Genomic DNA, 72,089 nt, shown 5'->3' on the forward strand with positions numbered 1-72,089 from the left:
AGACGAAAATGATTCATAGTCGTGCGAAGTGAGATGATCAAGAGTGGCGAAGGACAAAACTGCCGTAGAAGAGACGTCAGTGAGTGTGTCACTGGAGGCGGTGGCGGAATCATTGATGAGTGCGGCTGTAGGAAGCGGGCAGCGAGAAAGAGCGTCTGCGTCTAGGTGCTTCTTACCAGACTTGTAGATGATTTCAAAGTCATATTCTTGCAGACGAAGAATCCAGCGACCAAGACGCCCAGACAAGTTCTTGAGTGTGGAAAGCCAGCATAAGGCGTGGTGATCCGTCACGATGATAAAATGGCGACCGTGGAGATAAGAGCGAAATTTCTGGACGGACCAAACGACAGCGAGGCACTGCTGCTCGGTGATGGTATAGTTCTTCTCGGCAGGTGTGAGCACGCGGCTGGCATATGCAACGACTCTCACGTGAAGAGCTGTCTGGCTGGAGGAGCACAGCTTCAATGCCATGGCCGCTAGCATCCGCGTGCAAGAGTGTGGGTGCAGTCTCATCAAAATGACACAGGACAGGTTCAGATGTGAAAGCGCCCTTTAGCTGGTCAAAGGCAGATTCACATTCAGGTGACCACACGAAGGGAGCACCAGAACGAAGTAAGTGGTGTAAAGGTGCAGCCATAGAGGCGAAATCGAGAATAAATCGGCAAAAATAGGAAGCGATGCCGAGGAAACTGCATAGGTCCTTGGTCTTTTCTGGACGAGGAAAGTGAAGCACCGCTGAAATCTTGTCAGGATCAGGTCGAATACCATCCTTGCTTACAATATGACCTAAGACCTTGATCATCTTGCTTGCAAAATGACACTTTTTGGTGTTGAGTTGAAGACTAGCACTGGCTATGCACGTGAGAACCTCGTCAAGACGTTGCAATATCAATAATTATCAATTTGCACAGTAGCCAAGGAAAGTTCACTGTCTGTTAGATTCACGTGGTTGTAAGCCATACAAATCGAACCCCTCAATTCCCGTTGTTAAAGTTCTTGCAACAGCCCCGACTTGGCAGCTTCGATGTCATTAGGTGACACATGACGGTTTATTGACCAGTTGCTTTTGTTACTACACGTGGTGCCTGCGGGCGAAAGGGTGTTCCACATGCGCCGCCTTGGCCATGAATGGCGACGCTGGCTTACAGGGCTAGATCTAGCATGCGTATATGCAAGCCCTCGAAAGTGTACCGCCACGGTCAGTGCCGGATTAAGGTGGGGGCTATAGGGGCTGCAGCCCCGGGCCCCCAACTTTCAGGGGCCCCACTCGACCATCTGAAAAAAAAAAAACACTTCACCTTGCACTCGGCCGCGCAACGCTTGAAACAGCGAAGCTGCGCGATCGTAGTCCAGCATTTTCCGGAAGTGCACGCGAACTTTTCATCTTATTACTCATGATGATGATAACTTCTTTTCACTCGTCTCGGACTTACCGCCATCCCTGCGCGTTGCATAGCGCAGCTTGCAACACCAACACCGTGTTGAAACGCCAACAACGCGTTCCAGCAGACTCGCTCCGTGAATGCGTCTCTCTCTCTCTCTCATTTTCTTTATCTCTCTCCCTAGCATACCGCGCAAAACCTCTTCTTCACATCGCGGAGCACGAGCGTGCAAATGCGCCAGCTGTGGACGAAGACGACGAGGCTACAACGCAATCATATGGTTCGCATAAATGCATGTTCTGCACGCGTGGCTGTATAACTTAGTATTATATATATATATATAAAATTAGCAGGTGACCATCAAACATGCCGAATTCGAGGATGCTATATACAAACATTCATATCGAACGTTCAGTCCTTCAGTGCTTAGAAAGTAGCATGGGTCAACTAGCTCTTCAGATTGACCTTGACAAAGCCTTTGATAAGGTTCAGCACTTTTGTTCCGATTACTACATCTGCAGTTAGGTGATGCATTATATAATGGTATAGCACTTTGTTATAAAGAGTGCACTACAAAGTTAATTGTGAACTGTACCCTCTCAGGTGTAATACAGGTACAGTCATCCGTCCGTCGAGGTTGTCCGCTCTCGCCTTTGCTTTACGCAATATACTTGAAACCTCATTGCTTAAGCGTGCTTTATAACTCAAGCATTAAAGGATACAGATATGCAGATGAAGAAATTAAAGTTCTAGGTTATGCGGATGACATTGCCATCTTTTGCGTCAATAAGCCCAGTATTACCGAGACAATAAACACTACCTTGTGTTTCTGTGAAACGGCAGGAGCTAGTGTAAATTTTGATAAAAGTAGGGGGTTTTGCTAGGCATGTAGGCTCCAACTCCCTCTGTGTTCTCGAATATTCATTGGAATCAGTCTTCGCTGCGATATCTTGCTTGGTGTGCCTCTCGTTAACTTCCGTAATAGTGGACCTCATTGTACATCCGCGATAATCACTATCCGTCAAAAATGACAACCTGGCAGGGACGCGACTTCTCCATTTTTGCAAGAGCTAAGGCATGCAATATATTCCTTGTTGCTAAGCTTCTTTATGTTCTGCAGGTCTTGCACTGCTCTCGCATCCATGTTCAGGCATTTCACAGAATATTTGCATGTTTCATTTGGCATTCATCATGGGAAGCCGTGAGAAGGGATAATCTTTTGCTTCCACTTGAGAAGGGAGGTCTAAGTCTTGTGCATCTGTTTGTGCGACTATTGGTCACGAGATTATTTTACCCTAAAAATGTCCGTCATCCTTTCCTTCTTGCAGTTAATAGAACACGTCTTGCTTCACACCTCCCTTTTCTTTTTGTCACGACAAACTCTGCTCAAGAACTTCCCCCCGTTATGGTGCTTCCTAAAAGAACTTGTGGATACTATTCATTTTTAAAAGCCAGAGACACGTTAGAATATTTATTTAGCGTTGATTGAACATCACTAAACATAGCACTTGTAAATAACCTTTTTCCTGCACCTATGTATCGAAAGCCGTATCTGTCTCTATTTGGTCAAGATGTTCTTTGCCGTGTCTGTCGAATGTGTAAAACGCCAGCAGTGAAAACATTTTGCTTTAGGCTGCACACTTCCACCCTGCCAGTTAAAACATGGCTTCATGAAAAAAGGATTATATGTACCCTGAAATACAAATTGTAGACTTTGCAACTAACCTGAGACAATGGAACATTGCTTTATTCCTTGTCATGATGCATTTTATTTTTGGGACATTTTACAAAGAACTATCAAAAAAGAAATTCCTCTCACACCTTACGGTATCTGGTTCCTTCCTTTCAAAAAGACAATCAGTAATGCACCGCATGATTTATGTTATTAGGACTCTATTCATTATGGAGGAGCCGAATGATCGACAGACATGCCGAGCCACCTCACTCAACAAGGTCTGTCTTTCGAGAAGAGGCTGCTCAAGTGCGGAGTGTCGTTGCAACCTTTGATCCCGTTCCTGAATGGATTTCGTATCTGGACGCTTGTGTTTGTTTGCCTGATTTTTTAACTATCATTGGACCACCTAGCGTGTGAATTTGTTTTTCATGTAGGTATAGATGTAACGCAACTAATTTTCGCATATAACTACTAATAATTCCATGCAATAAAGAAAAAAAAATGGCTGTATAACCTAGTGATTACGACGCTCGCCTTGGGAACGTGGGTACGCGGGTTCGAGTCCGGCCTCGGCAAGAACCGCTCGATTGTATATGCCACCCTTATCGTCCACCATTCTCTGCCGGCTGATACCATATAGCACAGGCGGTGCCCCGGTCTTATACCACTGACGAAGCGCAAGTAGTGGCAGCGGTAAAGGCATCGCTACAAAGCTGCGGTCCCGTCGCCAAAGGTTGAAGATTCGGTGCATGCATTAATTGTACTTTCGTCTTTTTGTGGCGACAGCATAACAATGGTAGAGATACGGACTGACCAGATCGTAGGCAAGCGTACATGCGCGCAGGACCGGGTTGACGAACTTCGGCTTTATTTTTGGACGATCCCTTTCCGGGATACTTTCACTTATGCGACATTTCGAGTGATTAGCACTGGACACGTCAATGGATGATAGCGTTCCTGGCACACTACCAAGTATGCCGACACTGACGCTAGTGATGCGAAATCCCGCGAATGTGAACATATCCCTGAAAGTGGTCAAACGAGAACGTCTTTTTTAGCCACTGGCAGAATAAATTCAGTTATTTTCTGGCGAATTTGGACATTTCCGACTCCCAATTATTTGGACTCTACGGTACCCATTGAGCCCAAATTATCGGTCGCCGTTCGATTTATGAAGCCGCTTTAGTCATGCGCGCTATGCACATCTGCGGGCCACTGCCGCCACACACGTAATGCGCAGGCGCTAATTTTGGCGCACTTCGGCGCAAAATCGTGTATTTTTATCAGGATGGCGCAGGAAATCTCGTATGGTGCAATCTGGCGCAGGAGTGGGAGCACTGCTGTTACAATGGGGTGCGTTTCTTTAAAGATGAATTGATGAGAAGGGGAGAAGGGTTGCCGCTCCGATGCCGAGTCGCTCCAAAGACAAGTGCACTTCATCCTCCTCCTCTTCCGTCATTGATGCTGCTTTAGTGTAACAATGTGTATGTATATCTTGTGGCACGATTTCTTAGTTGTGGGAGCGTGGTGTTTTGATGCCTTGTGTGCACCTGTGCGGTGGACAGCGCTTATATACCTCCAACTTGCAGGACGAGGCTAAGAAAGCTTCACGTTAAAATTCACGAGCGGCAGCAGTAACTCAGTGCTATGTCAACTGTAGTCTGCCGCTACACCACATCCACCGCAAGCTTTTTGACAAGTTGCACCATATGGCTACCCCCATATTTTCGGCCAAGTGTTTACCAAGGACTGTTAGCCGCAAAAAGTGTCTCTATACACCTGAAGTTGTCTTCTGTTGTGTTGTATGCCTTTGCAGTGTGTTTAACTCGTGTTTATGTGTTGTATTTCTTTCCTGTTGCTGAGTGCATTCTGTCACACCTCTGCCATGCAGAGCCTTGTTACATGAATGCCACTACATTATCACATCCCTTGCAGAGTTATGCAGCAGACATGCTGCTTCAATGTAGTTGAAGGTGGTGGGGATGCTTGAACGTTTTTCTTCCCCGTATGGCTGTTGAGTCTCCTGGTGTTTGGCTTTCTTGCGTGAGACACACGGTGGAGGGGAGTTGATCTAGCTGCAATGACATATGGCGCAAGTGTTGCGATGCGAGTGGCAATGACTGAAGCGCATGAGAAACTTGCTTCCGAGCTGACTTTGGGATGGCATGGCGCACAGGCTGACTACTTGCTCATTAATGCTTTCCATGGGACTCAACCCGAAGAAAGCTTCACAGCACAGCACCGCCATGGACAAAGACGATTGTTTGGACACACTTGTTCATGGGACTACACCAATGAACAACTTCAAGAGTTAAACGTTTCTGCATGTGTACGTTTCCTCCCTTGTTTCAACTGCTGTCCCCTTGAACTAAAGCGCCAGTGCAAATGATGGCAAAAATTGTCGCCAGCTGTTGCATTTATCACCATTCAAAGTTTTAAGACAGCTTTAGAAAAACTGACACTCTTTATTTAAACATAGAATAACAGGTGTCAACATAGATTTCATTCTGGGACATATGTGGAGTCTTGTGCCTTTACTGCAGACAATTGGTCACTTCATTGTTAACAATAAACAAGTACTTACAAATGATTTTGACCTTCTGAAGACATCTGGTGTAGTTATACCTACTTTAGCACTACAACCTTTGTTATGCAGTGTCGGCTAACTGTCCATAATGCACGCAGAGAAGTGGCCAGCTATCTTTCTTTCATCGCTCTGCAACATATTTCCACTAATTTCAATACTACAATTATTTTTACAATGTTTATTACATCAATAAGCCAGTATCTTACGGTATATATGCATAAATTGACAAGCGTTAGAGGAATAATTATGTAGAGAGAGCCTGCATAGACGTGTCGTGTGCCCAAATGTGTGCAAACACTGCATTAGCAACATATATGACCCGCACTTGTGACTACTACGTTAATTAATTTAAGTAGTATCCATGACCAGCTTCTGTCACAAGATTGTGTCACTCCAGGAGTGAATAAAGCCTCTGGGTGTAGTTCCTCACACATGCCATCGACATTAAAGACATGTGTGCCATACATCCGGTTCCAAAGGCAGCAAGTATTTTGTGCCAACAACAGTTTTCGTTGCCTAACGCAACTACACCATCCTGTAAGGCAGCACGTGTTTGCAAATAGAAGGAACTTCCTTACATGCTGAGGGTTGCCACGGGAAGCCACTACTCGCCTTATCACAGGGCACGTATTTGCAGGTATTCAATAAAACAGTGATTTTCACAGATCACAGCTGCACAAAGTGCATGACTGGCTGCCAATATGCATGATGGCAGTATGCATACGGAATCAGTCCCTAGGCATAGTCATGCAGTATGCGCCTCTCGACACTGTAGTCGTACTCAGTCCAGGAGAGGTCACCCATGGCACGCAACCTGCGAAGCAGGGCGTCCACATCATTCGCGGTGGTACCGGACTGAGTCAGGCTGGTGTTCAGTTGAAAGGGTACACCGTCGATGCCATGTGGCTGGCTTGTAGGTGGCGGAGACTGCTGAGTTTCCATGTTCACCTGGAAACAGTAGAAAGAACCAGCAACCTAACTGTACTGTGGAGTAGGCTAAGCCTAAAACATTTATAGACGTGCACACACATGGATCAGATCGCATACATGATGCAAACACTATGGACAAAACTACCTATCTACTGAAAACTTAAGTACGCATAGACAGGAACGGCATCGTGTGCAACAGACATGCCATTGCTGATTCAGAAGAAAGCAGCAAGGTGTGGTGTAAGTAGCGCACGACTACACCTTGACAACTATTGGCATCCCACCCATGTTTTTCTTTTTTTCCTTCCTGTTTTTCGATGGCCCCCAGTCCTCCTACAGTGTCCCAGCTAACACCGACCAAGCTAGTTAAAAAAGAGGCTACAAGATACAAAGATGGGAGCAACGGTGTTTTGTTCGTAGTGACCTTGCGTAAGGTGGTCATCACTGATTAGCTAGTTAGCCAAAACTAATTATCTAACATAGAAAATACTTCTATAATGCACTCCACCCTTTCTGCACTTCACATAAAACCCACATTTTCCGCTACAGTTTTCGCAATCTGAAATTTCCTGAGTGATCTGCTTGGAAACGTACAAAGCTTGTCTTACCAACTTTTGAGCAATTTTTTAATGTTACGGAAGATAGAAGCGACACGATATATTTAACGGCAAATCAATGTGCCAATGTGTACATTTGTGTGCCTCTCTTCAACGAAGCTCTTTCACGCCGACATGGGTGGGTCACTGCAGATGCGGACTGGGTAGGTACCGCTGTTCAGGGCAGGTACCCTCGAATTTTTCCGATGTTGAGCGGAAGCGAACCCACATCAGAAATGTTCAAGGACAGCAACCCGACGCATTTGCAGGCTGAACCACAAATGCACTGGCTATGTGGCGCTTTTCAATGAACGCCTTTCACACCAACGCTTTAGCGAGCTGCGCCACAAATGCACTAGGCATCCGCATTCACAGGCACCCCGGCGTGCCACGCTTCTCATTTCGGAGGCTGATTGGCTGCTCTCTGCCTCCTATTATCACTGTCACCACTTTCGTGCCGCCAGGCTTGGCAATGAAAATTTCAGTCCGAATAGCACGATTTTATAAGGCACAGTGCACAGGAGTGCCATCTAGGAGGTGTTGGTTTAGCCCAATGGAGGCCGACACTCGACTTCCGAGCATGGGGTCGTAGGTTCCAAACTCACTACCGCCAACGTTTTTCCTTTCGAATTTATTATGTTTTTATCCATTAATTTCTTCATAGCGATTAGTTAGAACACAGGCATCAGTTTGCACGGACAAGGAACGCACGGTTAACACAGGCTTCCGAGAGCGAGGGTGACGTGGTGTCACGGCGATGCCCTCTCCCCTCACGCAACACCTGGCACGCTGCGGCGGCAGCAAGTGCTTTTTTTTTCCCACTCTGCTTTGTCGAGGCACAGCTCATGAAGTGGTGTCACAGCCAATGGGAACTCCATCGAGGCGCCCATGTGACGTGGCATCACAGCCAATGGCAATGCGAGTTTAGGTGTCCGTTTTGCTTTTTTGCTCTGTGGGCCATTTGACGGTTTCGCATCAAGATGACAGCGCAAAAAAGCTGCTGTCAGTTGTCAAAACAACAAAACTCGCAGGTCTTTATACGTCACTGGAGTGACTGCAATGTGATCACCAAATAAAATCCTATCATTATTGTACGATTATTTATCGGCATCCACGAGAACTTCCTCTCCTACGTCACGATCATCTGTGACTTATGACCTTATGATCTACTGCTGCTGGCTACGAATGTGCGTTAACCATGGTCAACCCTAAACACAACAGCACAGCAATTGCTAATCACGTGCACAAGATGGCAACAGCAAGGGTTTTCACTCATTTTCATGTAGCTGGTGACAATCATGTGCTTTTATTATGAAAACTCACAGAAAATATATGTTATTTCACATGTTAAGCTAGCAGCAATAGAGATGTGTCAATAGAGCAATAGAGTTGAACAGAATTCAATGTCAGCATGCAATCACTGTACTGGCAGTTCCATGATCGTCGCAGCCTACCTTCATCCACATCATTCCTTCTGAAGAAATGAGCGACAACGAAATCATCAGGAATGTTTATTATTTTGCTACAATGGATGGTGAAGACACTGCCAAAAAGTATGCATTCCTGAAATGGGCACTTTTGATACAATCTGAAGCTTCAACGAAGTACTTGCCAACGATGTTGCGATGGCTCACCAGACACAATGTCAAAGCCATGTAATTTTTCTGCTTGCCAGCAAGCGAAAGCCAAAATTGGAGTTTTGGAATTGAAGCTTCCTTGCCGTGTCATTAAGAGGAAGCTTTAGCTCGAGCCCAACTCTGATGTCTCCTATACAAATACATGTAAAACGCAGAAATGCTTTTTCGAGATAACTCCCAGAATGACTTTAGTGAAATTTGCTGCATTTTAAAGCTAAATTTGAATTCTAGTGACTGTTGTAAGTGGAATATTGATTTATGGCCTGAATTTCCTTTTTACAAAAATTGCCGATAATTGTAAGTTTGAAAAAACAGAAGCACGATGTTTACAAATGTGCAACTCTGCACCGGAAACGGATATCACAGTTCTGTAAACTGCATCTGTTAGAACATCTAAAGTGGACGAATTCTATATCAATTTTTTTTCTTACATGAGTTTGTTACAATGATTACAAAGGTTTCACAAAAGCCCTAGTCACATAATAGTGGTGTATTTCAGTATAATACATCAATTTTGTATGCTTCAGATGTACTACTAGATGCAGTTTAAGAGTTGCGATATCATTATTGAGTTCTGAATTTGATAGCTTCATTAACACTGTTGGGTTAGTTGGTGTGCGTCAAGGCCAGCATAACTTTCATGAGGACAGCAATGAAACAATGAGAGTTACCGTTGTATTCCTTATTGCCATCCTTGTGATGCTGGCCACACACCTTGATAGTTTCCTTTTTTATGAATTTTACAATTTTCAACAATGTTTATTCAAAAATCAACCTAAATCAAAAATTTGTTTCCAGCAGTCACTAAAATTATTTTTTTTCTTTTGAAGGCAACAAATCTCATCAAATTTGGTGCAGTGGTTGCTGGGAAAAACGATTCCTACTTTCCCGTGCATTTAGATAGGAGCCCCCAAGCTAAAGCTTCCTGTTAAACAAAGTTTACAGTTTCATAACTACTTGTAAATTTCACATCTACCAAGTTCCATGACGAACTTTTGTCACAAAAAGCATTAATTTTGTTGTGATGCAATTGAACTGTATCTCTGCAAATGCTCTCCTTCTTTCCTATTCCATTACCAAAGGCCTTAAAGTCAACCTGAATAAATAAAAAGTTTACCACTCAAAACTTTTCTCTGCAATTTCTTTACATCAGATCATACAGTATCTCACAAACAGTACGTAACAAGTCAATGCAGAACCAAGAAATGGATACTTACAAAAGGATTCTCTGCAACCGGTGGTGGTACATGAACCGCTGTGCTTTCAAAGACAACAAAGTCACCCTGCTGGCTCTCCTGGACCGTCGTTGGCTGCTCTGCCGGAGCCCGTTTCCGACCAAATATGGAGCTGAACATGATGCCGCCCTGCAAAACAGGCAGCCATACTCACAGCAGCAGCTCAAGCTTGAGCAGAAAGACAAGGGAAAAACAAATCATCCTGCATGAAGCAGTTTGTGGCTGCTTAAAGACCTTTATATGGGGATGTGTTAAAGGGTTCGATTTTGCAACACTTTGTGCATCTAACTACAGAGGCCAACGAAATCAGATATACAAATGTGCAAGGAACTAAAGGCCAGCTTGCCACTGTTGGCAATGGGCATCGTAATCCACTAGCTCAGCGTGGCAGAGTTGGGCAGTTTGGTAACTTCTGTTTCTTTCAGATACCATTCACTGTGCTTTATAGACACACCTCATACTTCTGGATAATGTGCAGTGCCTGTATAAAAAGATCAACCACTCTGAGACATCAGTAAATGTTACACCAGCACATATGCACATACTATGGCACTTGCACTGGCATTATGAAACATGGTTCTAGTGTTTTGGAAGATGAAATGCAAATGCAAAATGTACAAGAAAGGCTTCGGACATTAACTGGTTTGACTGCACATAAGATTACATCCATAAAAAGGCTCATATTCGCAGTAAAGTTCCAAGATCAGATCACAAATTGCTCATACCACCCATAACGCATGCAGTACACATCCTACTTGTTCAAGCAATCAATTTCTTCATTCGAGATCCCAACAGAACGTGTGCTGATGCAGTTGTCGACATTATTATATGCAGAAGGCCTTGTATATGTCACTCTTCACTTTGGGACCGTAAATTTACCCAGTACATGTGCGCTGCCATACACTGTCGTGAATTCAAATCTTTGACAATGGTCTGCTAGATGTCCTGACCCTGCCAATGCCCGAACCTGAGCACAATTCTCCTTCTGCTTGTCATTAAGGCACCTTCCAGTCTTTCCAATGTAAGACTTGCCGCAGGAGAGGGATATTTTATAAACAACCCCTGCTTTGCATGTGATACCTTTCTTTTTTGTGTCATTTACAGCCAGGCGACATCATGCCAGTTTTTCAGGAGCCAAATTAGCACTAGGGTGCCACATTTTGCCACCATATTTTTTTTCTTTAATGGTGCGACAGTTGGCGCCCATATGGCACAATTAACAACTGGGTGCTTCTCTCGGCAAGCATGCACGTCTTGCAGCTTCCTTTCACCAGATTTTACCACTTTTGTGAGACCTTCCAAGACAAAGGCATATGATCCCTTGTGGAAAGCCCACATCACTTGGGCGCTCTACTTGCCATTTTATGTTCATTGTGACTCGCTGCTCACACGGCCTACTCAGGGCTTTGCACAGGCAGTTGACAAGTTGTATCATACCTTAAAATTCTCTCATTTTGATCAGGGCTGGTACCTGCAGCATTTCATGTTTCGTCTTCGATACTGCTGCAATAATGTTTAGAGTTGGGATTTTTTGGGACATGTCCTGGTTTAATAAAATGTCCCGATGTTGGTGTCGGCTATGTATGTGCATCTACCAAAATGCTTGCACCTAGTTTTCAGGGATTTTGTTGTCCCAAAATGTCCCAAATTTATGTTGGGCGTCTAGAAAAAAATTTGGTTGTCCGGGTTGTCAATGTTTTCTATAATGTTTCCAGTGATTTAATAGATGTGCTTGCACTCACTTTGCCATGCAAGTGCAGGTAATACTTCAGCCTTGGCAGAGAGAACTAGTGGTTCACTCTGCCTATATGTGCCCATGGCATCCAAATCTCTTGTGCTGTAAACTGTCTTTCCTTTCTTCCAAATTGCATGAACTGTCAGAGTGCCACATTTATTTCATGCACATCGGGTGTAATGTGGCAACAGTCACAGTGGTTCCCCCCCATGATGGGTATGCGTCCACTTTCAGAATGTCTCAATGTGAAAGGTTGATCTGACTGCAACTGCATAGTTTCATACCAGGCACTCGCTTAAAAAACGTCAAAGGTTTGCCTTAAATCCATCCAACTCCTGTCCTGGCATGCCATGTTTGTGTCTCGTTATGATTGGCCTGAAATTCAACATTGCAAGTCCGGGCAACGTTTCAGCTTGCCTACCGTTGTCGATCTAATTGTCTTCCTTTCCTAGAAAACGTTGCCCCTTTAGCATCAGCCACTCGCTGAGCTCAGCCAGGCAACAAAGCAAGCCCCGAAGGGAGGAGGCCACTGACGTAACAAGTCAACAAGAGGACAGAGGATTGTGCCAAACACGCATCTCCATGGGCGCACCAACAGCCCCTTCCTGAGATGAGTCGGACAACACAAGAAACCACGAGGGGTAAACCTTTTCTGTGGAGGCCCCTCGTTTTCCCTTCTGCAGATTGTCTCGGCTGACGCAGGAAGTTATTTAAGACCGTCCTGGCCCCGTGTTAACCAGAACCGCTCAGGACTGTGACCGAGTCACCACCTTGGTGTACCCATGATACAAATACATTTTCTTCTCATTCTTCATCATCAGGATGCCCACCTTCGTCAGCATCTCCTGAATAATGCGGTGAGACCTACCTTGCCCTGTCAACATAGTATCAGTCTTGTATACTTCGTGTATGCGGCACGGAGTGCTACTATACCAGGGTGTCAAGTCATTCAAGAGCTATCGGTGGGGCTGGATATTGAGTCCCACAATTTAGCAGCCCATGCAAGAAACAAAAGTACCATTTGCTTAGACTCTTTCAGATTTCTTATAGCTCTTTTCCTCCAAGCATTACACGGGTGTCAAACGGCACACTTTCAATCACAATCGAGCCAGATTGGGACCGAATTTCTCAGTCACAATTACTTCCTTCACGCAAGCTGCGAGAGGGAGCCAATCACGGACAAGAATTTGATACAGATTAAGCTTGATCCCGACTGAGAGTGACCGTGTGACACCAGACATGTGCAGACGCACTTTTGCAGCTTCAAAAACCATTGATAAGTATATATTTACACCGGAGCAGAGCTCTTGTTTTCTAACCCACTTTTGGAATACCTTTAAGGAGCAAAAACTGGTAGACCTAGCTCCCACTTGAGATATATTCTTAACAATTTATTTTAATAGTATCGAATAATGCAGCATATGTATGGGGCTCCTGCTTTGCCCAGGGGGCGCTGCAAAATGGTGCTAAAGAGCGCCCTCTGTACTGAACTGGGTAGTACTAAACTCGGTTGTCTGCTTTGGAAATCATGTTTACAATATGGACCCACCACTTTCGGTTGTGCTGTACCACAGCCTGCAGCAAATATAGGGAACTGAAGATTGTTTTAGGGGTGGCATGCTGCGTAAAGGCAAGAAATTATGCAATGCCGAATACGTGTACGCCGTTCAAGAAATAAGCGGCGAAGTTTTAGTGCGGTGTCAATCGCAACTGAAGTGAGTCGCGTACGAAGTTGAACTTCAGGTAAAGTTTGCACGCTCCTAGATTCAGGCGCACAAGCGCAAGGAAATGCTTGCCATAAATGAATTCACAGCAGCGATAAGCAGACATCATGTCTATGGAACTATTCAATCGCACGACGGTACGCGCCGCAACGGAAGCGGTCTTTCAACATGCCGCGAAATGGCGGGCCTCCTGCAATCTTTGTTGACTGTATGCCGCTAGACAAGTAGTTATGCCTGCGCTGTAGTAGCGACCATCTGTCCCTTTAACAACTGATAAATAACTGATGCAATGCATATGAGCTTGCAGTAACGTACGTGGGAATCGCACTGCAGCGTGAGCTCATGCGCTACTCGCTTGATGTAGCCTTTAATGACAGCGCTCGAACATCGATGTGCTGTAATCAATACTGCCTTACTGCGCTGCCTCAACGTGCTGACTTGAGGTCAAGGATGAGCACATTTAACTCTCAAATCTGTGCTGCTCATAGTGGGGTAGTGAAGTTACGTAGTGCGCCCGATGCTCAACTTCATGAGGCCTTGAAGGAAACGGTAGAATCTTATGTTGGGATTCAGGCTCAGGCAGGGTTCGTACAGGTTTCTAAGGCAAAAATTCAAGAATATTCCAGGACTTTCCAGGACCTGTCGCAGGTTTTCCAAGGACTCAAAGGATTTCTTTACTCTAACATTTCCAAAAATGACGAGTTTTGTGCACTTACAATAAATAAATGTATATCACAATTACAATAAAGATGTCTAGCTTTGAAAACTTCTCAATATCACCACACAAAATTAACACTTACAACAGCGGCTGAGATTCCTCCGGTATAGGTTGGGCAAAGTATCACTAAAAATATTCGAAACATTCAGCATAGGGTTATAGCACTAAAATAAAAAGAAATAAATGTATATCCCAATCATGTTAATAATGTCTAGCCTTGATCACTTTGCAAGTTCAAAACAATACAAAAAAAAAGAAGTTCACAAACCACAATGAATGCTCCCAACAGCTACTCTTATTTCTCCAGTATTAACTGGGCAAGTTTACCGAACATTTCCAAACCATTCGGTGTAGTCTTGCTACACATCCATTATACTGTAGCAAATAGATGTATATTGCAATTTTGTAGAACATGCCTTGTCTTGATCATTTCTCAAGTCCGCAATATTAAAAGTTAACACAACGAACACTCGAAACAGCTGCTCAGTCTTCGGCAGCATTAGCTGGGTTGGTTCATCAAACATTTCCAAAACATTCAGTATACCATATTTTCTGGTGTATAAGACGTGGTTTTTTTTCTTCATTTTTCGTCGGTGCGTCTCATAGAATGGTGCGACCTATATACGTTTTTTTTTCCGGAACAACTGTCGTCAAAATTGGATCTGATGTTATGGCCACGCGAAGCGCGCTGGTTGAATTAATTGCTACGGGTTCTGGGCGTGCTATCGAGGTGCCGGGTTCTCGTGGTCAAGTTCGCGAGCGCCATGCGAGAAGGATGGAGCAGCAACGCAAGCGGCGGTAGCCCGACCACGAGTCGATCGACCCCCCCGAAGTCGTCACATCTGCATATTGCTGTCATGGCATGGCGCGCGCCGCTGCGCAAACTACACAGTTGATACGAGAGTACAGGCAGCCCCCCCCCTCCACTCTCTCCCGGGCTGCCTTCCCGCTTTCCTCCCTTGTGTGCGATTCGGCTCACTGTCGCATGCTTTCACTCGCATATACAGCATACGGCGTGCGGAAACGATGTTATCCCCCTTGCACTTTATACGGAACATTGCGGCAACCACGACGGCAGAAATGCGCCTGGAGTGGAAATATATGGCACCCATACGCTTGCGTGTGACCCGCATTCACGGAGCGAAACGTTACTGCAACTTTTTTAAATCGCTTACCGAGAGAACACGTGCGTCTTATACACCGATGCGACTTATATTGTCACGTACGAGTTTGTACCGCTGTGGACAAAATGACGTTGGTTGGGGAAGAAGAGGCTGAAGTGTCTCGGAGCTCGGTAGATGGTGTCACCCTGGCCAGAGAGCTACAACCCTCTGTATATATTGTACATACATATATTTTCTCCCCGTAACATTTTGGTGGAGGTGCTGGGTAATCTCGACACAAGCCGGCCCTGGATCTTCGCAGCGGGCGTCACATCGGTTCCGCTGTTATGGCTACTGATGCTGCCTCCGACGCTGACGCTACCTCCGCCGCTCAGACACCGGCGGAAGTGGTACTAACCCAGCTACGTCACCCGGGAATCTTCACTGGCACTGGCAAGGTCGACGTCGAAGACTGGCTGACGTCGTATGAGCGCGTCGGTAAGCACAACAAGTGGAATGCCACAAACTTGCTGGCCAACCTGATCTTTTACTTGGGAGGAACCGCGAAAGTATGGTTTGAGACGCATGAAACCGAACTTACAAGCTGGGACTCCTGCAGAGAAAAGCTACGCGATCTTTTCGGAAGGCCCGTGGGACGTCAAATGGAGGCCAAGCAAGAGCTAGCGTCTCGTGTCCAGACACCAACCGAATCGTACGTCACGTATATTCAAGACGTTCTGGCTCTCTGCCGTAAAGCGGACGCGGGCATGCTAGAGGCAGATAGGGTTGGACACATCTTGAAGGGCATCGCAGACGGTGCGTTCAACCTCCTGCTTTGCAGGAACTGCTCAACGGTTGAATCCATCATAAAGGAATGCCGGAATTTTGAGCAAGCGAAGAGCAAACGCATCGTACAACGCTTCAACCGACTTCCCAATACAGCTGCCACTTCCTCCTGCAACGACCCTCCGGCATCACATCCGCCTGCCACGCCAAGCTTGACACAGGTCATCCGCCGCGAACTTGAGGCTCCAAGTTCTCACTGTCCCCATACGCACGACAACATGACCATCTCGCTCATTCAAGCTGTTGTCCGCCAAGAAATTGCCAACATGGACATCCAGTCTGCTGTCCGCCCACGTCCCACCCCTACCACTCCTGTCATTGCCTCTGCTGCACCTCGCCAGTCGTTCCCGAGTCGATATCGGAAGCCATCTGAGTGGCGAACACCTGATGACAGGCCGATTTGCTTTGCTTGCTCCCGGGTCGGTCACATCTCCCGCCACTGCCGTAGTAGCTGCTGGTACTCCTCGCCTCGACTATACGCTGATCGCCGCTTCGACCGAGACCCTCGGTCTCTGTCGCCCCTTTCTGCACCATACCATGCCGGCCTTCCCTCTCGGGAAAACACCACTAGCCTGCTCGCCCTCGCCGCAACGCCGTCAGTCCCGCTCGCCTACACCTCGACGTCCCTCGTCCCCGTACTATGCGGGCCGCTTCTCGGGAAACTAAGCAATGCAGCCCCCGGAGGTGAGGCTGCGTTGACGACTCGGACTACAAAACCTCTGCTGACCCCTGCTGCTCGACCGAACCTTGTTGAAATTTTTGTTGATGATGTACCCGTTCAAGCCCTCATCGATACTGGCGCTCAGGTGTCGGTTATGCGATCAGACCTTCGTAGCCGTCTCCGTAAAGTCCTAACACCTGCCGAGTCGCCTGCCGTCCGAGTGGATAATGGCAGTACAACAGCCGTGATGGGAATGTGCGCCGCCCGTGTTACCATTGCCGGTCGTCCTGTGTTAGTCCTGTTCACTGCACTGGCCGAGTGTCCCCACGAAGTGATTCTTGGAATCGATTTCCTGACTGCTCATTCAGCACTTATTGACTGTGCAACCGGCACATTTCGCCTTGAACTGCCCCATTACTTTGCCGACCCGACCGAAGACCACAAGTCCCGACTTCGTTCTGCTGAATTTGTTTGCCTGCAACCTGATGCTGCGACCTACCGTCCTCATCGAGATGGTCCTTACGTGGTGTCCCCACTTTGCGACGTTCTCCTGGCACGCCAAATCGCACTACCCAGCTCCATTGTCACTCTTGTTAACAATCGAGCGTGGCTTCCCCTTCTGAACTTTGGTTCGTGTCTGCAAGTGCTTCCTGAGGGTGTATCTCTCGCTTTGCTGTCCCCTTTGGAAGAGTGTGGAGTAGCTGCTCTTACGCCCGAACCACGATTCGACACTGCTGCAGCTTCCGACCGTCCTACTTCAAGCAACGACAAGTTTACGCCCATGATAGCTACTAGTGCTTGCAAATATCCGTCAAACCGGATATCCGGTTTAACCGGAGGGAAGTGAATCCGGTCTCGAAAACCGGTTAACCGGTTATCCGGTTTTCAAGAAACGGATATTCTGGATAACCGGATTAAATAACCGGTTAGCCGGATAATCGAATATTTGGACACGAATATTTGGTGACGGTAGTAGCTTATCCCAATTTTGAGTTCTTTTGCATGTATCCCGATGCCACATGCGCATATCATTCATTCATCGTTTCTAATGTGATGTTTATCAGACGGCTCAAAATATGCCCGTGCATTTCCGCGCAATACTTATATCCACTGTTACAGTTTGGGACGAAGCATCGGCGCCCCATTTTCGATAATCAGTGAAAGCATCCACAGCGAGGAGGAGGAAAAAACATTTATTAGACTTACATCGTAGAGGAGCAGTGGAGGAACTGCAGAACTATTCTGACTGCGCAAAGTGAGCGGCAGACTCTGCTCTACTCTCCTGTTCCGTCTGTCCACGTCTCACCAAACTTGCAGCAGAAATATAATGAAATTTTGTTTCTCCGCACAATAGCTATGTATCGCATACTCCAATCGGCTCATTTTATGGCGCATGACTATAAAGTAGAACAAATTCACGTTTTTCGTTATGTCAGAAAACGTGAAAAGCACCATGTGCAGGTTTTATAGGCACATGGTTAGGGTTGCAGATTGTCTGCTCTTTCGATACGAACTTGGCTACGATCACAGATCGTCTGATCTGTCAAGTGCGCTAGTTTCTTTCTCTTATTGCTGCATAAAAAGCATGTGATCCTGAGTTTAAATATTTTAAAAATGTTTGTACCAAAACGGTCTACAGGTCTTCTATTCCTTGAGTGCAAACCGCACTGGCGCAAAACTTTCCGTGGCATCCGACAACCCAGCGCAAGCGGCCAGTAGCAGAGGCCACCGGGCGCCGCTCAAGGGGGATTTTTTTTCCCTTCCATGATCGCGGCTCCACTCGCTCCGCTCCGACCGCGAGGGAAGTAGTTCTTTTGCGGCGCCGCTAGTAGTATTTCTTTGCCGCGCCAACGTTCGCCACCCGCGTTAGCACGTCTGCAGCTGCGGGTCTCCTCCTCGCCCAGCGTGACATTATCACGACAAGTGCTCGCGCTGGAGCCGGCCCATAGTTTCACCTCCTGTTATTCTTTCTCCGTGCTCGCTGTTCAGTAACGCACGTAAAAGTAATCAGCTCGTATAATATGACTATACTTGGACCATACTTCTGATCAGTCACGTTAACGCATTTACACCAAGATCAAAGGCAGCCAGATCTAAAGCTGTATGCTAATTAACTTTGCCAATTTGTCCAGCTGGTAGCAGTGGTTTGAGTTCAGAAATAACACATCTATATATGCACAAACACCAATGTAAATTCCAAGTGAATGGCTAAATACTACGAATTATGCGGCTGTTCAGAATCCCAAATAAACAAAAAGGATGTGACTGATCCTCATATACAAAGCAAAGTGGCCCTCATATACAACAAGGGCAGCGAGTCCGCTTATTACGTAAAGAAAATTTGCTTTTAAATCTACCTATTTTATTTTTTGCAGGAGATGTCTACTTAGTGCTGTTTTTACCTTCTTATATAAGCCGACATTTTGTTCCTAAAATTGACCCAAGACGGTACAATGTCAGTATCACGAACAAGTGGTGACTGCTTTTCTTTTTCAAGAACTTGCGGTTGCGATGTAAATTGTGTAAGGTGTAAAAAATTCTCTTTGTAGCACTAAAGAAACATAAAATGTAGTGTTTTAAATACCTTCTTGGGGTAAAATCTCAAGCGTGAATGCTATCTTCGCTCGAACATATTCTCGGAGCGCACACAAATGCTCAACTAGAAGAAAGGTGCAAGCCGCATGGTTCTGTGATATAGCCTCCTTCCTTCAACAGACATAATTATAGGATGAAAAGTACTCGCAAACTCTGAGATATCGTGAGAAGTATAGAAGATTTATTTATTCCACATCTGTAATTTTTTAGACATTCATATACGCCCTATTTTGATACAAGAACACGAGGGAGCTCACATTTTCCGGTAGAAGGCAGCTTTTATTGGCAGTGATTATATTTCCGGCAGTTGAAAATACCCGCTCCAAACTTGCGGATCAGGATGGGATGCACATGTATTTTTTTGCAAGTTCCGCCACAAGGGGAAATTTGGACTCATTGTCCTTCCACCATTTAGGTGCATCCAAGTTGTGTCCCAGCTGGGGCTCCGAGAGGTATGCGTCAAATTGAGCTGACAGGTCACTGACACGCGGCTGTTCATTAAACAGTATGTCTAGTGCAGTTGCTTCGGTTTGGGTAGTGCCCATCCCACTTTCATCAAACGAAGAAGTGACGTCGTTCAACATTTCTCTAACATTAGTACGGATTGCCTCCCTGGCATCCGGTTCCTCAAACTGGAGCCCTTTGTACCTCGGATCGAGAAAAGATGCCCTCTGGCGTGCAGACACCGAGCTCTGCTGGGCGTCCCAGTCCAAGGAGAATCGCCGAGATATCTCCATCCGAACCACTTCTTTGAAATCATCGACTTGAAAGTCATCCATGCTGTGATGCTCTAGTTTCTTCATTACTGCTTTCATTACTGGCCGAACCATGGAGACAGGGGACATCGTGTCGCTGCAGAGAATGGTAGTTGCAAAATGAAGAGGCTCAAGGACTTCGCAAGTTCACTGATTACGTTCCATTCTTGCTGAGTGATCTCGAGGTTCTGCGCAGTTTTTGCTGTGACAATTGTTCGGTCAACAAGAACACTTTGTATGGCAGACCGATGCTTGATGAGCTTTGTGAGCATCTGGTAAGTCGAGCTCCATCTTGTCGGGCAGCTTTGCGTGAGGCGCTCTGTGGGTAAACCGAGTAGCTCCTGTCGCCTACTCAACTCGTCACTGGTGATGGTCGATTGCCTGAAATGTGCAACCAATCTTCCGCTTCTCTGGCAGAGTTTCTCGATCTCTTTGTTAGACAGGGCTTTTTTGATGCTCAGATGGAGACTGTGAGCAGAACAGGTGACATCATTTGTCTCTAAAATACCTTCCAGCGCATTCACAGCGTTAATGCCATTAGGTGCGTTATCAGTGACTGCAGCCGTGACCTTGGCGTCCAACTTCCATCCCGAGATTACGTCCTGCATTCGCTGCATGATGTTTTCTCCTGTGTGGCGCTCTGGCATCTCCTCCGTTTTAGTCATTTTCCAAATTAACTCGGAATCGATTATGTAAAATAATTGTACTCAATATAATGTCTGCTGCATGCAAATACGAATGGAAGTGGTTCAAACGATTTCTTTTTGTCAGCATTAACAAAAATTGACATCAATTTGGTCTACACCATTGTATCGTCACAGACGACGAAAAGCAGCGGTTAAGTGTGTTTTGAACACTGAAAGTTGTCAGAAAAATCTAGCATGAAGCTTCAACACGCGAGCCTATGACGACATTTTACACGTTCACCTATGTGGTTCAGTCAATAAAAACAGTTCTTACATCAACGAATCTAAGTAGACGGCTACTTTCTACACGTACAGGGAGGTCCTGCCTTTAGCATCTAACTGTCATATGAAAACTAAAAATGGGTTTTTCATGCTTAACGTGCTATTTCGTAACTAGAACTGACTTGAAGCGTATATATGTCGTGGAGGGTCGTCGAGTCTCACGAGGTTAAAGCACGCTCGTGCGGCGCACGATATTTGGCAGATAAGAACTATTGCGGAAGCTCGATCTAATTAATTGCTTGTAATCAATTATATTTTTCGAGTTCTGTAAGTGATTGATTAACTTTTACTAGGTAATGCTCGCTGTAATTCAATTAAACAGTCACATTTCTGAAGAAGAGTTATAACAGGCTCTCGGAGCACATAACGAACTATACTAGAACGCCCGCGGTTGTGCCACCAGCAGACTTGTGGTTGCAGATTTTCGGAAAGGCAAACCAGGGCGCTCTGTATACGTTGCCTAATCCTAACGCTCATCCACCACATGTTGGACGACCAACTGAACCGGCGCTTTGATAATTTGATAGCGGTCACTACATCACCTTTTCATTAGTCCTACCGAGAGCACCTACTCCGAAGGAGTCCGAGTTCTAACACCTATAAAGAGCGGCGCTTCATAGAGGATGCAGACACAAACACCGCGGCTCTGCAACCAGCGTCTCGTGCCCAAGGTGTTTCGTATACGTTACAAAGGACCCTTCCCTCTTGCGTGCACATGGAGAGAGTTTTCAGTGTTAGTGCTGATGATTTAAAAAATGGAGTGAGAATGACAGACATAAATGTTCAAGTGTACTTGCAGAGTGACGATAAACAAGGTGTGCAGGGCCGCAGAGGACGCAGTGAAATAGCTAGGTGAGCTTCGTGTATTTACTATATGCGTGCAATGTTAATAAAAATTGGGGCGAACGTAACGTGGAAATAAAATACTATCTTTCAATAACGTGTCAAAAACATTGACGGGGGTGTAATTGGCGACTGCAATCCGTTACATTTTTGAAGGAAGTAAATACACTTGTAACCGGCAACTTAATTTTTTGTGACGTGTAAAAATCTGACACAGTGTCACTACTAGTGACACTGTGCTAGTGCAGTTTTACAGAGTGCAGCAATTCTGAAAGATAAAATTCAGAAATGAAAGGTAAGGAGGTTAACCAGAGCAGATATCGGGCTCGCGCGAGCAGTTACAAAAAAAAAATAAAGCCTGCAGATCCCATGCCCGGTGGGGAATCGGTGTTATGCCAAACAGTGTGGCAGCGAAGCAGTGCCTACCAGATTAATGAAACGACCATGAAAGCATCAAGGCATAGGCGGCAGTTATGTCCTACATGACAGGATGTGATGAAATTTGACCTATCATTTGTGTCCGAACCCATTCCAGTAGCTTTCGAGTGTTAATCTTTTTTCGTTGAGTCATTGCCATTTTTGCTGGGTCATGCTAATGACTATGACTTCTACCATCATCCTTTAGTGTTTCCTTCACTTAGTACCCGTGTCCGAATCCGTGTCAGAGGTTTTTGAGTGTTAATCATTTTTCGCTGAGTAATGGTCGTTTTTGCTGAGTCATGGTCATGATGACTTCTACCATCATCCTTTAGTTTTTCTTTCACTTAATGCCCACATCCGAAGCCATTCCTGCAGTTTTTGTGTGTTATTCTTTTCCCTAAGTCATTGTCATTTTTTGCTGACTCAAGGTCATTATTGAGTTATTATTGTATACTACTATCATTATCGCTACTATCATAACCATACTTTCACCCATTACCATCATTAATTCTCGATTCGTAGCCACTTCGGGTATTTTTTTTACCCATGAGAGCACCAAGACGTAGACGGCTGTTTTATGACCTACATGACACGCATGTCATGACATTCATGTCATGCCATATCATTTATGTTCATCATACACTCTTGTCATAGCATGCCAATTTTGCTACCTTGCCAAGTTAACGAAACGAACATGAGAGCCCCAAGACGTGGGCGGCTATACAGATACTCTCAAAGTTGCAAACGTTTACCAAAAAATGTTTCGCATTTAATAGCTACAAATATAAGAATACTAGAGAATAAGAGACGTAATTTCGGCAGAAGTACAGAAGAACAAATATCCGGCTATCCGAATATCCGATACGATACGGTTCGGATACTATTAACCGAATAACCAACCGAATAACCGATCACTCCGGTTATCCGGTTTTCAAATTCGAATAACCGGTGAATCGAATAACCGGATAACCGGTTTTTCCGCAAAACCGGTTTGATATTGCGGCACTAATAGCTACTGACCTACGGCCTGCTTACGCCGACGCCCTTCGCCATATTCTGATGTCCTATGAAGACATCTTTCATTTTGGAAATCGCCCGCTAGGTCGAGGTATAAGTTCTTTTTTTCGGAAAAACTGCCGTTTTGAGGGGGGTGCGCCTTGTACAAAAGTGCGACTCATAAAACGGAAAATGCGGTAATGTTATTGCATTTATATTATCATAAATAATATTAAAACAAACCTCCACCCAAAGGCACTGAGCACCAGTGGTAAAGTTGCTCCACTATAGCTCTCTAACTTCACTAGCTTCACCTCGCGCGCAAGAGTGAAAGTGGGACAAGGCAGACCGACGGGCGAGGAGTGAAATGAATGATAGGGTGAGGAAAGCACCGTAAACACTGCCAACCGAGCCAGCCCCGAAGCGCGAGACGAGTCTCTCGCTCCGTCCGCGGTTTGACGCGGCGAAGCCTTCTATTTTTTTCCGCGCAGTTCTGCGAAACGGAACCATGTGTGCTCGCGCCGGCGTATTGTTTCTGAAATGGGGAGTTCGACGCCGTTCTACCACAGAAAGGTGGTCGCTATGTTCATATCGGAGTACATTGCTCACGAAATTCAAGGATTTTCAAGGAATTAAAAAAATTCCAGGACTTTCAAGGGCCTTGAAAACGCAGTTTTCAATTTCAAGGGTTTTCAAGGATTTCAAGGACCTGTAAGCACCCTTGGCTCAGGCCTTCTTGCTCGTGGCAGCCCATGACACAGGAAGTAACAACAGTGATGTTTTTTCAAGGCTGAGCTAGGTCTCTCTGGATCGGCCTCGCCGATTCCTTCTGCTACCAGCATTACGTCCCACGGCACGCGGAGAGTCCGTTTTCGTTAAACTAGGCTGCATCCAGCTCGCAGCGTGGTCTGTGAGAAGTGACGAGCCTTTTCGCACTCTCAACAGGGCAGAAAAAAGTGCGAATCGACAGTAAAACTTGGGCTAGAAACGCGCTTCGCCACAGCCAAGGCTCAATACTACCCAAGCTGGTACTACCTAGATAACTTTTCTCGCCGCCACCAGGCGATGCTACTATACCTCAAACTCCAGCGCAAGACGCCCATTGGTGGCCAGACCATGATAAACATTTTGATGCCCATAAAAGCAAACTGAACGTTATTTGGTGCACCATGCACAGTCCCAGAACGTGTCCTGATTTTTTGGCATTTTGTCCAGAGTTTAGTAATGTTCCTGTCCAGGTTTTACCAACTCTAATAATGTTTCTCCAACTCTCCCTCCCACAACCCCCAGTAAAGGGTAGCAAACTAGATTTCTGGATTACCTCCCGGCCTTTTCTTTCTTTCATTTCTCTCTCTCTACACTGCCCGAGTGAGGATAAAAAAACCAGGTTTATGGAATGTTCAGTCAGCTTAGTGACATGTTTGTAATGCTTTAATCATTTTCTATGCTGCACATTTCAGACGTAGTACGGCGCATATCAACAATGTCTGAATCTGGAACAGTTACTTAGACATGGTAAACTGTCAGCTGAATCGCTAAACCGCTAACACAAACAGGTGGTAGTACATCGCTGCAGTGCGCCTCGTTTGCTCGTGCTACTTTTTGTTTCAGGATTCGGCTGGCAGTTCAATATGCACAGATGAAACTTTTAAGAGCATGCAATATGTCGCATTTATCAACTGTGCGGCCAAATTAGCGCACACAAGCAGCACTTCATTTCATGTGCAGTTGTTGGGGCGTAATATCTGCATCAGCGCAGTGCTTTTGGATCGGCTCTGACATTACCTCGTAGGAATATGTCACGATGGAGAAAGGACGCACTTCGCTTTGTGCCCGATCAAAATTAAGTTTTTATCTCTCTCTCTCTCTCGTGTAATCTGCCAGACAAAATTGAGGAGCAAGGCCTGCCACTATATTAAAAAGGACAATCCAGGCTGTTCAGTATATTTCGATGACAGTGTGGCCCCTTCCCCCCGTAAAACGTTTTAGTTCCAATGACAGGACAGCAATGGCATCGCTGCAGTTTGACGTCAACAAGGACACTTGCGGGTCCACCGCTCATCTGTTAGTCTTTTCTAGAAGGAACGCACAGCAAGTGTCCAACAGAAGTTCCCTCCTCACGTAGTATCCGATCCCGACTGAATGGACACGTCGTAGTGTCACTGTAATCGATGGCGCACTTACCTGGAAAACCCCGTCGAGATTGTATTTGCCTTTATGTGGTGATGCCTCTAGACACCGTACAGTGTTCCTGCAAGTAACTCCGTAATGTCAGTTAAAGCGTTATCGGTGTCCCAGAAACACAATCAACAGTCGACCAAATGTTCTACGACTTCCGATTGTTTTCGGTTGTGTCAGCTGACTCGTAAGCACGTGTTACTTACTTGTTACAAGTAGACGAACAACTTTGCTCTGAAGCAAGAAATCCCCTAGCGCCCCTTTTTGCTTTTTTGTTTGTTCTTGCGCTTTTTGAGCGTTATTGGAGTCATTTTCGTAACGTAAGTCATAGAATTTTCTGGAAACATTTTTGTAGGAAAATTATTAGGTTGTACTTCTACCCATCTTCAGCAACGCTCTGTAACTAGCAGCTGCAGGAACAGCGACATCATGACCTACGCATAGAAACGAAACTAACGAAACCACAGCCGGCGAGTAACCTCGGTACCGGTTTACCTCGCAGCGGCAAAACATGCAGGTTTGACCGACGCCAAAAGTCGCTCTCCTTGATCACAACGAACTGCCGCACTTCTTAATATAGCCGGCGATCACAAAGACATCGGAAATCAGCTTGATCGCGGCGTGCGAAAATGTCGAGTCTGCTTCCGGAGACTGACAGCGAGGACGAGCTGCCAGCGGGTTGGGAGGAGCGCGTCGCGACCGACGGCTCGGTCTACTACGCCGACCACCTGGGTCAGCGCACGCAGTGGACGCATCCGCGAACGGACAAGCGCAAGCGCGTCTCGGCACAGCTGCCCTTCGGCTGGGAACACAGCGGCGACGGCGCCTTCGTCGAGAGGGCCTCGGGACGCCGCAGCCAGACCGACCCGCGGCTCGCTTTCCCCGTCGAGGAAGGCGGCCCGGTGCCCCGCCAGCGCTTCGACGCCAGCTCGACAGCCATGCAGGTGCATATATAGCTAGGCGCACTTTCATTAACCCGGCCCGTTTAGTTCAACTGGCTGTTCACTGTTCGTTTCACCAATGGTAAAGCGTCTTTCTAGGCTAGTTTGCACCTTCATGCAGTGGCACATAGATCGTCGAACTCTCGATCGCTTCATTGGGGAGGCAACCGATGCGTCTTTGGTGTACTTGTTCGGTTTGTCAGCTAGTCCAACGTGATAAAGTTTCTTATCGAGCAGCTGAAAGTCGGGAGCTTCTCTAAGCTAGCAATAGTGCATGTAGCACTCAAGCAGAATTAGTAGAACGCATTCAGAGCAGGGGCAAAAGCAAACTTCGGCCAGCCAGTACGGCCCCTTTGTTAGTAGCACCTACCTTGTTTTTGTTTGTTTTGTATTTTTCTCTTGGAAAATGCCATTTATCGATGTGCAAGCATATCAAATGTGCAAGAACATTGCATTGTGGGGTTTTCCTCTCCCAGGTGAACCATTGCAGCCCCACAGTTGGTCTGACTCCATGAATAAAAATCCTGATCAATGAAATCATGGAGAAAACCACTGCAGAGGCATGATTATTTAACAGTTTCAATCTGCTAAACAATGTTGTGGTTAGTCTTTGGCTGTAGTCGTTGAAATATGCAAGTCTCATCGCACATACCGGTCTTTATCAAGGCATATCCTCCTGTATCTTTTCAATGCCAGCACAGTGACGACAAAGCCGAAGGTCACTTTCCAACCAACAACTTTCGCAGTTGTTGGTCGCAGTTATATGGGGACAAAGTGTCAACTATCTTTCATCGCACGTCATGCAGAAGGCAAGGAGTGGGCACAGACTGGTGCAGCACAGCAGCAGTGCCCACCTAAAGTGGCCTATGCTATAGCAACAACATGGATCAGATGACTGTGAATGCAGTGCCACTGCAGTGGACCTCTGACTCCCATGCATTGCGGATCAACTGGGCAGGCATTGAAAAATATAGGAGGCTGTGGTCATGGCTGGTGCTTTGCTAGACTGTGCGTCGCAAAACCAAGGTTTTGGTTGCTTAGCACTCTAAAGTTCTGCAGTTTCAAAATGTTTTCCAAGTTGATGTGCCTTGTGAAATCACTGGCATCAATTTGTAAATTACTAAAGTGGTTATAAAGTCAATTAACTAGTTTTTTTTAATTATTCAAAAATGGATTTAGATTTCTAGAGCGAGTAATGTCCACCTCTTCGAGTAATCCAGCTCAATGAGTGGATTTGGGCTATATATGCCACAGGTGATTTTTAAAAATTCTGTTTACGGGCTAAAAAGAGCATCCAATAGACTAAGGCAATGTCTGTGCCTTTATTAGTAATATTGCACTAAGAGCATGCCTCAGAGGGCTCCTCACTAAGTTTACACATTGGAAATATTAGAATACATATGCTCTACTGTGGGACGTGCTGTTATAATTTATATTGCAATTAACAGTAGAAATGTGGGCTTGGTGGAAATGTACATATCGTTTTACAAAAAAGAAAAATGAGAGCGGTCAACTGCAAATGCGTACAACATAAAATGAAAGACAAAATGCGGGGAACATGGAAAAATAAATTTATTGCACTAAATGTGACAACACTAAAAATTGTTGCTGTTGCTGAATTGAGTCAGTTCATAATGCTTATAGGGAGAAGATAATTTACAAAACAGGCAATGGGACGAGAGGACAGAGACACGGACTTGCCCAAAAGAAGAGTTCACTGTTTGTTTGGCTATTCCATTCTATGTTAGTTCACTATTGCTCCGAGTTGCCAAACCGTGTATCCGAGTGGCTCAGTCACTGTCTGCTGGTGAGCACAAGGGTGTGATTCCTGGCTGTGCCTGTCTCATTTCAATAAGGGTTTAAATTTAGGGAAATTTTCATACATCAAGACCTCGATGCACACTAAAAGGTTTTACACAGTTAATCCTGTACCCCACTTGCAGTCTCTTAGCGCAACGGTAGCTTTGGGGCATAGAACCCCATAATGTGTCATTTAACCCTTTCAGTATCGAATTTTTTGGAGGTGACGCACCCAGCGTCAGGTTTTTTTCTCAGATGTTATAAAACAACCAAAACAGTTTATTTTTGGTTGTGGAGAAATGAAAAAATAGCACGGCTAATGGCCAATGGTCTCTTGGTCTAGTCCTCACATTCCTATCTGACAAAAGGATTGTCGAAAGGAACATGGCGGCACAGAAACGTGGAAACGTACAGCTAGCTCAGTGATTCTGAAAGGATTAAGCTGCCCAAGTCCTGAGAAACATGCTTCTTATTGTACTGTGCTCATCGGAAGAACCCTTTTAAGCACGACTGGAAAGATGCATCTCGAATTCACCTATGCTAGTTCTTGCAGGTCTCATGCAACTGACGCTCCTAATTTTATTTGTTGCGGTATTAGTACAGGACATGGCCCCTGGATTACACAAATGTCAGCGCGACCTCCTATGCTTAATTGCAACATTAAAAGTGGCATTTTTCTTAGCATGAACATTAGTTGCATACAGGGCACGTAGTTTACACAAATGTATCCACATGTTTGTTTTTTCGACACAGTTGGCCAAATTTGGCAATAGGCGTGCACGGCTTGCCGTGTGTCACAGGTCGATTAATACAAATGCTTCTTTGGTAACCCCCGTTGTCACAGGTGCTGCACGGACGAAACTTGGACGGCCAGACGGCTGTCGTCACTGGTGGCAGCTCGGGCATTGGCCTCGAGACTGCGCTAACCCTGGCCTCGCATGGTTGCGATGTGGTCATTGCCTGCCGCTCGGCTGATGCTGTGGCCAAAGCCATAGCGCAGGCCAAAGCCGAGAGGCCCAGTGCCAAGCTGTCCTTTCTGCCTCTAGACTTGGCTTCCCTGCAGTCCGTGCGTGACTTTGCCACGGCCTTTGCCCAGCAGCGGCAACACCTCAACATGCTCATCCTCAATGCTGGCGTGTTTGCGATTCCACACTCGATCACTGAAGACGGCTTTGAGCGCACCTTCCAGGTTTGTTCCCAAAATTGAACACAGCTTGGGGCTGAAGTTTATGCTCGATCCAGACTCGTCTTTGATCAAAGTCAATGTCTTATTTTCAGTCACTGTTTGCACATGTGTAGTTGCATCATCCCATGCCGATTGCACTGATTTACTGATTCTGGCTTGCTCTTTATGGTTTTGCCATTCTTTTTTTAATTCCTGAGAAGTTTTTTCAGTTGCCCTGAAGTAGAGGTTGAGTCTACTCGAAGTAGAAAGTAATGTACATAAAGTTACTGCCACTAATTGTTGCAACTGTGAAGACTAAAATAAAGATTTTGCTCTCTAACTAGCTAAGTGGCATGCCACTTGACTCATGCATGTAAACATTGGTGAGGGCTTTGACAGTGTCTGAATTTATTTAGTCGCAGGGCTTTAATGCACAAGTTCAACAGACCACAAAAGTAGTACATGGGGTGGAATTAGTTTGCATTAAAATAATTACTTTATTTTTATATTCAAGATCATTAGAAGTCTCTCCCTGCTTTATAATCATGCAAATACTACTTCTGTTCCTAGTACCACAGTAACGGCAATAAGCATACAGTATATATGTTGCATGTGGCAAATATAACAGTGAGGTGGGAGCTACTTTTGTTGGTTTATTGATGCATGACACTTAACATTTCAAAACAACGCAGGGGCTTTGAGAGCTGGAAGGCTCGTACTTAATTTCAACAAGCTGGTATTTTTTTGCATGGAATGAAAGCTCAGTATATAGGTGCTTACGCATTGCATCCTCATCAGAATGCGGCCATATTGGCAGCAGATATCAAACGCAACAGAATTCCTTAGACATTGAGCTATATATGGCAGTGGTCATTTGGGAAATTCAGATCATATGCAGAAATAGTGTGGTACTCATGCAACACTTGACAATGCGTAATGTAACCTAGTTATTGCAGATTTGAAATATGCTACTAGAATGCTGTGGTGTGATGCAGCATCCCTCACAGAAATGTGAGCCACCTGCTATGAAATATGAACCACAGGCACAAGTAAGGACATGCACTGATCGCAGTGCACCTGTGCTGGGATGGTTGCCCTCGTGGGCACAAGGCTGTAAGGACACGTGTTATGGTCGCAGATCAGGCTTGTAGGCCAAGTTTGGAACCTGCTGTACTGATACACTACTTACTTCAATGAAAACAGAGGCACAGGTCCTTACGAGGAAGCCTTAGCTCGGGAACTCCTGTCTTAATACATGGTAATGGAGAAATTGTTTTTCTTGGCCACCACTGCACCGATTCTGATGAGGTGTGTTGCATTAGAAGGAAAAAGTTAGAATCTAGTGATTATAGAGAACATGTTTTACTTAGGCCTTCCGTTTCTTAATAAAAATTGTGAAAGATTGCAAAATTTTAAATATGTTACTATCGAATTTACAACTCTACAACCAAGAAATGAAAAAAAATATCACAGTTATGTAAAGTGCACCTAATAGCATATCTAAAGCGAATAAAATTGATATATTATACACCATTCTGGCACGTATCAGTAATTTTTGAGTAAGACTTTTTCAAAACCAGTCTAACACTATGACAATCTTGTGCAACTGTAAATTCATATATGAAATTTGTCTGCTTCAGATGCTGTAACTAATGCAGTTTACAAAACTGAGATATATGTTTTTAGTGCGCGGTTACAGATTTGTAAACTTCGTGCTTAATTTTTTTTAACTTACTAATATTAGGAAATTCTTGCAAAAAATTCCAGGTCTTGAATAAAAATTCAGCTTCCTATAATCCCTGGAATTTAACTTTCTTTCTCAAATGCGACAACTTTCATTCAAATTGGTCCAGCGGTTGTTTCACGAAAGTTTTTCTACATTTTACTTGTGTATGAGTATGGAAATCACAGTTGGCCCCGAGCTAAAGCTTCCTCTTAACTGGTGCAATTAAAGCTCTTTCCTTATTTCTTCAAGTGCACGCACGCTTTGACATCCTCAGCTGTCTCATCACAGCCTTATTACTGCTGCATGCTGTAAATGTTGAAATATGTGCAAGTTGAAATGACAATTAAAAGTACCCTTACTCAATCCAGTGGCACTGAACTCAAATATTTAATTAGAAGACCATTTTCAAAATTTCCAGCCAACCATATAAGGCCATGTTACACAGCCTTTCTTAAATTCATCCTTTTCATATGGCAGAGTGCCAAAGAAAATGTGCTTTGTTTTATTATGTGTCAGGTGCTATGGAACCTGTTGTGGTCTGTCAGTGCTCACAGTTACTGCAGGTGCTGTCTTTCTTTCTGTATAATTGGCTTGCATTTACTGACTCAAGCTCCTATGCACGTTGCTTATTCTGTAAGTTTTGTTGCAGCTGAATTGTAAAGTGGTTCTCAGACAACTCCCGTTAATTCTACCTCTATTAATAAAATATTTCACTTAATTCAAATGCATGGAAAAACCCCCACGAGAAAGCCTAAATTGCTATGGAAGGAAAACCGGTTTAGTTCAAACTCGAAAACATGACGCTTGGGTCAATTGGACCGCCACCAGTGTCCCCTCATGACGCAGTGATTACTAAAAGATTGAAAACAGAAGGAATTCAGCAGACGGGTGCTACTGCTTCCTTGTGCGTAAAGCTGCATCGTATAAATTAATTTTTATCTTTTACTGGCCAACACTCCTTCCGCCCCCGTGAATCCATTTGTCCCCGCTTGTTTTGTGTTGTGTCACACTGAAGCAGGTTTTAGACATGTGGGCTCTCTTTGCCTCACGCTTGTCTAGTCACGTGACGAGAGCAAGAAATAAAAATACATTACACACCGCTTCAAGCAATAAAAAATGTTTGAATTTACTCATTTTGTTGCCATTTGTTAATTCAACTTTCCGGATAATTAAACCAAATCTTGCTTCCCCGCAAGGGTCAAATTAGCGGAAGTCAACTGTTCAGATATGCACACACATGCGGAACAAATAATACAATTTTGAAGCATCCATCTTGCAGAGACAGGTTGGACCACGCAGTGGAATCTGCTGCAATGGCCCTCATTTTGTGGGCATACTTTTTGTACATTAAAGTCATCCACGTAAGCAGCTCTTTATTGCTATTGTATCAAAAACATAGTTGCGTTTGTCTGGCCAAGGATCGCAGGCATTGCATGCATTGCACTGCACCTGATCAGTTGTATCTGCTGTACAGTTGAACCTCGTCGTCGTGAATTAGCATACAACACGAAAATACCTTCGTTGTAAGCACATATTTGTTACAGCCCAGGCTTGGCAAAATGGGAAGGACGGCAAAATGGAAGACGCATGGCAACACCACTTTTAAGTTCTTGTACTACAGTGTAGACCGCTTATAACGTAAGTCGCCGGAGTCGCGAATATCTGCACTATAAGCGGTACCGCACTATAACTAAAACAACAATTTTCAAGCCCTGCACGTATGCAAAACTTGTAAGCCAAGCACGCAGACACGCTTTGTACTATCGCGCGCACATCGCGATTACGTTTTCGCCAGTGAGCTGGCGAAAACATAATCGCGATGTAGCCGGTGCTCTTCAAGCTCGACAGCTTTGCACCGAGTCAAAACGAAACAACTGCTTGCCGCAACCGCTGCGGAAAAAACCGTGACCGCTATCGATGCGATTATGAACGGCGACTTTGCGGTGCTGAAGGCACGCGCCTAACGCACGCGCAGAGTCAGGACAAATTAACTACCATTCGCTGCAACAACCGCAGTCAAAAACCGCGGTCGCTGTCTGTGCGATCATCGATGGCGACTACGCATTTTTTTAGGCACGCAGCCAACGCGCGTACCGAGTAATAATGAAACTACTGTTCGCTGCAACCGCTGCGGAGAAAACCGCGGCCGCTATCGACGCGATTTTGGATGACGACTATGCAGTTACGAAAGCGCATGGCCAACGCAGTGTTATCCACGGCGGTAAACGCAAGAATACAGGCTTTAAAGACACAAATAGGCTCAAAGCGTTCCGGCGTTGCTGTCATCCATGTGCGATTTCAACTGATGGCCGTGGCGATGCGGACTCCGCCCCTTCGTTTGGGTTGGACGCTAGTGCCATTCTTGCTCTTTTGCGTCGCACATTCGCGGCGCTCCTCGCTCACCGAGCTCCGAAAGTAGTCCGAATTAACCGATGTGCAGCCAAATAAGTCCGAATTAACGAGAGTTTGATTGCATTAAATAATGCATACGCCGGCCGGGAGCACGCACCTTGTTGAAAGCGTGCTTGCTGCCGCCCTTGTCGGCGAGATTTTCCCACGGAAGCCGCATTATAACCAGTATTTCGTCTCACGCGGCTGCACTGTAAGCGGTATGCATATACATGGAGTGCTATCGGAAAATTAACGGGAGTCTGAAAAGTCCGTACTATATCCGGTCCTGCATTATAAGCAATTACGTTATAAGTGGTCTATACTGTAGCTCCCCATGACATCACATCGTGAACATTGATAGCATCTGCTTGGGTCTATATATACGTAGTACATTATTTACTAATGGACTAGGACTTTGTTTTACTCTAAAGAAACCAAGGGCTCGGCCTAGCTAGTAGTCTTGAGAACTGTTCTGCACAAGAGGGGCAAAAATAGGTAGAAGTACTTTGTAACTCATTACTTTACAAAGTTACATGAGGGACGTGAGAAGCTTTGCACTCCATTTTCTCCACTAGTGGTTAATCTTTTACCACCAAATAAATGAGAACAAAGTTTTGAAAATATGCCTAATGCATCTATTCTTATTGAGCTTCCCCTCTTATGTGCCTGTTTAAGAATGTTTTTTGCCAGAAAATTCATTTATGAAGCAGATTGAGGTCATACTTAAAGTGTTGCGCTCTAGTGTCTATAGGAAGAGGACACATGCTATGCATGAGGGCTCCACCAGTATTTGGTGCCATTGCTATAAGTGTTGTCTTCTAGTAAAGTGCACAGCACAAATATCACTTGTTTTTTTAAGGCGAACGCCTTAAAGACACAGTCGGATGAGGCATTCAGCCTCATTAGACTGTGGCCTTGAAAAACGTGGCGTGCGGTACAGAAAGTAATGTGAGCTCGCCTCACGCAGAGACGCGCTCGTGCCAATGCTCGCGCATTCATCGTCTTCTTCCACAGCTGGCTCTGACACCACTCATCATGCCAAAAAAAGGCACAGTTAATCAATATAGAGTTAGTGAAGGCACTCAAACCCACGACCTTCTGTGGGAGTTGAGCCTATGACCTTTGGTCTTAAGGGACAGTTAATTAATATAGATTTAATTAAGGCACTTGAACCCACGACCTTTGGTGTTAATTAGGGTGAGGTTAATTAAGACACAGTTAATTATTTAAGGTAATGTCAATTAAGGCACTCGAATCCACCGCCTTTTGTCAGAAAAAACAAGTAATTAGTAACAACGCATTCTAATGCGAATGTCAAGTAATTTAATGAATGTCTCTTGAGCACGCAGGCTTTCGCCTTCACCCTCTTTGGCATATGCTAACGTGACTGTCAATTTTTTTATGAACTATTCATCTCTCATGTCCAACTATGTTGCTGGTTGCTCATACAAGGAAAGGCAGGCCCATTATGCATGCATTCTTCCATTTCATTGACAATGTCTGACAGACATAGCGTGCTCTGGGAGAAAATGAGCAGCCATGGTGCAGATTTGTGCAAGGTCTGTGTAGACCTTCGGTTTGACGTCGTATTGACTCCGGAATGTGGATTCAGTTAATAAACCTTTACTCTGATTCATACATGACTGGCAACACTTCTATTGTATCCTCCCTGTTCGTCCTTATCTTTTCAAATGCTTTTACCTATCACAATGCACCACAGATGAAATGTGGTGATGCATCAATTTTATAAGGCATAATATTTTTATGCTGCAAAATATGAAGTATTTATTACATAGGAGGTATTGCAGATCTGAACCTATTTACCTCAAAATGAGCCGAGTGACACTTTTCTATGGCCAGAAGCCACATTGCACCGCTAGAGCTTGTAACCAAAACATGGTGCATTGCATACTCGAAACACAAAGGTGCATTAATACATTATTTGATGTAACCTTGAGTGCACAAGGCGTAGTTGTAACATAGTTAGTCTACTTCTATTATTTCGCCCCTGACGGGACTGACAAGATTGATCAAAATATCTGGCGGGTAAAATTAAACAAGATGCAGAAAAATCGTCAAAGCACACCGCCAATTCATTTGACAGTATTTGCCCGATTCTAACACGCGCTTCAAACAAACGTGCGCCAATGCAAAGTAGAAAGGAAACATGGCAGTTACGTTAAAGCTCATATACAAAGTGGAAATCTAATGCTCAGCCGATTTTTCAACAAGAAAAGCGGGCAAGGGTCTAATATGTGTTGCACAATGGCAGCCGGGGGTGTTCTAAAGTCAGCTTCGCCGCAATACAGTCGTGTTATGCGGCAAAGCATGCAAACGCGTTTTTGCCCCTCCTTCCTCCCCCTTTTTTTATTTATTTATTTTTTTATTATTTTTTTTTTTTTGAAAGAGAAGTGGCGGCTGCTAGAATTGGGTCAATACCATAATCAGACATTGTGAGCTACTGTTATTGCTTGAAAATCTTCATTGGGCAAGCCGAGAAAAGGTGTTTTCAACGGGAGATGACGTGTGTTGAACGCATTCACGGTCCCCTAATTTCTTTAGAGACATGCTGCTGCTAAAGGGGTCGCTATTGTGAGGCTTGGGTGGCCGAGTGGAGCTCAGCGCAGCGGGAGCGGTGAATGGGTTCAAATTTTGTTTATTCTTGTTTGGTTGATGGAAGTGTTGGGGTGCCCGAGCTGTCTATATATATTGTTTTTCATGCTTTTTTGGTTTCTTGGTTGGTTTGGTGGGACGTTGGTGGGTGGCGAATGGTTCAATTTGTTTAATTTTTTTTTTTTTTTTTTGGAAGCGGGTTGTGGCGCACGTGTTGCATGGTGAAAGCAGTGTAAAGCGGCAGTTTTAAACCACGTTAGGGAAGCTAGCGGAGGTAGCCGGATAACGAGTTTGCCGTACGGCTTACCGTGGGGCCTTGTTCAGGTATTTTATTGGGCTTTCTCGTTAGGTGGACGGGTGGACAATGGCGCGGCAGGCTAGGAAGGACAGGGGTGATGACGAGCTGGTGCAGTGCGAGGAGTGCAAACGTTGATGTTATTTGGACGAGACGCACTTCGCCAGTTTAGCCGACGCTGAGGAGGCTAGCTTCGCGTGCAGGTCGTGTGAAGGATTTAAGGGAGCTGTGCGGCGGATGGAAGGGGAATGGGCAGCCAGTGTGGAAGAGCTCAAAGGGGAGCTGAAGGTGGAGCGAGAGCGGCGAATTGAGCTCGAAACTCGGATCGGCGAGTTGCTTCACAGGGAGGAGGCCGAGGCCGTCCTGGTAAAGCGAATAGCTGGCGAGCTACAAGAAGAACGGGAAAAGCGGGCCGTGCTGGAAGAGCGGGTGGAGGCGCTAATGTTACAGGCGGCGCGTAATCCCGGGTCAGCTCAGGCGGGCGGCGGGGACAGCGCGGAGACTCAGGCAGAGGCATGCCATGAGAGCAGGGAGGGACGCCTAGGGGCCGTTGAACAGCAGGCGAGAGCCGGCGGCAACACGGCGGTTCCACAACTCTACAGCGAGGTAGTGCGGCAGGCTTCGGGTGGGAAGGGACGAACGGCAGGGAGCACATCGTCACGTGTCAGTGGCGCAGGGCGGGTGGAGAACCAGCTAGCGCGAACTGGAGGACGACAATCGCAGGCGGGAGGCAAACGTGTAGAGCGAAGGGTCCTAGTGGTGGGGGACTCCAACGTAGCTAGGGTTAAGGAGGGCGTCCTTACAACAGTGAAGGCAGACGGGCGGGTGAGGGTGGAGGCCCAGTCAGGGAAGTGCATGGTTGACGCAATGGCAAAAGCTCAGAAGGTGGTATCGGACAACCTCGAGCATGAACATCTGGTCGTTATCCATGCTGGTCTCAACGATGGGCTGAAGGGAAGGAGCCAGAACCTAAACGGACAGTTAGAGGTTGGGTTGCGTAAACTCAGAGAAACCTCTGCGAAAGTGCATGTAACCATATGCACAATCTCACATGTCCGGGGCCAGGCTAGCGCGATGGAATGGAGGGTGCTTGAGGCTAACCAGGTCATTAGGGGTCTGAGCAGACCATTTGGGTACGGTATAATGGAGGTAAACCGGGAAGTGTACGAGTCTGGCTCCCAGCCTTTTGCACAGGATGGCATTCACTACAGTGGTGCCACGGGCTGGAGCGTAGGTAGTAGGATAGGGTGCCAAGCTACGGCTTTTTTGGGGGGACCCAGAGCCCTAAGACCACCAGTGTAGACGAAGACGGACCCAGAGAGGCTCCAAGATTCAAGAAACGTAGAATCAGTAGAAGAAATAGACGTAAGCACCAGGGGCAAGGTCATTCTGACATAGGTTACATTAACATGCAAGGTGACAGGAATAGGCTGAAGTGGGAGGAGATAGACGAGCAACTAAGGCAAGAAAAGCTGATGGTATACGGGTTTGTGGAGACACATCTTAGGGACATGGAGCAACCTCCCTGTAATCCTGACTATGCATGGGAATATTGCAATAGAACAGAGGGCAGCAGAAAAGGGGGTGGAATTGGTGCATTCATTCATAAAAGTATGAACTGGCAAAGGGTCAAACAGGAATGCAAGGAGCATTTATGGCTAAAAGGGAAAGTTGCAGGAGAGCAGACACTCCTTGACTTTGTATACCTGTGGACAGGAGCAAATGCCAAAGAGGAAAACAAAAAAATGCTGGAATGCATATCAAGTGACATTAATGAGCTAGGAGAAGGGTGCGAGATTATTATACTAGGAGATATGAACGCACACATAGAAGACATGGACGGGTACACAGACTCAACAGGCAACATGATGCTGGATATGTGTGAAATGCATGACTTAGTTGTATGCAACAGTACTGAGAAGTGTGAAGGGCACATAACATGGGAGGTAGGGAGCCTGCAGTCGACGATAGATTATGCACTAATGTCACATAGGATGCACGATAGGCTAAATGTAATGAGCATAGATGAATATGGCTCCAGAAGTCTAGGTAGTGATCACAAACGTATTAAGGTGAGTTTTAGAAGGGAAATGAAAGTAGGTAGGAGGCAAGATGAACAACCAGGTGGGATATTTTACTCAGAAAAGCAGCTTGAAATAGCAACCCAGCAAATTGAGGAAGTAATTTCAGAGGATACAAAAACAGAATGGACATATGCAAATTTAACAGGACTATTTGAGCTAGAGCTTACTAAGGTACGAGTCAGGACAAAAGGGAACAGAAGACGTAAACCCAAGAGCTGGTGGGATGAGGAGGTTTAGAAGGCCATAGAGAAACGCCAGGAAGCATCCAGGGAACACAGATATTCAAAGCAGAGGGGTGAACCAGAAGCTGATGTAGGCAGAAAATGGAGCAACTTCTTAAACTGTAGAAGGGAAGCATCCAATTTGATCAATGAGAAGATCAGAAGAAAGGGGAGCCAATGGTTGTCAGAAGTAAACAAAAAGGATAGAAAAGCAGCGAAGAAATTTTGGAAACATCTCAACTCCTTGAGTAATAAGACTAGCCTAGAGCAGAGGTTTATAGTTACAGCTCAAGGTGTTCGACTAGAGGGAGATGAGGCAATGGAACATATAAGAACAATGATGACAGAAAAATTTAAAGAACGAAACATAGCATGTGCTCAATCAGGTGAGGATGGACTAGTCAGTGCAGTGGCTCCACTGGCACAAAGCGAGTGGGAAAGGGCAGAGAAGAGGGTTTCTAGTAGCACGTCGACAGGTCCTGATGGCATCCCAATTATGTTGATAAAGACATTGGACCCAAAATCTAAGAAAGCATTAAGAGAGGCAGTGAGCAAAATGATAATGGACGGTAAAGCCCCTGACGGGTGGAGACTGAGCAGGATGAGCATGATATATAAGGGAAAGGGGGACAAAGCCGACATAAACAACTACCGTCCCATAACAGTGACGTCAGTGGTTTACAGGGTGGTGATGCAGATTATAAAGGACAGACTGCAGGCATGGGTGGAGAGCGAGGAGGTGCTGGGGGAACTACAAAATGGGTTCCGAGAACAAAGAAGGTTAGAAGATAATCTGTTCTCATTGACACAGTGTATTGAAATAGCAGAAAAGGAACACAGGCCCCTATGGCTTGCCTTTCTGGATATCAAGGGAGCCTATGACAGTGTAATCCAAAAGGATTTGTGGGACATACTGGACACTCTAGAGGTGGAAGATGGAGTAAGAAATCTTTTAAGAGATATCTATAAAAGTAACAGGGTGCTTATAAAATGGGAAAACAAGGTATCTGGGCCTATAGAGATACAGCAGGGGCTTAGGCAGGGGTGCGCTCTGTCACCTCTGTTGTTCATGCTGTATTTACAAGGATTAGAGAAAAAATTTGAGAGGAGCGGACTTGGCTTCAACCTTTCCTATTTCAAGCAGGGAGAATGGATTAAACAGTCATTACCAGGACTGATGTATGCAGATGACATTGTACTTATGGCTGACAGCGAGGAAGACTTGCAGAGATTAATGGACATCTGTGGTAAAGAGGGAGATAGCTTAGGTTTGAAGTTTAGTAAAGAAAAATCGGCAGTCATGACTTTTAATGATAATCAGGGCAGCGAGCATAGGATACAGGAGGTTACGCTGGAGGTGGTGGATAAGTACAAATATCTCGGAGTGTGGATAAACAATAGGGCTGAGTACCTAACGGAACATGAAAAATATGTGACGGCTAAAGGTAGCAGAAATGCAGATGTGATGAAAAATAGGGCACTGTGGAATTACAATAGGTACGAAGTGGTGAGAGGGATTTGGAAAGGGGTGATGGTCCCTAGTTTGACTTTCGGCAATGCGGTCCTGTGCATGAGATCAGAGGTTCGAGCAAGGTTGGAAGTTAAGCAGCGAGGGGTAGGTAGACTGGCTCTGGGAGCACACGGAAATACACCAAATCAGGGGGTACAGGGTGACATGGGATGGACGTCATTCGAGGGCAGGGAAGCCAGCAGCAAGATAGAATTTGAGGAGCGATTGAGAGAGATGGCAGAAAAGCGGTGGGCAAGGAGAGTTTTCAGTTATTTGTACATGAGGAATGTTGATACAAAATGGAGGAAGCTGACCAGAAAACTGTCAATCAAATATTTGGACTGCAGGAGGGGTGCAAACCAGGAAACAGCGGTTAAGAAAAAGGTTAAGGAAACAGAGAGGGGTCTGTGGAAAACAGGGATGCAGACGAAATCAGCACTGGGCACATACCGAACTTTCAAGCAAGAAATTGCCAAAGAAAATATCTATGATAATTCTAGGGGAAGCTCTTTGTTGTTTGAAGCCAGGACGGGAGTAATGCGGACTAAGATGTACCGAGTCAAGTACCAAGGTATAGACACGTTTTGCTGTGCGTGTGGAGAAGAAGAGGAAACGGCTGAACACCTCATACTTTTCTGTAAGGGGTTTAACCCTACAGTGCAAGGCAACGGGGCTGATTTTTTCAAAGCATTGGGGTTTAGGGACAGTGAAGGCAAAATAGACTTTAAGCGGGTAGAAATAACCAAACAGAGGTTATCTGATTGGTGGATAAAATTAAGGCAGGGGTGAAATTTCACCCACCACAAAGTACAAATTATGTTAATAGTCATGGCTAGGTGGCGTATGCCCCCGCCCGATTTAAAGGGTTCAGCCTCATCCATCCATCCATCCGGCTGAAGGTAGGAAGAATCGCAAAGCAGGAAAATGGTTTAACGAGGGTTAAGGTTACACATTATTACACACCGGCTGAACACGCCAGCGGCTATGGCTTGAATGATCCACCCATCGCGGGGAGACAGCAAAACAAAACGAGGCTCCTGGAAACGGAAGCGGGAAAGGTAGCTGACGATGTCGGCGCGGCTACTCGCTGCGCAGGACACGTTGCGCCATCTGTAGCAGCCCACACCAACTGGGCCAAGCACATCACTCGCACTATTGGGGTCACCATAGTCGGGCAATATGCCCATGCATGCTGGCTGGTCAAGTTCAAATTATTCAGCAAAGGCCAATTTTAGGATCAACATAACGAAACATTGGGCCCATAGAAATACATGGGCGCCAGCTGGGACCATCAGTCGAGATGGAATGATCCAGAAAATCTAATTAACTGAAGTTGAATTAACAGAAGTCTACTGTAAGTATTTCTGCGTAGCAAGTGTCGCAGATGAAAAAACAACTGCAATCTGTGAAACTTGCAGAGTGAGACTTGTGTGACTGCACTATATTTGCATATCTTCTGCAGCATTGCCTACTCTATACTATGTAAAAAAGTATAGGGGTTTGGTGTTTGTCATTAGGCTAAACAAAAGACTGGTTCAGTCTACAGTTGACTCCCATTAATTCGCCCCTTGTGGCACCTCAAGATTTTTTCAAATGATCCAAAAGGTCGAATAAAGAAACTGCAGCAAAATTAACACATTCGAATCTTGTTTATTGCTTGAAATAGTTAGTAATGTTTTTGGCTTCTTTCTTTTGAAGCTCAAATCAGCCAGCATGTGGCGAAGAGGGCCAACGTCTTGTAAACACTGTCACAGCATTGGACTGTCACGTTGATGGCAGTGTCATCATCTGTGTGTGGCCCACAAACCTCAACACTCTCGTGATCTCTGACAAAATCCAATATCTTGTCACATTTTTTCACAGACGACAAAATGCAAAATGGTGGGCTTAAGCGCTAACTTCCAACTGATATTTAATGCCACGTACTTTGAATTTATACACGCAGTGCTTATGCAGACAGCAAAGTTAGTGCTTGTGCCGTCACTTTGTGTTTTGTCTTTTCTATTCTATACTAAATATCTAAGAGTCATTAATCTAATCTCGAATGTTTCCCAACTACTCTGACTTCAATTAGATGTTTACCTTTGAATTACTGCGTTGTCATGAAACTTGCCTTCGCATTTGCCTTGACAACTGCAGGTGAATCATCTGGGCCAGTTCTACCTGACAATGCTGCTGGAACCACTCTTAGTTGCTTCAGCGCCGGCACGTGTTGTTGTGCTGTCGTCCGAGAGCCACCGCTTCAGCTTTCTCTCTGCGGCCAACTTGTCTGAAGACCGCCTGTCGAATCCGACGGGACGGGGCTTTTATCCCATGCTGGTCTACAATGACACCAAGCTGTGCAATGTGCTCTTTGCGGCAGAACTCGACCGGCGGTGGGGGCCACGGGGCGTACGTGCCTACGCCGTGCATCCAGGAAACATGATGTTCACTGGCCTCCCACGTGAGAGCTGGTTGTATTGGACTCTCTTCTTGCTCGCGCGGCCATTCACCAAGTCTGTGGCACAAGGTGCTGCAACAACCGTGCTTTGTGCCACAGCACCAGAGCTGACCGATGCCGGAGGCGCTTACTTCAACAACTGCTGCCAGTGCAGGCCGTCAGCCGCAGCTCAGGATGAAGTGCTAGCCGGGCTCCTCTGGAAGACGAGCCAAGCCATGATCAGCCGAGCACGGCTGCAGATTGGTGGTGAAAACGCTGAACATTTTGTACAGTGACTGAATGACAGGAAAAGAATAGACTCGTGGGCTAGTTGGGACTGCATAACTTGAGGTACTATAGTGCAACAGTGTCTGCAGGACGACAGAGGAGACGAGCTGTGTCTTTGTCTCCTCTGCCGTCTTGTGTTCCCTGTTGCACTGTACCTCAAGTTGAGTGACACGGTCTTGTGAAAAATAATTTTATGTAATAAAGCTTTGATGACTTTTGTAGGAAATGGCTACGCTACATAATATATTTTGAAGGAAAAAAAAGAAGAAAACAATAAGGTCACAAGGACGCTAGGCCAAGAATGGACAAGGACGCAATGCTCTTTCAACTGAATAACATTCAATTTGACATAAACACTGCTGTTTAAAGGAACCACCCAAAACATAATAGAGTAGTATACATGGCACTTGGCGACATCTAAAACTGGCATCAGCATAATGAGCAGCACTCATGATTAAACCCAACTGCACTGAAATCAGCCACGCAGTCATGAGCTTGTTAGCAATACAGAAACGCAATGGCAGCACCTGGCCCCACTTGTGGTCTCTCAGTGTGCAGACGTCACTGAATAGAAGAGAGCGGATGGTGCCCGCTTGGCCCACCACCTAGTACTTTAATGCGTATCATGGGCAAAGGCCACCAACCAGTAGCAGTACAGGCAGGAGCATAACCTCCTCAGGCTCCTGTCTTTCCTTTATCTTTTTTCTCTTTCTCTCTCAGGCTTAAAGAAGGCAGCTCAGGGGCATATCAGTTCTTATTGTATTGTCTCCGGTGTGTTACCAATCTGGAAAAAACTAAAAAAGAACATTTCACTCTTTTGATCTACCATTCCTGATCCTTTTTCGAACCACTCACTTTCTGCAATATGCTCTTTAGGCATGTGAAAGTAATAATACTACGTCCTTTCTCTCTTGGAAAAGATAATTATAGTTAATCTTGCATAAAGCAACCAGATTATCCATGCAAACAGCTTACACACCCTGAAAATCTACCTGCACATTGTGCGGCATGCGTATGTGAACCAGGCTTTTCTCATAAGTTACCGCGCACCATTTTGACCCAACTAGCAGAGATATAAATGACACATTTCAAATGCACAATACAGATAGATGTGTTAGCATCATCAATAGCCTAAACTGAAAAGGAAATTCTTGAATGCAGAGCATGTTAAAAAAAATTTTGAATGTCTCAAGCACACTTGTTGACGAGGTCAGTGAGCTGTGCAGTTTAAATCGTCATCTTCATTTAAAGTGAAGTTTTCTGTGCAAACCGTCCCAGACCTTCTTGACCATGGCTGCTGGCTGTGTGGGTGCTGCTGCTGCCTTGCCGAATATATTTGTGGATATGGGGGGGGTCTCTGTGTTTTTGAGATTGTGTGTAGAGAATATTTAAAAATAGCCAGCAGCAGATAGCATAATTCTAGTCAGTGAGCTGGATTACTCAGAGTCAGACATTGCTTGCATGAGAAATTGCAATGCATAATTGACTAATTATGAAAAGTTTGCCAATTAACTTTCTAACTAACTATTTACGGCAAATATTGCAATTTATGAATTACAGCCGGCGAGATCACAAGGCGTATTCAGGTGAAACAAGTTTTCAAGATGATGCCAGTTTCGAGATATTCATTCCCAAAGTGTGCGACCAAATGCATGGGCATTCCAGTTAATTTTGTGCTACAATGCATAAAACAGTGGTTTGATAAAATAACTAAGTGAAACAATACTGTATTTTTACTGAAAGTTTCACGGCACGTAACTCGAAACTTGTGCGATCCTTAAAATTTGTTCTAAGTGGATGTGCCTTGCAAACTCACCAGCTACAATTGATAAATTGCAATATGTGCCATGAAGTAATTCATAGGTGCATTGGCACCGCTGCATCCAAGAAGCTCGGAAGCCGGTATGGCCCTGGTGAAGGAAGTTCCACTTGCGAAACTGTTGGCAAATAATAAGTAATTGTCTGACAATTCTGACAATGCCCCGATGTGCCTTTGTTTCAAGTATATACATACATATAACCAACAGTGGTCTGCTCTGAACCACTGTCAGTTGCACTTTGCCCCTCGAAGAGGCAGGACGTGTGTTGAGTGAGCTCCTGCACAACACATTTCTCAACACTTTTCAACACATTTCTCTCACATTTACCACTAAATTTCCACCGAATTTTTTAGACTGTACTATCTTCGAGATCGGCACATAGTCTTGGTGGGATATCTAGATACCTACCTACATAGCTGGAAAGAAAACTGGTCTGAGAATGCCAAGAATGCTATTCGCATTAAAAAGCTATCAGCATGCATTCTCATAAAATATTTTTTTATTTCCTGTACTAGCGCAGTTTCTACTGAGGTATACATTACAAGTTTGTCCTCAACAGTGAAGCATTCAAGCACAGGAAGTTAGTTGTGTGCAGCAGGTGTCCACAGGGGAGCATTCTATGCACCGGGAAAGCAGACTTGTTTGATGTCAGGTTGAAAAACACACAACTTTTTTGCTGTCACAATAAAAGGCTCTCAGGGCCACCAGAGGTAGTGAAACATGGTAACAATGTAGAATGTATGCGTGTGTATCATACACTGAAACTGTTAAGGGAGTTTCACGATGGTTTTAATGTGGTGTTGGCGTCAGTATGTCAGCCAGCTAACAGCCAGCAATGCAGCCTCCATCAGAGCCCCTTGAAGCAGCCATATGACCAGGGCGTCAGTGAGAATGCAGATTCAAATGCTCGCATCGTTGGTGAACCACTGCTAGCAACAGCCAATAATGCAACCTGCATTAGTACAGCTTTGAAGCAGATGTATGGTGTACCAGGCCGTCGGAACGCAGAGACGGACTCTGGCATCGATGTAGAGACGGGGCAACATGCAGGAACATGACTAACGGAGACTATAGCGATTTACTAAGCTGCGATATAGTAAAGTGTTTGCAAAGTCTAAGATAGATTTTGGGCAGTGGTAAAGCATACTCCTACGACTTCCAAAGGGTGTGAGAGCTCCCATATAGCTTCGCTGTCTGTGATGTGCTGGTTGCTTGATGGGAACCTCAATACCGATAAAAGGACAGTGACAGACTTAGAAATGACAACGCCTGGTGCTAACCTACAAGTTACATGTGTTGTCATTTCAGAAAGATGCAGGATAATGACGGACCAACTGGCCCGAATCGATGTTTTGGTCTAGTTGCTTAAATTTGCATAAATCTGCAAAACTTTCTTGCCATGGCATCAGGGCATTTCCGTTCCACTCTGCGTGATGACCATGCCAAAAATGTTTGTCACAAGGCTTCTGCTTTTTTGTAGTATTACTATATTTCAGCTGTGGTTGCAGCGCATATTGCCAGGCAGTGCAAAACAAGCGCGTCAATTCCGGGAGATGTCATGCTGAGATTATGTTGCTTGGAAATATGTTGTGCCGGCATCGCTAAAGAGAGAACTGCAGTGAAAACAAAACTCACTCTGCAGCCCCGAGTTATAATGACTGTGCTGAGCAGCTACAATGCAGTAAAACATCTTCGCATGACTAGGGTCCTGCCAACACTAGTCATACACCAGAACGAATGTTTACGGAACCTGTGCTCAATGTTGATCTTTGCTTGAACTCCACACGTGTAACTGTCATGTGTGTGCCTTTGCAAGAGGACAAATTCATCCACCAATTTGCAGCTTGAGTTATCAGTGATGTGAAATTTGAGATTCTCCGGAGCATGAGACACCATAAGTCAGAAATATTCCCTCCACAGACATACACCCCGACAACAACATACAACAGCAGGAATTGCAACGGCCCCAATTCTTCGTCTGGGGACTTCAGCTTGAATGGAGGCATATTCTGTGCTTACGCTTAACAGGAGATAGGGGACACATGCATCAATTCCACCGTTGAGCTCGTTGTATTAAATCTCGGGGGCTATCAAATTGGCTAGTACTCTTCTGCAAATTTACTCCACCTGATGGCACTCGTAAACTTGAGTCTTAAAGACCATTGAATTGGCTAATACTTTTTTGCATTCTCAGCTTGATGACTCAAAGAGCATAAACACGAATAGTGACTTCATAGATAGCATGTGGAAATAGCACTGAAGTCTTCAGGAAAAAATGTGGACATAGTTGTTCTTTTAAGGCTTTGTGTTTCAAGGAAAGTAGGCGAAACGTAAACTGTGTTGGTGTTAGACAACTAGAAAATTGGTGGCGCAAAGCAAGGGGAAACATGCGACGGAGCCAACTTTCAATGTTTAATTGTGTGCTTATATAGTGTACAAGAACCATTTGAAGGCAAAGGTATACCAGAAAGATAAAAATAATGAGCTTGTGGTGACACATGGGCTACCACCTTATTTCAAGGGAACATTCACAACGTATTTGCTGTTGCTATAAATTTTTTAAGGGGCACTGCAACACCTTTAAATAATTCAATACTGAGATTACAGTTGAGTGTGGGTGATGCCTTTTCATTTGATACATTCCTACAGCAATTTTAAAAAAGGAACCTAACCAATGGAGATATATGAAGAGCGCAATGTTTACTTTCCACATTCCTCTTCATCACAATGTTTTCTTTCAGTGGCGCCAATAGCAATATACCCTGCCTATAGCTAGAAAGCTCATTTCACTTCTTTCCGCAATTCATGCACCATTCAAGGTGTTGGAGAGCAACAAAAGCTATAGAGCAGCGGGGTGGGATATATGTTAGCAACTGCAACTTTCCTGTTTGCTAGAAGATATTACTATAAGGATATATGTGCATGTGTGCGTGAGCTTTTACTCAGGAGTACTTATTTCCATGTAATTGATCATGATCATGAATGGCAGCCCAATTGCTGGCATATGTATACATATATGGACTGTTGTGCGGCATTATGACGTCATGATGGCGCGTAATAGAAAAAGAAATCTTTATTCAAGCATAATATAGAACAAAATGGTTGACAGTATCACCTGGATCCTTAGATATGGGGGCCCTCTAGTAGAGATTGCCCTAGAGATAGAGCGATCTGTTAAGTGACATACTGGGTGTTCAAAATTAAGCTTTACGGAATTTTTAAACATCGTCCGTGGCAGGTAGCATAATACTTATCATTGAGCTGGATTATTCGATGAGGCGGCCATTAGTAGCATGAGAAATTGAAACACATATTCAACTAATTCAGAAAACTTCACAAATTAATTTCTTAGTTAATTACTTTACAACGCATATTGCAATTTACGAATTGTAGCCGGTGAGCTTGCCCGGCCTATCCACTTGGAATGAATTTCCAGAAGGACAACAGTTTGGAGATAAGCGCCATCAAACTGGCCGTAAAAATGCACTGTTCCACTTACTTTTTTACCAAAATGCTGTTTTATACATTGAAGCACAAAAGTAACTGGAACGCCCATGCATTTCGTCCCACTCTTTGGGAAATATTATCTCGAAACTGGTGTCATCCTGGAAATACATTTCAAGTGGATGCGTCTTGCAGATTCACTGGCTACAATTAGTAAATTGCAATGTACGTGTCGTAAGGTAATTAACTGAGACATTAATTAGTAATTTTTTCTTTTGACTATGTGTTTCGATTTCTCGTGCTACTAATGTGCGCCTCATCGAATATACCCACCTCAATGATAAGAATTATGCTGCCTGCCACAGGCGATGTAAAAAATTTCTGTAAAGCTTAATTTTGAACACCGTGCATATTGCAGGTCACTACTGCATGCATTGGGATATTATATAATACTTGGCTTGCATGATCGGAAATTTAATGTGCAAAGAGTACAGGAAAGCAAGAGGTTTCTGACTTAATTAGGGTGTTTCCTTTTTGTAATCTGTGTATATTGCTCGTAACATAAATGCAGCAATAAAATAACATTGTGGAGTGTCTATATCACATATGTAGATCCATGTCACAGTTGTGGGCTTCTTGTCTCGGACAATTAATGAGTATTAAGAATTAAAAAAATAATTTCATTTACATTGCTTGATTTGAACTTATTGATACATGCTTTTGGAAATACGTAAAGCCAGATTGCAAGATGCATACAAGCATATAATAAGTTTTTTTTTCCGTGAGCGATTTGTGCTTTGTTTTTATTATCTTTCCATTGAAATCCTTGTTCGTTATATTGTTTTCTGTACATCACCGTGTATTGTGTTATTTTATATAACTGTAAAATGTATGCGTGTAAAAACATTCCCCTGTGTAACATATACGTGTAGCAGTCCGATCGTATGAGTTTCCCTTAAAGCGTGCTTTGCCATGAAATGCCAGCAACTATATAGCTCCGTCCACCCATGCTATCAGACACAGCTTTAACGATGGTACAGGAGATAAGCTGGTACGTGATACGCAGATCGGATACGCAGAAGAAAGCATTCGAAGTTTGAGCTGTTTCCCGCTGGTAGCTTCGCTTGGTCCGCTCAGAACACGCACAGAACAAAAATGTGATACTAATGACTAAGCAATCGATGCTGTGATATATTGTAACCTTAATAAAACAAACGTGGACGACCCCACATTTGGTTTCGCGCTTCACTCAGCGCACGCTCAGCGAAACCGAAACAAGCCGCTCCCTTTTGGTTTCTCGTTCCGGTGCTTCCGGTCACGTGCACTTTCAATGGTCTCCGCCATGTGCTCCTGCGGTGTGCTTGTTGCCTTTCATCGCGCAGTGGTTCCCGTCTGAATTGGGCCACTGCTTGGGCCTGGGCAGGTATTCGCAAGGAACGAAAGTATAGAAACGACCGGTGCGACGCCATGGGTATCTGGAGGGTGCAACGAGCACTGAGGAGAAGCTGGAGCATGCACAGCGAGATACTCCGCTGCCAGAGGCTCCAGGGCCGGCTGCCGGTAAGTCCGCGATCGCCAAGATCGGGCGAGCTCGGTTCCGTGTTTCTGCTGATCAGGGCGGCCAGCTGGACCCCATAGCACCCATGGACATGCAGTAGGAGGGTGACTTCGCTGTGAATAGATCTTGACCTTTAGTCACGTTATGCAAGCGGTTGCTTGGCTGAGCGTGAGGATCCAACAGTATGAGAATGAATGAATGAACGAACTAACGAACGCCGTTGCACGAAAGCGGGTAGTCTTCGTGGAAATTGTTTTATGCGAGCGGCTAACACGACGTGGGTTTAGCGGAGAGAGAGAGAAACAACTTTATTTAAGTGAAAGAAATTGAAAGGGGAGATGTAACACCAACGAGCTAGAACAGCAACAGAGAAGTACAATTGTGGTAATATAAACGTGCTCAACCCAAGCATACTACCTCATTCATCGGGAACAGTACTTTAAGACAAAAACGGAGGTTGGGTACTAAGCGTTACATATCGCCTGCAGGGGCACATTTCACGACTGACCTTTACAGTATCGCTCACTTTGCTATCCTACGACCTCATCGTCGTGCAGTAATAAACGCGCGGGAGGGGCTCGTGGAACATCCTTGACAAAAACACATCTGAAACTTCATTGATCATCTATCACATGCTTGAATTGTATTAAGACGAAGTGCCTCTCAATCATGTGTGCTGTAATGTTTCCTCCATTAATAGAATCCACTTTGTGGAGCAAGGCTTCAAGGTAACCTTTTAGTTACACATTGCTAATTAATTAGTGCATGCTACCAGTTTCTTCACCAAAACGTGCTTATTGATTCAAGTTCACTTCTAAGCAGCATGCCTTGTGTTCAACGGAATTATTCCCGCAGCACAGCGGAACCTTGTAACATGGCAAACATGCTGCCAGACATTTAATTAGTTTACTTTGGTAATGATGTTCTTGCATGTATACAGATGTTCTTAAAGCCTGTCATTGGTCCCTAGTTTCTAGGTAGCTTCTTGTTGAGCAGGCACTACCACAGAAATTAGCCATGGCTTACATTTTCACCCTTCTTTGCTCACTTGCCGCTACCAGCAGTATTTGCTGTTGGTTGTGGTCTTGCTGTGACACCAGAAACTTTTGCCATGTGGCATAATATGCTAAGGGTGCACGTACAGAACTGTATCATGCATAAGCTGTACAGAATCATAATGCACGTTTCATCTTCTCGAACTACTTTCATTCTTTTACCATGTCATTGATGCAAACAGTGTTACACCTCCCACCTCTTTCTTCACATAGAAAAATAACACCTTATTTCACAAGATTTGCTATCACAATCCGCATCTTAAAGAAGTGTTGCTTTGTGATACTTCAGTCATCATCTATTGATTATTGTCATGATGTGTCTGTTCCCTGTCATACAAACCCCCACTTTCGATCCTTCACTCCTTGACCCTTGAAGTGCCATGGCTGAGTATGCTTGTCTGGCCACCGATGCACACCTTTGGCTGGGCCAGAGAAAGCCATGAATTTGAAACATCAATTGGCTAGTTGTGCCATCTACTCAGAAGTTGGTTATACTAAAATTTGATGGTAGGTTTTGTTTTTACTTGACATATGGCGCAACAAAGCTTATCGACTGTTGGTGTTACTCGCATCTTGTTTTCTGACATGGCGGACTGGCGCAAAAAGCCTACAAGTTTTCAACTTTCTTTATAATTTTTAAGTTTATTCATTGAGTCCCATTATCGTCAGTCTTGTAGAGTATGCCTGCACTTCAAGTGTGGCTTTTTGCTTAATACAGTTAACCTTTGAAAGAGTTGCCTCACACTGGATAACTCTGTGAGCTATGGCTTTATCAAGACACTGCAAGACTGAAACATGTTATGCTTGTTTGCCACATATTATGAAGGTAGTTCACCACTGTCATGATCACATGCACAGTAGCCTAAGTTTCTTGGTAGATTAGTGTGGTAAAATTGGTCACTATAATAGTATGTTTTTTCTTAGCTTGAATAATTCTTAAAATTTTGTTTGTACATTATACCTTCAATGCATTCTAAATATTTATATTTTTTATTTAAAACATAACATGGTCTGAGCACCCAGCAGGGGGGGCATAACAAAAGTAATTCATAAGATAAATTAAAACATTATACAAAAAATTTAAGTAGTGAAAATGTGGTTCAGCGCTAGAGCACATCATAGGGAAAGAGATATGTAAAAAGTTTGTACAACGCAAGAAAGTACAACTGGTCAAGTACATTCGGATGTAATGCATTATTTACAGCCATCATAAATTATATGGTCATGAACAGAAAGATTAATATATTTCAAAGTCAAGGCTGCCCATTTCACAAAACGCTTCAGATGGTAACGCATTCCATTCATTGATAATCCAAAGGAAGAATGGATGCATGAAAAGATTACTGCAAAGTAGAGTTCATGGTTGTAAGCATGTGTATGTCTAGTTTGTCTTGAAATTCGAGCTCATATCTTAGTTATGGACTGATTCTAAATTCACGGAAATAAAGCGAGTGGAGAAACTTTAGCCTAGCAATTGTTCTTCGGTCTTGCGTGAGACAGGAATGCTGTCAGTGGCCATGAAGCGTTAGTGCTGAGGTATTCCTCTGGTAAACACTGAAGATTGAACAAACTGCTTTTCATTGCACCATTTCAAATTTTATAATGTCTCTTTTCAGAGTGAGTCCCACATGCAATTTGCCTATTAACTTGCTTATTATTATTGATTATTATATTTGTTTTATAAAAGCATTATAGGACAATAGTTTGATGTCTGATGGTGCTGTTTTTAGTTTGTGCCTTAAGAAATCCAGCTTTTTAGAGGCAGACGAGCAGGTTTTATTAATATGGCATGACCATGTTAGGCAGTTTGTAATTGTGACACCTAACTACTTGTACTGTGGGTATTGCTTGCTTGTGCGTGTGTTCAGCTTCGCAGTGTTTTTATAAGCAGGACCAAGCAGAAAACTAGCAGAGTGTGTGTCCTGAAGCAAATAGTTTTGATTTTTTAGCTCATGTTTATATATGAACCCACAATCTGAATAATCGGTTAATTGATGACCCGCCACAGTTTCAGCAAGTGGACTTCAGGATCCTGATGAAGACCAAGTGCTCTTGTTAAAATGTTCACTCCAGAGATGCCCCTCTTTCAAACTGTTTGTCACTTCAAGTCTCAGTCTTCATGTAAACCTTCTGTCTTGTTTCATGTGCGAGGTGATGTGCAAAGGAAATTTGTAGCAATAATATACATGAGGCCAGTCAGTGATCATGGGAATGACCTCAGGTCACCTTAGGCCTACGTCTGCCATTAGAAAACAAACTGCCATGTGCTTACATCTGCTTTATGAGGTTTCACTTGAGTGCAGCACTTTCTGTATGTCTCCCGATGATTTAGCTTAAGTGTCCAAGATGCCCAAAATATTTTGGGTGTCTCTTTGAAACTGAGGATTCATTATTTATTTATTTAAAATTTCCTTACAGGCCTTGTATGAGGCATTGGGTCAGCAGGTGTCACAATAAAAAGTAAATGGGGACAGACCAAAGCGTAATATGCACACCTAATATTCTATAGCATAATACGGCTATTAGAGCACTACACGAAAAAAGAAATGTGAGTAGACATAGTAGAAAAAGAAGGGCAGAAAGATACACTCCATAAAGCAAACACATCTGCTCCATGGAATTTACAGCTTGGTTCAAAATAATGATGAACAAAAATATAGTCACTCTAACATCAGTCAAACAAGGATAGAAATAAAATAATAAGAAAACAAAAGTACATGCACTCAGAGGTATGTTAAAACAGTGCACTAGCACATAAAACGCAGAAAGAAAAGCATCATGATGTTATACTGAGCCTTTCATATTGTTTGATGGGTGTGAGGAAAAAGGGGGGGGGGGGGGGGGTTCAGCAACAGTATCACTGTCTCAGCCTTAATTCCTTGTCTTTGTTTCTGCAGGTGTTGACAGCCAACAGCTCGACCCAGGCGGTAAGTACTGGCTAAATGGCACTCTGCTGTCAGCATCATCACCAAGGGGGCGCCGGTGGTGACAATCTGCTTTACAAAATGTTTCTCAAAATAGAAGATCATTAACTTTAGCCCTCTTTTTAGAGTTCAGATCAGTATGTACTGGCTTTCAGCATAAATGGGAACGCTAGCCGTGCATGATTCTTCATGCTTAACTGCTGACTGATCTCACCCCAAACTTCGCACATAGGTACCATTTTGCAAGAAATTTAGTTTCATCATCATCAACCTATTTTTTTTGTTCACTGCAGGACGAAGGCCTCTCCCTACGATCTCCAATTACCCCTGTCCTGTGCTAGCTAATTCGAATTTCTACTTGCAGATTTTCTAATTTTATCACCCCACCAAATTTTCTGCCATCCTCGACTGCGCTTCCTTTCTCTTGGTACCCATTCTGTAACTCTAATGGTCCACCCGTTATCCACCCTACGCACTACATGGCCTGCCCCGCTCCATTTTTTTTTCTCTTAATGTCAATTAGAATATCGGCTATCCCCTTTTGCTCTCTGATCCACACCACTCTCTTCCGTCTCTTAACGTTAGGCCTAACATTTTTCGTTCCATCGCTCTTTGTGCAGTCCTTAACTTGTTCTCGAGCTTCTTTGAGAACATGCTGGCTTCAGGAAGGGATATTCTATGATGGAGCATATCCATGTCATCAATCAGGTAATCGAGAAATTGCGTATGAAAAGGCATTAGATTCAGTAGAGATACCAGCTGTCATAGAGCCATTGCGTAATCAAGGAGTACAGGAGGCATACGTGAATATCTTAGCAAACATCTACAAGGCTTCCACAGCTACCTTGGTTCTCCACAAGAAAAGTAGAAAGTTACCTATCAAGAAAGGGGTCAGGCAAGGAGACACTGCTATTCACTGCACGCTTAGAAGAAGTATTCAAGCTCTTAGGCTGGGAAGGCTTAGGAGTGAGGATCAACGGCGAATATCTCAGCGACCTTCGGTTTGCAGATGACATTGTCCTATTCAGCAAAAATGGAGATGAATTACAGCAAATGATTGAGGACCTTAACTGAGAAAGTGTAAGAATTGGGTTGAAGATGAATATGCAGAAGACAAAGATAATGTTCAATAGCCTGGCAAGGGAACAAGAATTCAGGATCACCTGTCAGCCTCTAGAATCTGTAAAGAAGTATGTTTATCTAGGTCAATTACTCACAGGGGACCTTGATCATGAGAAGGAAATTTACAGAAGAATAAAATTGGGTTGGGGTGCATACAGCAGGCATTGCCAAATCCTGACTTGGAGCTGACCACTGTCGTTGAAAAGAAAAGTGTACAATCATTGCATTCTACCGGTGCTAACATATGGGGGCAGAAACTTGGAGGTTAACAAAGAAGCTCGAGATTGAGTTTGATATTTTTGCCTAAATAGTATGTCAGTGCTCGCAAGAAGCGGTGAGCGTTTGTGGTGTGTGTCTCTTGTTCTATCCGTCCTCGTCCTTGCACGCTGTTTTATTTAAAGAATAATTTAACATTTGCAATGAATTACCAGTTCTATTTCAAGATTAATGTCACATTTGCAATTACTTACCAGTTCTATTTCAAGATTAATGTCACATTCACAATTACTTATCAGTTTTATTTCAAGGTTAATGTCACATTTGCAATTACTTACTGGTTTCATCCACAATGAATCTGAAGTGGGTTTCATCTGCGGCAGTGCGAATGCGCACAGTAGACGATGTTCCTCCAGGCCATTCTTGCCATGGTAATGAGAAGTGGTGCATTAGTTTGTGGTGTGTGTCTCTTGTTCTATCCGTCCTCGTCCTTGCACGCTGTTTTATTTAAAGAATAATTTAACATTTGCAATTAATTACCAGTTCTATTTCAAGATTAATGTCACATTTACAATTACTTACCAGTTCTATTTCAAGATTAATGTCACATTCGCAATTACTTATCAGTTTTATTTCAAGGTTAATGTCACATTTGCAATTACTTACTGGTTTCATCCACAATGAATCTGAAGTGGGTTTCATCTGCGGCAGTGCGAATGCGCACAGTAGACGATGTTCCTCCAGGCCATTCTTGCCATGGTAATGAGAAGTGGTGCATTAGTTTGTGGTTGGTCGTAGTAAACGAGACTGGAAGACATTTATTCAAACTGACCAGAACTCGACTACACCTGTGTCACCGGAAAAGATGCAGCACCAAAGTGGGCGGGATATAGCTACAGTCACACAAGTGGAGGACGAAGACCATGGCTTGAAAGGGGTGTAATTTTTAATCACGCTTCTAGTGTCTGAATGATTCCTTTAGGTGCAGTATACAGTCAAACACCTTCATAACGAAGCGGTCAGGACCTCAAAAATGCTTCGTTATACAGGTCACTTCATTGTAAAGATCAGGCACCGTACCGCTTGCAGTAGAGCAGGTTAAGCTTGTCCAGCAAAATAAAACCTTTTTTGAACGTGAATTCAAAAGATACTTAGCGAATGTAGTGGCTAATTTTCTTCTGCACACTTTAGCTGACGGAATGTGTGAGTGCAGCTGCCATTATCTCATAGAGGTTCGCGCACGCGTTGTGGCGAAACCTGGGAGCGATGCAAGGTACGACTGCAGGGTGTCGAATGTCACTGTTGCCATCATCGTCATAAAAATGTTTTGTTCGTCTTCAGGCTCTTATCACTGTTGTCTTCCTTGACCTTCACCTCTTTCCCATCCTTGTTGGTTTCAACAACTAGGTTGCTCGCCACCTTGATGTATTCGTCAGGCATAACACACATTGCTATGTTGCAACAAGTGGCATATGAGTTCAGCAATTCCTGGGGCTTTGTGGGAGGATGTTCGTCAAGCACATTGCTAGTTCTAGTGCTGACCACAGGGCAGTGGAGGCACTGCTATGTGCATTCTTTGTAAAGCAGCAAATTAGCTGTCGGGGATGGCTAAATTCCTTCGTTGAACAGGCAAATTTGTTGTAGTGGCGCTCATAATGCACATGAAAGATAGGAACTCGGCCGAGACAGATGAAATCCTTCATTGAACAATTAATTTTGTTGCAGAGGCGTCGGCTCTACATTGTTTCAAGTACCCTTTAATGAAGTGGCCCAAAATTTAATGCATAGAGTCGGGTAGCAGGTGCATTTATGCGACAATCACACTCAAGAAGTCCAGAAAGCTACAGACGTCTATGCAATATTTTGCGGTGGCATCTTCTATAGGTTCCTTCAGCTCATGATGCGTCGGCACAGCTGGGCATCGGTCATGCCACAAAACTAGCTATATAGTTCTTTTGGGTGTCTGTGTGAAGTTACTAAATGTTTCTGCAACACTCATGACTGTTATAAAGCACGAACAGTAACGATAAAAAATGCTAGCGCAGGCATCTTCTTTTAGACCTAACATCACTGTTGCCGCAAGGCCCATTCTTTGTTTGACATTGTAAACATTATAGTCATGGTAAAAGTGATAGCAAAGGAGCACGAGTGGACAACTCAAGTTAATGGATCAAAATGGTGAGTTGGGCTAGTTGGTAGGTTAAAGGGACACTAACGAGAAACGGAAAGTTCAGCTGGAATAAAAGAGGGACCTTCAGGAATGTATGCAGTTTTTGTTGGGTGCAAAAATATGAGTCATTAGCGGAGAAATTCGTAAACAAAGACCAAATATCTCTTCCTCAAATTTCTCTCACCCCAGATTTGGCGCTGAAGCAGTGTCGTCACAGATTCCATTGCTCTCAGCAAATCAGAATGCGCCATGATACGTCGCTGCTTGCATAAACGACTGAGGTGCTGGCTGCATCATGGCTGCATGGCCGCTGCGTTTGCATTCGCCGCGATTGATAGCGTTGCTGCCACTGCACCTTGCAACGAAGAGCTCGTCAGGGAAGCAGGACTGCATTTCAGTGATATTCAGTGAAACGGAGCGCGAAATGATCCTCCGTGCTCGAGCGGTAGGTGTTTCCGTGTGCGATGGCGGTGAGCCGCCGGCCGCGCCGGCGGAAAGCACAGCTTCGTTTTCGTCGACAGAAGGTGTGTGTCTGGTCTGCCAGGCGACGATGTTCGCGACAGAACAAGCGTAGAAAGTTGCGCACATACTCGGTATGGTTTTTATTTAATGACATTCAGCACTCACCGAGCTGCCAGTTTGCTGCTGCAAGGGCACCGGTAGGGGGTTTAATGAAGGCCGCATTGAGAGAACAGCTGCTCGTGAAAGGACTGGCCTCTGTGCACGCCAAGATAATTTTTTGTAGGATTATATGCATAATCCGAGCGCGAGAAATGCAGAGAGCACACCATCGGTTTCTCTGACTCTTTTGCCGTTTTATCATTGGCAGAGCACTGAGTCATTACGAACGCCGGGGCTCACTGCACGGCACCACATGAAAGGACACAATAGAGTCAACACTGCTGCTGCCCCTGAGCAAGCACCTTGGGCCATTTATACAGCCCTCAACACTACACACATGAGGCATTTTCTGGCTGTTTCCTGCGAAGTCAACGTTTTTCGAGCTACGCAACACGCAACCAAACACTGTGGAGCGGAACAGGCGCGCGCGATGATGCATGGACCAAAAACGAAACTACGAAACTATCACGACCGGATGTATCGCCATGCCATTTTTTTCTTATTTAATCTTGCGCTAAACTTGTACTTCCTGGATTGAAACGGTTTAAAAAGTTGGCAAATGCTGTTTATGTACGTTAGGTGTATTTCATTGTGCGTTTTATTAACAGCGATAAATCGCTCTCGACCAATCGCGACCGGCCTGCGTTTGTAATCTCCGATGTCACGAGCGTGTAGTGCGGGAAATTCGAACGGGCGTCAGCTCCTATCCTTCAGTTTTTCGCTATTTTCTCACTTATTAAACATCTGTTTGCCGTAAGAATGGTATGACTGTGATTGTGATAGGATAATCTACCATTAAAGCTCAACTTCCGGTTTCTCTTTAGTGTCCCTTTAACATCGTTGAAACCAAACAGTGCGAAAGGAGCAAAAGACCCTTTGTGCTGTTTAATTTCTACGAGGTGTAATGGGACCCAAAAAGTGATTTTAATGGTAGCAGATGCACCTGTTTACCTCGTAAAAACTGTGACTGCATACTTGGTCTATCACCACCGTTGTTTCCCCTCCCTCTTGGCGTGACGATGCACAGGAGCGGCACAAGGACGTGGAGCACATCCGCAACATTGGTATCTCGGCGCACATCGACTCGGGCAAGACCACGCTGACAGAGCGGCTGCTCTTCTACACGGGCCGCATTGACCAAATGCACGAGGTAAGTTGCAAGCCGCGGGCCATCCTCCTCGGCTTACCATAGCCTGCTCTCATGTAACTATTCAGCTAGGCATACTGTTGCCTGCCAATAAAATACCAACCTGGTAATACCACGGTACATAGCATCGGTGTTCACAAACACTGCTCACTGGTTATGTGTGGCATTCAGCTGTTAAACATAAAGTTGTAAGTTCTATTTCTTGCCCCGAAGACAGCATCGATATAAGAGTAGAATGCAAAAATTCTTGTTTACTATGCATGTTCTTGATGCTCAAGGTTTTCAAGCATATTGAAAAAATACAAAAAACATGTGCTTGAGATAAAACTGGAACCTCTACACTATAGGGCCCCTCACAGCCACGCTGTTGCTTAGGGACGTAAAATGTCATGAATGAATCTGCTCAATTTTACTGATCTCTTTCGGCAACAACTGTCTCTCATGAGGGCCTTGGCCACTTCGCCATTAACCTTTTAAATAAATGTTAGACATGTGACTGGTCTTCTTAAGTGCCCTGGCTTTCTCAAAGGCTTAGGCAGTGACAGTGTAGTACGTACTTGTTGCTGAGCACTGGAGCAATAAAGTCTGTGCAAGGGTATCCTAATGTCCCATTAAGGTAAAGGGAGCTGATTCGAACACAAGGTTAAAAATGCAGTGACCAGTGCCTGTCCAGTCAATTCCAACACATGAAATTTGCATTTGAAACATGCAACACAGGTCGACTTTTGTGGGCTCTTGGTCAGAATAAGCGATATCTGCGTGGTATCTACATTTTACAATCTGCAGTGGCGGGACTCCTGCGCAAAACTTCGCCAAATACAGAAAATTGACTGAAATTGCGCCACGCTGCACCAGAACAGCTTCGGCATGTGTGCTCTGGCAGTGACTATGAACAGCGAGTGGATTCGTTCTCCGAAAAAGAGTGCAGCCGTTCACATTCTGCACACTGTGCGATGGCGCTTCCGGCGAGTGGCCGGCGTGCACGCGGCCACTCCTGGCTGTTGTTGCTGCTGCTGTTGGAATGGCCAGGGTGGCTGTATTTAGAGTGTACTAGAATACAGTTTAGTGGGTTGAGTGGCACAGTGTTCCCTAGCTGAGGTGCAAAACAACAAAAAGTAGGCTGAGGGCGCTGTGAACGAACTAGATATTAGAGAGGCGCACGACGCTGCAGTGGGTGAAGCGGGAGGGCATCTCTGTCCCCAAAGGCGGCATAACGTAAAAGTATTCCAATCTGTTTTTATCATGACCTATCATGACCTATCATGAAGGGCGAATGGCAGATTTGAAATAAAAAGTCACAGTTTTGCCCGAAAGGCAAAGCATTGATTGCGATTGCAAATTAGTAGACAGCTATACGAAGTAAGGATAGTATTTTTATCGGCCGTATAAACTTGTAAACATTGTCGGGATATGGGGGGGATGCCAACGGCCCTCTGCCTCGACACACCGAGCCCCGCGGTTGGCGCATGCCTGCGCATCAACCGCGGTCCGGTACAAGCTCGAGGAAACAATAGACAACAACCACGTGTACACTCGGAAAGCATTTATTACGATTGCAACTAACACTTCGAGCAGGCCAGCTAGCTATAGTTGACATCGCTGAGGGTTCCCTCGAAGAGAATAATACACTAGGTAAAGAAGGGCTTCCGACTTACCAACTGGGGAATACGGGGGGGCCGCGGCGTTTGCCGCGGCAAGAACGCGGTTGACTAACCACGTGCGGGAATGCGGGAGCGACGGCGGAGACTTCCGCCGTCGCCGCTTGCTGGGGACCCAAAGAGACTCGGGCGATATCAGCGGGATCTCACTTGACCCACCCAGTGGCGCTGATAGCGCTTGCGATTCCCGCGCGCCGCCCGCGGAAGGAAAGTTTCCCTTCTCCCAACTCTCCCTGGCACGCATGCGCTTGACGCGACGTTCGCTGCCCGTGGGGCGGTTATGGCACCCGAGGATTCCCACAACATTGACTTATAACTAAATTAATTAACATGGTGTCACACGCCCACAAGCAAACATGAACAAATCTCACTCGATGACCACGGAAACTAGCTGTCAAAACGCTGGAGTGAGGAAGCGCAGCAGCAGCAGCGAGCGATTTGACCTTTGTGCTGCCTCACGCTTTAACACGAACTAAGCAGCGAAAACACAGTGCACATGCAGCTATCAGTGCTCGCACTCTGTCCTCATCGCAGATTGCTTTCAAGATGGGGCCAGCATGGCCGTACCAAACACAGCAGCCGCCTGAGTAGAACCCCCCTCCCCTCCTACCGGTGCCTTGTGTGTGACGGAAGACGGCGTGCATCCTCCCCGCTTTCATCCCTTGTGCCCGTGGGATTAAGCTGCCATCGTCAGCTCACCCTCGCGTGCTTTGACTCGCACATACAACATAAGGCACGCGGCGACGATGTTATCGCCCCTGGACTTTATGCGGAAAATCACAGTGACGACGACGGCAGGAATACACCTTGAGTGTCCATGTTTTATTTTATTTTTATTTATTTAGCAATACTGCCGATCTCACAAGAGATCATAGCAGGGAGGGCATACATATAAATTCAAAAGAAGTACAATCAAATCATTTATACACTGCAAAACGCTGAAGTAATCAATACATGAAGATCAGTAGTAACAATGTGACAAGTAGCAATGCAACAAATCACTACGAGACTACAAATTATGACAATTACAATGGTAGGGTGTGCAATGATGCAATCAGGGGATTGAAACACAAAACCCGGATACAGGTTAAAAAAAATTACAGAAACTGCTCAGCCTGTACAACCATTTCCACCATAGTTAAGAACATATCTAAAGATGAAGCGTTAGTAATGCAAGGACTAAGTTGGTTCCATTCCCTTATGGTTTGAGGGAAATATGAATATTTGAAGCTATTTGAATTGGAAGTGTATTCATTAAGTGTTTGAGAGTGCCTGCATCGTGTTGATCTAGAACGATTGTATGAAATTAGTCTTGCTAGTTTTGCCCGACTTTGCAGTGTTAATAACCCAGCTTTCTTTAGTAATTCAGTTGGAGAATCCGTTACCTTGTATTTGTTATAAACGAACCTTACTGCCTTCCTCTGCACCCCCTCCATTCTTGCTATAAGTTCCTTTGGGAATAATTACTATCACTATCATTTACTAATTACTATCACAATAATAATAATATGACAATAATAATTCCTATCACAATAAAAACGGATTGGAATCGTTTTACATTACGCCAGCCCAGGGTTGATTGCGGTTCTCTGGGTCTTCGGTGAGATGTGGTGACCCAGAAATTATGGTTCTGCGTTGATTCGGCCGCATAATTTGAGAACATTTTTCATTATCATCATGAGCATCAGCGCGGGAATATATAGTTCAATCATAGTGCCATCAATGTTTTTGGCTTTATAGGAAAGCATGTGCCGTGCCACCGCTCAGCCCACTCTTCCACATTCTAGTATGCCATAGCTACATGGTTTTGAAGTGCGTTGGTTATAGTATTCAGTTATTTCACCAAAATTTAAATTGACCGGCTCCAAACTGCTGCTATTTTATCTGTTCCAAATTGCTCCAAAATAAAATTTATTCTGCTCCAAACTGCTCCAAAATACAATTTTACTTGCTCCAGAAATTGCTCCAAAATCACTTTGCGCAGTCCCACCCCTGAATCTGCCAAGTTCCAAGTGGTTGATTTTTGTAATATTTTACTTTGTGAGTTACACGGGAACAATTCGTAAAAGACAAACAGTGTGGGGACAATTTTTCACCGTGGTTGGCTTTTTATGCAGCAACCCCTATGAATATATTAAGGTGGAATAGAAAATTATTTGTTGTTGCAGGAATTTTTTTTGAAGTGGTATTCACTGCAGTGGAGTTCAACTCTTTTAGTACGTAGTACTGTACTGTGGCTACAGAAGCATTGTTCTTACAGAAGTGCTCTGTGAGGAAGCTGAGAGAGACATTTCCTTAGGCGATAACACTATATTTAAATAAAGCTCCAGAGCCAAGCTGAACACAATATTGTTATTACGAAAAAGAGATGATGCTTATGTCATGATCATAATAATCTTTTGTAAGTTCCATCTTAGTAAATTTTATTTGTTTGTGGTTCATACAAACAGTTGATGGCGCCAATTTTTTTTCCTTTTTGTGCAACAGGTAGAAAATTGTGTGAGGAAAGATTCTGCATTAATAAAGTCATTATCATCTTTATAATTAATTAGAACCCTCAAAGGCCCTTTATGGGGTTTTACATGAGCATATGCAGAAAAAGCGGATCACTGCCACATTGTGTCACACACAGTTGCATGCATGTGGGCAACTAAAGGGATTACATAAGAATACAAAATGTATTATGAACACAAGAAATTACATATGACAATCCACTTGCACGTGGCTATGCATAAATTAATTAGAAATGTGAGGTGCTTGAATTGTGATAAGCCTCGGGCATTGCTGAAGTTAAGTCTCGTTTTGGCAGGGGGGAAGTTCTTGCATGCACCTCTATTGCCGAGGGAATGCTCAGTGCTTTGTGGGGGTTACAGGTGAAAGGCAAGGACCAGGTAGGCGCTGTGATGGACTCGATGGAGCTGGAACGGCAGCGAGGCATCACGATCCAGTCGGCGGCCACCCAGGTCTACTGGGGCTCCACAGCCATCAACATCATTGACACTCCTGGCCACGTCGACTTCACCATCGAAGTTGAGCGTGCCCTTCGTGTGCTCGACGGGGCCGTGCTTGTGCTCTGTGCTGTGAGTTATACCAGATTTCATGCCTGACTGACGGTGCATCTGAATGTCACTTCGTTGATATAAATTACATTTTTCGCTAAATTCGATCCTGGCCGAAGGTACCAGCTAGTGCCAGTACATCTGTATGGGACCAAACATTCATTAGTTCAATCATAAAATTAGCCTTTGCCTGATAATTCAAACTTGACTGCAGTGGTGATTCCCAATAGCGGCAAATCTTTGCGGGAAATCGGCAAATCGTCCATCTTTGCGGGAAATCGTCATCACGTCATCTTTCATCGAAAACGCTTATTTCTGGCCTGCCTAAGGAGATTTCAAAGCTAAAATGGTAACTCACAATGAGCTATTACAGTACATGGTGGTGAGAACATCCACCAGGAAATTGCATAAAGTGGAAACATCTCATTGTGGTCCCTATGTAGACAATAAAGCTTCACTTTAACAAACTTCAAGTTACCTCAAGGAATTGTCTGCTCAAACGAAAATTAAACTGTTACACACACATAAAGACTTGCTTATTTGATTTAGTCGTACAGTCAAGCATCTTTATAATGACACTCACTTCAATATAATGAACTAATAAATATATCAAAGTAATCAGAATTTTCCTTAAAATTCCCATAGAAACCCATGCATTTAAAATCTCGCTTTAATGAAGCAAACGCTTTTGATAAATGCAATGAACCATTTTTTCAATTTATAAGGAAGATTTACAGAGCATTTTGTGTCAATTAAGCTGATGTCTGGAGGCATGTGATGATTCTAGTGACTGATCCGCTGCCGCAGTGAAGCTTTCACAAGGTCGAAGTGCTTGCTGTGCGCGCAGTACTACTGTCAGCTGGCATGTCTCAAGGGTTCGGCGGTTGAGGTGCAGGGTCCTCTCTCTGGATCCGCCAGTGCAGCACACACTTAACTGCACACTGGTAGATGCCATGCTGCAGTGATTTTGGCCAAGTCATGCCATGCTGTCACCCTGCTATGAAATTTGCCCACTAGAAAACCGTAAGACGTTTAATAAGGGAACAAAACAGGCAGTGCAGGTTTGCAGTCTGTATTTGAGCCAGTCGAGACGTACAGGGCTGAGAGAGAAAAACATTTTTGTACAGCATGCAGCATTTGTAATCACATTGGTTGCAGTTAATAATGCTCTTTGTGAGGTTCTTTTGTGACAATTTTACTTGCCCGGTATTCCGCAGTATAAGCCCTCAAATGTTCAATGTCACGTCCTTCATTGAGGATGGCACGCTTGTAAACTGGCAAAATTGTTGTTCTTAGGAATGACTATGTGTTTTTAAAATAGTTATAAACAACTGGCAATGGGAACACCCAAAGCAGCACCAACTGTGTGCAAGCAATCACAGAACAAAGTTTGAATGGAGCTTTCACCTTGCCACTGTGCATGATGGGAAAAACAACATGTGGCCTGGACAAATACATGTTTTGAAGAAATTTTGCAGTGCCATGTGCAGGAGCTTTGTTGGCACATGGCACCTTAGCCTGTTCACGTCGTATTGTTACGATGCAATATATGTGTACATCTACTGAGTGTTTCATGGAAGTTCTTATTGTAAAACGCAGCATGGAAACGAATTAATGTATTTTTGTTTTATGTTCTTTCTATAGTGTTAGTGATAATTTGCAGTTCTATGCAGTCTTTGTGCTATGCAGTCCTTGTCCTATACAGTCCTGTGCAGTCCTTGCCTTCATTATCTGTTGGCTTCATATGGTTGTGACTACCAAACATTGGGCCCTGCAGTTTCCCTCCTTGTTCATTGAAATAGTGAGGGTCTCTACTCTGGCAGGTTTGATGCCTTAGGGTGGCATACATATACAGTGGGACACCATTGGTCAAAAGGATGTTGCTCATCCATCGACACTAACACTCCTTGGGTTAGAACTTGTACACATATGTCATCATCATCATCATCATCATCATCAGCCTATATTGTGGTGTGACAAGTGACGGATGTCACGTATGAAATCATCCCCGCCGATCTCAGCGTGATCGTCAGCTGCAAGTGACATCGTTCACGTGGTGAGACTAAAGCCATACCACACACCTTTCACCGTGGATGTGTAGCTTAAGCACTGGGACGGTCCTTCTCATGCTGGGGTTGATGATACGGAACAGCTGCCACAGAGTGGCTACACTGAGGAGAAGAAAGACGACGGGTTCCTTCTTGATATACAGTGGAATCTAGATGATACGAATCTCACGGGGTCATGAAAAATATTCGTATTAGCCAAAATTCGTATCATCGAAACGCAATTAAAACTATACAAATTATGGGGGGATGAGGGGATCAGATCGCGAAAATCGCAAGAAAAATTGGTTTTTGAAAACCACGCGTTTCGGTATCTGCAACGCCTAATCTACTCTGTATCAAAATGGTTTGGCTGAAAACACACTAAAAGTGGCTGAAAAAGATTTATTCGTCAGTGCGCAGGGCGAGAAAACAGCTTTAAATTGCGCCAGATCACCGCAATTCACGGAGACATATCTCGTATTTCCCGCCACCGAGCGCCGCCATCTTGGTATCGTTCAAAAGCTCAAAGTTTTGCCGTTCCGCTTCTCAATTCATCCGTCGTCGCCATCTTGTAACAAACGCGCAAACTCAAAAGAAGCGCGGGTCTGCAATAGGTAGTCACACGGGCCCTCCGATGAAAGCAGGCCTCCGATTGGCTGCCGTGCTGAAAGGCGTCTCTCCATTGGTTGCTGCTGTGGCAGGGGCAAGATGGCAACCGCAGTTGTCTGCTTCGTAAACCACGCCGGCGTCTTTACTTGACACGCAGAATTCGGATTACCGAGAGCTCCCAGGTTAGTGATGGATCGTCGCTCGTTGGACAAGAAATTTTGGACGAAGCACGCCTTCGGAATACGGAAGCGCAAGCCTCCTACGGCAAGAAAAATACGGCGATTAGCGGGAGAAGCGGAGGAGCACCCGACTGAACGTGCCGCGCTAGCTTGCACCGTGTGACTCCAGCAGCGAAACCGACAATCGCCCTGTGTCATCGGCACCGATAACGCAGTCAACGGAAAGACGCGCCAACGAAGGCTCCCCTGCCTCGGCGTACCGCCGCGCGAATAAGCCGAGATCGTATCTCGGTCGACATAGCTCGCTGCGACTAGGCAAAATGGCGCAAACGCAAAGAACGCGGCCCGAAGCACAGCAGCCACTCCGTCCGATGGGCGACCGCCAAAAAGGGGGAAAAGCACAAAAGCAACAAAAGCGCCACCGCTTCAAACTCTTCGTGCCCAGTCGCGGCCTCTGCGCTGTCCGGTGTCGCGTCCGCGCCTCCGTACCAAAAGAGAAAGGGAGAAAGCGCGTGACTGCGCGCCGTTCTCTTTCGCGGCCGTCGGTGGGGCGGCGTTTATTCGTATCAACCAACGCGGGTCGAAAATCGATTCGTAACAACTGTACTCTAGCACGTTGCAAAGTAATGGGGCTCGGCCGGGACTACAGAAAAATTCGAATCATCCGGAAATTCGTATTAGCCGTGATTGTATCATTGAGATTCCACTGTAACATCGCCATTTTGGCCTCCGTTAGCTTCCCTGTAAATAAAGTGTAAATAGCCTTGGGCATCAGTTACACGTAACAGTATTTATGTCCACTGCAGGACGAAGGCCTCTCCCTGCGATCTCCAATTACCCCTGTCTTGCGTTAGCTGATTCCAACTTGCACCTGCAAATTTCCTAACTTCATCAACCCACCTAGTTTTCTGCCGTCCTCGACTGCGCTTCCCTTCTCTTGGTATCCATTGTGCAACTCTAATGGTGCACCTGTTATCCATCCTACGCATTACGTGGCCTGCCCAGCTCCATTTTTTCCTCTTAATGTCAACTAGAATATCGGCTATCCCCGTTTGCTTCCTGATTCACACCGAATAATACCCAAAAAATGTGGATATCGAAACGGCCGTTGCCATAGCACAATTGGTAGTGTGGAGGTTGTGGATTTGGCTCCCATAGGTGGCAAGTTGTTTTTGCGTCCAATCTTATGTCCCTTTAGCTTATCATTTATACACTTTAATTAAAAACTATAAGTAACTTCTTTCACTTTCACTTTATTTGCTTAAAGACCCCTTTTTGGGGTATTACGTAAGGGGTGGGTTAAAAAAAATATGAGATACAAAGAATAGAAAATGTTACAAGGCATGTTGCGAGGCAATTTCTTCAATGAAGGCAGATGAGCAGGGTATAGAAACGATATTGTGTGCAAGGCTGTTTCAGTCTTTGGCTGTTCGAGGGAAAAAAGAAGACGCAAAGGTGATATGCTTTCTATGCTTCTAACTTCTATGCTTTCCTTGGCTTCATATAGTTGTGATTAACAAAAATCGAGCAGCTCGGCTCCCCTTTTTCTCGTTCCTCTATTAGTGATTGTCACACAGATCCTTATGTCCTGTTTTTCTGGAACACTTATTCGTGGCATTCTTGTTCTTCTTCTTGTTCTTTGTGCAATGTAGTCTGTATGGCTACTGTGTAATGAAAACCCACCTTAATTGCAGATTCAATGTCGGTTGCCATGGACGGTGTGCTATCGAAGAAAAAAAAACACATTTTCATGTCAGCTGTGCTGTATATTGTAGTCACTGAAAGTCCTCCTTGAATCCAGTGGTATATTTGGGGCATGCTCTAAAGAAGACCGTTTAGTGTTTGTGTGTTTCTATACTTGCTTTGTTCGCTTCTCTTCATAGAGCTTGAACATGTCAATGTGCCTTACCAGGGATGCCAAAGCTCAATGTTTGTTAGGCCACAAGAACTGTATGCATGGCAGGCCGTAATAGTTGTAGACAGTGAACATTTGATTTTCATGTGGAAGCTGTGGTGGTGGCAAGGCAGCCAGCTTCTAGACTTAGTGGCATGTTATTGACCTGATGCTTCGGCCTGGGGGTGTGCAGGTTGGGGGGGTGCAGTCACAGACACTGACTGTGTGTCGTCAGATGCGCCGCTATTCAGTCCCCTGCGTGGCCTTCATCAACAAGCTGGACCGCATGGGAGCCAATCCGCACAAAGTCTTGGGGCAACTCAGGTAGGCTGACTCTTTTTGGCTTTTTGCATCACACTAAAACACTGAAATACCAGCATGCACCTCTGCCTGTTTTTTTTTTCTGTGCATACCCTGTGCGGGTGTATACCCTGTGCGGGTGTAGGGTGTATCATGTTGTGGGGATGCGCGATTCTCACGCGTCCCATGATGTTGTTTTCCCCGCATGTCTCCTGTAGTCCGGCTTCTCTGCGTGGCTAAGCCCGGCGGTGGTTGCGGCGCGTTGCGAGAGATGGCGCTAGTGTCGCGATGCTGCGTAGTGTCGCGATGCTGGCGCCACCGAACGGCGGGGTCACTTGGGGGAAAAAGGTCGGAGGCGCTCTCTCTTTGGCTGGGGATCGGCGACCAACACGCACGAACGCTTCGCGCGTGCGCTGGCCCGCTTCGCGCGACCGGGCATCGGACGATAATTTTAACAGCTTTGCTCGGTTTGAGATGTTTCAACCGAAGCGTAGTCCTAGCGTGGATTTTGATCGCTAGTGTCGGCGGTGTGCTTTCTTGAGCGAGGCGACGGTTGCTGTAGCGTGTTTGAACTTTTCGACATGCTAAGCCTTTTCGCGAGTGTTTTGTTGAAATACTGTACACTCGTCGGTATACGAGAGCCACGTGGTCTGCATCCTGGGAGAGCGAGGCCTAGCGCCCGCGGAGCATTGGCAAGCCTGAAGCGAGTGAGTACGGAAGCCTCGTGGGTGGTCCGAATTTCTTATGTACATAGCTTCTTCCATATCTTTGACTTAGGAAGTCGAGGCTCAGGGAGCCGGGTGGCCGCGGGCCACGGGTGCCGCTACGGGCTGACTGGTATTGCGGCCTGGCACCGGGCGCTCCGACACCGTCTGGGACGGTGGGCGCCGTCAACTCGAATGCTGTGTGCACCGAGCGGAGTAGGACCACCTCACAGAGCTAACGTCTCCTCGCGGCTGCCTGTTCTTGTGCCCATTTTGGGTGTTGTTTCTTTTTTTTTTGGATGCCGGTTGTTGTCAAAAGTAGCGACGCATTAGGCCTAAGGCTTAACAAAGCCGCTTGTCGCACGTTGAGGGACACAACCTGGTGGACCGTGGTGTTGAGATGTCGCACCTTTCTTCCCTCATTAGTTCGCCTCGCACGAATTGAAATTACTCGTTCGACTCAAAAAAAAAAACAAGCTTTGTTCACGTGAACTTAGCATCTGAAATGCCACCCGAAATTTTTGCTAGCCGAATTGAACATCGTACCACGTGGGCGATGCGTATGCCGAATTCCTCTCCCTTGCACTACTTTAGTGTTTGTCGAGTGCGTTGAGTGTACGCAGCGTGAGCGGAGTCACCCCTGGTTTGCTGTCACCTGCACATCGTCAGCGCTGCTGCCCCGGACTACAATCGAGCTACCCCAGGCTTTGGAGATGCCTGTGGTCAATTCGGCGCAGCGACTTCGGCGGCCGCCAATGTCCGGCTCGCAACCCTCGGCGGCTGGGAAAAGAGCCGGCAGTCACCAACGGCTACTGCGGCTCTCGTCAGCAGGGCGCGAGCGACGCTTGCTCGTGCCGACTTCTGCGTCGCTGTTTCCGGAGTCCTGGGCTGGAGTCGTGCCATCGAATCTGCAGACGTGGTGCTGTGACCAACGGACGCCAGCGGTGAACCCCAGAGTCAATATCGGCTCGCATGTTGCGGATAACGCGTGGACATTTACTCGGCGGCGCCACTGTCGCATGTACTAACTTTTGTTCGCGACGCGCGCGTTGATAGGCCTTGTGACATGTTTCGCCGGCGTATGTGTAGTGATTTAAGGTTGGGGGGATGTGGGGATGCGCGATTCTCACGCGTCCCATGATGTTGTTTTCCCCTCATGTCTCCTGTAGTCCGGCTTCTCTGCGTGGCTAAGCCCGGCGGTGGTTGCGGCGCGTTGCGAGAGATGGCGCTAGTGTCGCGATGCTGCGTAGTGTCGCGATGCTGGCGCCACCGAACGGCGGGGTCACTTGGGGGAAAAAGGTCGGAGGCGCTCTCTCTTTGGCTGGGGATCGGCGACCAACACGCACGAACGCTTCGCGCGTGCGCCGGCCCGCTTCGCGCGACCGTCGCGCGAGGCTAAGAGCAGGACACCGGTATGGACGAACACGGATCGTTCGAGCGCGCCACCGTTCGCGTGACCGTACACGTGAACGACTAGGCGATGGTGTCATAGCATGGGGCGAACGTATTCGCTCGCTATCGGGTCGCGGTGAGTCGGACTTCCTTGATTTGTCGCGCGCCCGTGTGAATGTTCTATTGGTTGTAATTCGGCTAGTATGTATTAGTGTATGAAAGGTGCAATAAATGCCCTTTTGATTGTTTGCACTACTATGTGTCGTTCCTTTGTCCCAAGAGCACATGTGAGACCCCACAATGTTCAGCAGCATCATTGCTTTCTAGGTATGAAACGGCACATTTTGTGTCCCCGAGCTTCAACTGGGTCTTGGGCATCGAGGCCACAAATCTTTTCTTTCAATCCTGTTCCTGTAATCTATTATGCTGAGTGGCAAATATTAGCTACAGCAGTGGTGTGGCATTGCACAAACCAGTGTTGAAAGGTGAAAAAGTTGTAAAGATAAAAGAATTTTCGCAAAATACCGCCCCTGGTCGTGCTGATAGTGGCCTGTATCTGTGACCTCACTAGTCGCTTTTCATGGTGATGCGAACCAAATAAGAAGGAAAAATTTGGCAGTTTCGCTTGAACAGCAAAAAAACTTGGGTGTGCGAATACCGAATAGTAGATTTCAAATCGAATAGGATCAGAAAATTTCTTGTGAAGTTTAATCCTTACAAATTTGCTGCAAGAAAACACAGTATTGAACATGCTGAGGAGTGTATTAGCATTGCGTAACAATAATGTTGCAAGTTATTGGTAACTTAGTACCTAGGGATCAAGATGTACAGTATGGTCTACTGTTACTAAAACACCAAATTAGTATGGCAGCACCAATTACAGCTCAATTCTAAATGAAGGTCTGGAAAATATTTTTTTTAATCAATGCAACATCTGTTGAAAAGAATCAAGTGTTTATTGCCCTTTAAAGCTAAATAAGTAGTGAAGTTATGTTGTACTGAACTTCTTAATTTGAGATTTTCAGTTTAACAGTGCATCTGTGTTTTATGGCGATATTTTATTGCATAGCAAGATTTTGTTTCCTCTTTTCCTTCAAAATACAGGAGGGTGTTCCTAGCTTTGTGGGCAGGT

The 72,089-nt window shown here is 45.0% G+C and overlaps 3 protein-coding genes across 9 annotated transcripts in view; 2 read left to right on the forward strand and 1 right to left on the reverse strand.

Moving 5' to 3' along the window:
• Window positions 1–5,499: 5,499 nt before the first annotated feature.
• Window positions 5,500–25,772, reverse strand: LOC119441407 (uncharacterized). The gene is made up of 3 exons (XM_037706032.2): window positions 25,591–25,772; window positions 10,025–10,171; window positions 5,500–6,592 (listed from the first exon to the last, which is right to left on the reverse strand). Exons 2-3 carry the CDS (start codon window positions 10,160–10,162, stop codon window positions 6,380–6,382), a joined length of 351 nt encoding a protein of 116 aa, XP_037561960.1. The 5' UTR covers window positions 10,163–10,171; window positions 25,591–25,772; the 3' UTR covers window positions 5,500–6,379.
• A 264-nt stretch (window positions 25,773–26,036) lies between these two features.
• Window positions 26,037–43,280, forward strand: LOC119441406 (WW domain-containing oxidoreductase). Its single transcript, XM_037706031.2, has 3 exons — window positions 26,037–26,528; window positions 29,170–29,514; window positions 42,470–43,280. Exons 1-3 carry the CDS (start codon window positions 26,214–26,216, stop codon window positions 43,043–43,045), a joined length of 1,236 nt encoding a protein of 411 aa, XP_037561959.1. The 5' UTR covers window positions 26,037–26,213; the 3' UTR covers window positions 43,046–43,280.
• Window positions 43,281–49,627: 6,347 nt separating this feature from the next.
• Window positions 49,628–72,089, forward strand: part of LOC119441408 (elongation factor G, mitochondrial) — a 139,031-nt gene continuing 116,569 nt past the window's right edge. For all 7 annotated transcript variants that reach the window (XM_037706033.2, XM_049661247.1, XM_049661244.1 and 4 more), the window contains exons 1-5: window positions 49,628–49,861; window positions 53,812–53,841; window positions 58,995–59,117; window positions 63,646–63,852; window positions 68,755–68,885. In XM_037706033.2, the coding sequence (XP_037561961.1) occupies window positions 49,769–49,861; window positions 53,812–53,841; window positions 58,995–59,117; window positions 63,646–63,852; window positions 68,755–68,885 (584 nt within the window). In that variant the 5' untranslated portion in view covers window positions 49,628–49,768. The remainder of the gene's footprint in view (window positions 49,862–53,811; window positions 53,842–58,994; window positions 59,118–63,645; window positions 63,853–68,754; window positions 68,886–72,089) is intronic.

Source organism: Dermacentor silvarum, chromosome 2 (assembly GCF_013339745.2).
Source record: "Dermacentor silvarum isolate Dsil-2018 chromosome 2, BIME_Dsil_1.4, whole genome shotgun sequence".
NCBI lineage: Eukaryota > Metazoa > Arthropoda > Arachnida > Ixodida > Ixodidae > Dermacentor > Dermacentor silvarum.

What these genes read in the sequence shown, in the direction of transcription:
- LOC119441407 (XM_037706032.2), bottom strand. Translation starts at nt 10,162, where the DNA reads ATGTTCAGCTCCATATTTGGTCGGAAACGGGCTCCGGCAGAGCAGCCA. An exon ending in CGGTTGCAGAGAATCCTTTT is followed by an intron (nt 6,593 to 10,024) that starts GTAAGTATCCAT and finishes TACTGTTTCCAG; the next exon opens with GTGAACATGGAAACTCAGCA.
- LOC119441406 (XM_037706031.2), top strand. Translation starts at nt 26,214, where the DNA reads ATGTCGAGTCTGCTTCCGGAGACTGACAGCGAGGACGAGCTGCCAGCG. An exon ending in CCAGCTCGACAGCCATGCAG is followed by an intron (nt 26,529 to 29,169) that starts GTGCATATATAG and finishes CCGTTGTCACAG; the next exon opens with GTGCTGCACGGACGAAACTT. An exon ending in GCTTTGAGCGCACCTTCCAG is followed by an intron (nt 29,515 to 42,469) that starts GTTTGTTCCCAA and finishes TGACAACTGCAG; the next exon opens with GTGAATCATCTGGGCCAGTT.